Source organism: Acinonyx jubatus, chromosome D1 (genome assembly GCF_027475565.1).
Source record: "Acinonyx jubatus isolate Ajub_Pintada_27869175 chromosome D1, VMU_Ajub_asm_v1.0, whole genome shotgun sequence".
Taxonomy (NCBI): domain Eukaryota; kingdom Metazoa; phylum Chordata; class Mammalia; order Carnivora; family Felidae; genus Acinonyx; species Acinonyx jubatus.
This window is the reverse complement of record NC_069390.1, coordinates 76862251-76934339: the sequence shown is the minus strand read 5'-3', so window position 1 is coordinate 76934339 and position 72089 is coordinate 76862251.

Genomic DNA, 72089 nt, shown 5'->3' with positions numbered 1-72089 from the left:
TTTCTGTAGCCACATACTAAGATCATCCTTGTGACAAAGTAAATAAGGCCAGCCATTGACTGAATATAAAATAAGAAACTTATATTTAGTAATTTGCATTCTTCTTATTTTAAGTGCCCCCTTTAGGTTTTATTAACCAAAATTACCTAATATTCTCTTATTGGCCAATAATTTAAAATCCAATGGATCTAAAAAACGTTCAAACTCTTTTCTAACTACATATACATGCATTTAAATCCACATATTATTTCTGTCTAATGTCCCATTATCTTAAATTTTATGGTAAATACTAAATTAAACACATGCCAATCTTTCTAGCTTCAAATTCTGTGAACTCCTCCACCCTAAAGGTTATAATTTGAGTTCAGAAGCTAGATAAACATCAAGGTCCTTTAATATGTAACATTTATTCTTTCAATAAATGTATACTAAGCTATTATCATAGACTCCAGGGACTCTTCTGGACATTGGGTATATACTAAAGAAACAGACAAAAATTCCCTCCAAAGTTAATGTTCCCCAAGAAACACAGCAAAACCACTGTTTTATCTCCCTTCACTTTTTAAAAATCTATTGCCTTAATAACTGATACTCAGTCCATCTTACTTTCATACTCCATCAGGCTTTCAGTCCCTGTTAAACCCTCTTGTCCTACACCTTTCCTATATTCTCACCTATCAGACAATCCTATTCTATATTAGATTCATTCAAAGTCCAGCCAGCTAGATTATTGGAGTTGTCAAGGATTTTAATGCTGACAATAAACTAAAATGTAAACAGTCAATAGCTCCCAGCATGTTCGCATTACAACAAAGGTTTTAGGAGAAAAGAGAGAAAGAAAAAGAAAGAAAAAGAGGAAGAAAGAGAGAAAGCAAGAGCAAGCATGCAAACAAGGAAAGAGCAAGACAAGAAAGGAAGGAAGAAGGGAAGGAAGGAAGGAACAAAAAAACGAATGAAGTATTAATAGTAATGCAGTCAATTATTAGTTGATTGTCAGTAATCTTCAAAATCGTGCCTATCATTTGTAGGCATAAACATTTCTGCAGTGTTCATCATTCATGAATAAAATCTGTCACTCATTGGACTCTGAAATTGTTACGGTTTTACTGGCCAAAATCCACAGATATACCCTCTAAATGATAGTTTAAGCCCTAGAATTTATAGGCCAAATTTATAGAAACTACCTGTATTCATTGTCTATCGCTTTATAAAATATTCCCACAAATTTAGCAGCTTAAGACAACATATATTTAGTATCCAACTATTTCCATGGGTCACAAGTCAAGTACTTGTTAGCTATGTCCTCTGTTCCAGGTTTCACAAGTGTGAAATCAAAGTGACAGCCAAAGCTGCAATCTCACATCAGACTCAGAGTTCTCCTCAAAGTTCATTCACTTTATTGGCAGAATTCACTTCCTTATTGTTGTAGGATTGAGACCCCCATGTTTTTTGCAGTTGTCAGCCAGGGACCACTCTCATCTTCCATAGGCTGACTTTAAGGTTTGGCCATGAGGCCCTCTCACAACATGGCAGCTTACTTCTTCAAAACCAGCAAAGTGGTATCACTCAAATCTGCTAAGATAGAATCTTATGAAGCATCATTACAATCCACATTTAAGGGGAGAGGATCACAAAGGACATCTATATCGGGGGCAGGAATAATGGCAACCACCTGAGAATGCTGCCTGCCATAATCTTTAAATTTTCTTCTTTTATATATTAGAAGTAGCTTTATTCTTCAAGGGTCCTTGCTTGTGGATAAATAATGTGGAACAGGTATGGATTCTATAATGTAGAGACAATTTAGCATAATTCAGAGAAAATCTGCCCATTTTCCCAGAGAATATTTTCTTCTAGGGAAGCATATATGTGCTTACATTTTCTCCTAAGAATGGCAGCAAGCTCTTTTTATAAAAAGCAATCGATTAATTGTCATTTAGAATTATGCTTAAACTATCAAAATCAAACCATGTCAATGATGATAGCTTATAGTCCTAAAACGTGAATTTCAAGTCAATGGTCTCTTTTACTCAAAGTAAAATTGAGTGTGTTTTCCTGGCTCCCTTCCTAATACTATCACTCAGGGAGTCTTTTAGATCAAAACATGCTGCCAAATTTCCTGCTTATCTTTCTTATTTCAGAATTGCAAAATATGCCAAGTACAGAAGTTTCTTTGAATTCTTAAAATACTCTTTTATATTAAATATTCAGTATAGAAAATAAACAATTTAAAATGCTCAGAAAAGTAAGACTGGAGTTTACAGAACTAAATCATACAAAACCTGTTCAAATTCAAAATGTGTTGAATTCTGTATATACTTAATAGAGAATTATTTTTTTTTATTTCAAACACATGCACTGCTGAATCACATTCAAAGAAAATTATATTCTGATTATAGAAAAACTATAAGTCACATGGACACACTGAGCTATGACAAAATAATCTGTTTGGTAAACTGAGTGGTTTCTTTGCGCAGGAGTGATATTGTTAGCAAAAGGGGCCTTGCATATTATTTTAAGATGTATATTGTAATGTAAAATAAAGAACAAGTAAGGTTATGGTTTATTTTTTATTCTGTGAGATAGATAATTCTAATTTATGTCTTCTATGTTTCTCCCCCACTTACTATAGAAATAGGGAAGAGTGTAGAGATGGAGAAAGTTTGGGCACATGTATACCTCCGGAAAAAACAAATATAGTCACTACCATAAAGTTGAAGTTATGCAAAGCAGCTTAAGCGAGGTCTTACTAGACATTTGATGAATTTAAATCAAATGCAGAATTTTCTTTTCTTCTTACTGTTTATGTAATCGTGTAAAATATATTTTCATTAAAAAATATGACATGTGAGTTAATATTGAAGCTTCTGATACATTTTAGCATGACTAGAACTGAAGTGAAATGGGGAATAAAAGTCTTTTGGTATTGGGTAAATTTGTGATAACTTTGGTTGATAGAGAACAAACCAAAAAAGCAAGATCGTAAAGTAGATAATTTAACTCAATGGCAAAGTGTTCCTCTGAATGATAGCATCAGAACTGTCCTATAACTTTTCTCACCAGCTAAATAAAGGCACAGTCCTTGGTTTCTGAATTGGAAATTATGAAAATTTTTAATTATGAATTTATAAACAAGGAGACTAATTCAATAACCTGAGGTCCTCCTTTGTAAGAAGTTTGACTCCACTCCAAGCTTTTCTACACAATTCTTTAGTTATGTCCTGTTGAATATTACTGCCATTGTTAAGTTTCTTTACTTCTATTTCCACTAATCAATTTTAAAGCCTTTTAGATTTCCCTTGTATCTAGGTCTTAACCACTGTCAAGAATGACATGGGCAATTGTTATTTATTTAGTAATTTATTTATTCATTTACCTGTATATAAACATCCATGATTTCAATATTAGGAGGGTATCTATATCAGTCAGTGCTCCACTAGAGAAACAGAACTAGTAGTAGATTTTAGGAGATATATATAAGCACATATATATGCATAAGTATATGTTGAATGAAACATATATTAAATTAAATATCACATATGCACATCCACATGTAGACATAAATTCACTGCAAGGAAATGGCATATGTGATTGTGGGGACTAGCTAGACAAGTCTAAAATATGAACTAAGGCCATCGGGAAAGACAGGTTAGAGATTCCTGTGTAGGAGCTGAAGCCACAAGCCATAGACAGAATTTCTTCTTTTACAAGGAAATCTCAACCTCAGTTCTGCTCTTGAGGCCTATCAACTGATTGAATTAGGCCCACTCAGATTACTGAAGATTACCTCCTTTACTTAAAGTCAGCTGATTGAGAATGACAATCACATCTACAAAATATCTTCATAGTACCACTAAGATTAGTGTTGACTGGATAACTGGGACCATCACCTCACTACATTGACACACAAAATCAAACATCACACTATCAGAAATATGAGAAGTACCATTATAAGCACAATGGGAATTGCTACCATGTTGAGGCTGTGTTAAACTAAGAATGTACTTCCCCAAGTGGGAATCCCTATTATAGGCAATATTTCTAGCTATTCTGTAAAGTGGCTACAAAATGGAAACCGATTTGATATAATGGGGAAAATGACCCCATAAAACTCATGGATCTTCATGTGACCTTCCTGACTACCTCTTCTTTAGCTACTAGTTCTGATACCCACTATCTCTTCTACAGAATTCATATAAGGAATAGTTTTTGTGTTCAACCAAAAATATTAAATTCCCATCACCCATTTAGCCCATCACCCACCTACTTCCCTCCATCAACCCTCAATTTGTTCTCTATAGTTAAGAGTCTCTTATGGTGTGTTTTCCTCTCTCTCTTTTACCCCCATTCCCATATGTCATCTATTTTGTTTCTTAAATTCCACATATGAGTGAAACCATATAGTATTTGTATTTCTGTGCCTAACTTATTTCACTTAACATAATACATTCCAACTCCATCCATGTTGTTGCAAATGACAGGTTTCATTCTTTTTGGTGGCCGAGTAATATTCCATTGTATCTTTTTTATCCATTCAAGACATTTGGGCTATCTTTATCAGGTACAGGTACTCCTTCAAATCTGTATTTTTGTATCATTTGGTAAGTCCCTACTACTGCAATTGTTGGATCATAGGGTAGTTCTATTTTTAACTTTTTGAGGAAGCTCCATACAATTTTCCAGAGCAGCTGCACCAGTTTGCATTCCTACCAACAGTGCAAGAGGGTTTCTTCACCAACACTTGTTGTTTCCTGTGTTGTTACTTTTATCCACTCTCACAGATGTGAGGGGGTATCTCATTGTGGTTTTGATTTGCATTTCCTTGATGATGGGTGATGTTGAACATCTTTTCATGTGCCTGTTGGCCATCTGGGTGTCTTTGGAAAAAAATGTCTGTCCATGTCTTCTGCCCATTTCTTCACTTGATTATTTGTTTTTTGAGTGTTGAGTTTGATAATTTATTTATAAATTTTGGATACTAACCATTTATCAGATATGTCATTTGCAAATACCTTCTTCCATTTCATAGGCTGCCTTTCAGTTTCATTGATTGTTCCCTTTGCTATGCAGAAGCTTTTTATCTTTAGGAAGTTTCAATAGTTAATTTTTGCTTTTGTTTGCCTTGCCTTCAGTGACATGTCTAGGAATAAGTTGCTATGGCCAACATCAAGAGCTTGCTGTCTGTGTTCTCCTCTAGGATTTTGATGGTTTCCACTACTGATTTAAACTACATTGTTTAACATTTAAAAGACTTGGAAATTTATAAGTAGATATGAGTTATGTTGGTCAGAAAATACAAATTAAAGCAAACCCTACGTTATAATCCTATTCAATAATTTTATTGGCTATCTTATATAGACCCTTCTGTATGAGGATGAGCTGACATACACAAAGGCCTCCGAAGGGCTACACCGAGACTCCTAAACTTGACTTCCTGGTGCCTCTTCCTAAGAATGACATTACTAATCCAAAGAGCTCAACTAATGGAGTCTAAAGTGACAGAGTCTTTTATAGAGTAATAAAATCTTTTAAGATGTACTTCAGGGGCTTCTAATCCTCCCAGTAACATAGTAAATATAATGAACATAAAAATTATCTTTGCAGCTGTTGTATGTGTCAGTAGCAATAATAAACTCTCAGCACTGCAGAAGAGCAAAATAGCATCTGGTATTTTGATTCACCCAATTTAATCACATGGAGTTTGAACATTTACTATTTTACAAGTTTTGTTTATTGATTTACAAGATTTTTATAAGATTATGTGAAATCCTGTGGAACACATAGTTAGCAAGGACCCATTCTCCTCACCCCCACAGGCTCACACACACTACCAAAAGGGCTCTCATGTGTAGCCTCAGGAGAAATTTAGCTTTATACAATAAAGAGCTTTGAAGGATATAAATTGTATGGTGGATTCTTAAAATTTGTAAATATATGATGATTTCTATCACAATATTAAAATCACAATAAAAAATTAATAAATTTTTCCTAACTTCTAATTTTAAAATCTACAGTTATTTTCTTGATAATGTCTACAGAAATTCTCTAATAAGATCACCAATGATGCCTTTTTTCTACATAGCAGATCTTGAATCACAACTTAAGACAGAATACTTGGTAATAAATCTTAATCTTTTTGAGGTTTTGTTTTGTTATTTTTTTCCCACCAGAGACAGTAAGAGATCAATTTATAAAGCTTGTAGTCTAATGGATACTTTGTGGAAATAATGAAAATCCATTTCTGCAGTCCAGTTTCCTTGCTTGCAGATTTTTGTGACCTATTTCACACTGCTACTTTACCACACTGGGTACTATGTGACAGAAGTGTCTTCCATATCACGAACTTTAAAATTGTATGTTAATTGTTATGTAATATCAGGTGGATCTCATTACATTCATATGTTTAGTGTCTAGAAAATATTATTGATTTCAAATTAAATGTTTATTTTTTTATTTAAATTTCTATCCCCCTGATATGTCCTTTATATCAAAAAAACAGGATTTGACAAAAGATTTCTGTATTTTATGTGTTAGCATAATGTTAAGCATAAGAGGTTTAGAATCAAATTAGACATGATTCCTAATCTGAAACAGCATGACTCCTTTGAATGGAAGAAGTAAATGGAAGGATGGAACCCTTTGTTTTCCAACACTTTTTGAATAAGAATTCCATCACTTAAGGTTGTTGATGAGAGATAAAATTTCTATAGTAAACATTTATAGGAAGATCATAGAGTTTTATTTTAAACCAAGAAGATACATTTAAAAAAAGGATTAGTAAAGTGAATAAATAATTAAAGAAGAACTTACTTTCTCTTAGCTATTGGACAAGGCATGTACTATGCTCAATATCAAAAACTCTAAAGCCAAACATGTTTGCCTCTTTGATTTAATTTGTATTTTTGTTGATATCTGATTTTTGAGATAATGTTTTGCAGAGATGTGCTGGTGCTTGGTGTGTGCCAACTGCTGTTTTGATAGAGCTCATGTTATATTTTCGAAGGTAAAGGATTCTTCTCGCTGCATGATTAGCCATGATTGTTATTGTTGCTGTTTGCCAAGATTTACTGATCTGGAATATTCTTGTTAAGAAGAAATAGAATTTAGTATCTAAATAAAATCAGTTTCTGGGTCTCCAGGAGATACCTTACATGAATATTTTCTCCCCGTACATGAATTGATCATTTTCTCTGGAAAAGAAAGAGCTAAAAAATGGCCAAGAAATGATTTTAAAGTGTTTATAGGGCATGGAGGAGTAACAACTGACTAAAAAGAAGTTACCACTTTCCTCGAGGTCATAACAGGAGGATACAGACTTTGAAATACAGCAGGAGGGATTTAAGTTTCCACATGAGGGGAAATTTGCTTATAGAGATAAAAGACTATCTTTCCTTACTATCCATCTGTCTTGAATAATTAATGTGTAACCCTGTTTAGTGAATGACAAATACATAAATTCATAACACATAAGATGTTTTACAAATTGGTATAGGTTAGTATGAATCCCTTACCACCATGCAAACCAAGTAATGATAATTTTCATTACAAGATTGGATAGAATCTGGTTAATATGCCACCTCAAAACACATACATAGCAAAGCAATAACTTTAACAGACTTGGTAGAAATTTATGTGAACTAAACACACTTGGCCACCTACAGACTTCAGTAAGTTCTATAACAAAGAGACAAGCTGCCTGCCTGACCTAATGTAGAAAAGAAAAAGCTTTAAGAAAACACTTTTTGTCCACAGCCAAAAATCCAAGACTACTGATTATCTGATAACGATAAGTTTTGCAGAACTGAAAAGTCAAAACACTTTGTCTCATGGTAAAATTAGTGCATATAAAAATGAGAAGGCAAGAAATACGATAAAAACTGGATTCAAGGAGACTTGAAAAAATGGATCTGACCTGCCAAGCATCTCTCAAATACTTTATTGCGTAGCAGAAGTAATTGCTCCATCATCTCAGAAGTAGCCTGTGAGTAGGAGCTGATTTGTTATGCTTCATCATCTTAGACTAAGAGACTGGGTAGAGCCCTGAGGCCTGCAATTAAAAGATAAATGCTGTAAGAGCAGATGCGGCTTCAATAGTCTTTCCTCTATTATATACTGGCTTGGTTTTGTGCCTAGGTTATGACCAAAAATTGAGTTACTCAGTTAATAACTACAGTAAATCCCAGAAGAAATATAGAGCCTTTCACTGCTTGGTGAAGACATCTATTGCTAGACCTCCATAATTGCACCAATTTGAAGTGGGCTTCTAATGCAGTAGAATTTCTATAAAAAGAAATATGTCTCTAGCATCACTAAGGAAAGGTTATGAGAGATATGACAATATGGATACTATCTCGAGTCAGGACCTGGAGCAAAAAGTAAAGACCAAGGGCTAACTCTGCTCTTGGAGAAACGAGTCCTTGTTACTTCTGTCCAACAAAATATGGAATATGACATAGAGCATTGCTGTCTTGCGGAGTCAATCTTCAAAGAAATTCCCCAGTGAACCACTTCTCCCAGAGTCCATAACCTTATGTATCATTTCCCATATTTACTCTGGGATGCCCCAGTGACTAGTTAACTAAGAGAATGCAGAGAAAATGATGCTGTGACAGTTCTGAGCCTCAGCTTTACAAAGATGGAGGCCTGGGATTGCCTTCTAGAGAGCTCTGAGCCAACATGTAAAAATCTCATCTATCCCAATGCAGACTATGGAAAGAAAAAGTAGAGAGATCATGTGAAACAAGAGAGCCCCTTCCACCCCCCCCCCCCACACACACATGGAAAAGGAGAGGGTACAGCTGTCCTAGTATACAAGTGTAAACTCCAGATGATGTCATCCCTGGCTGCCATTGGACTGCAACCACAAGAGAGAAAACATGTAAGACCCACAGAACCATGAAACATAATAAAATGATTGCTTTAAGCCATTAAGTGTTAAGGTGGTTTTGTAAGCAGCAATAGATAACTGGAGCAGAAGTTGTCATCTTCTCACATTAAAAAAAAAACATTTCTAAATAAGTTTTATTACTGTGGTTAGCCTATTTACCATCCTATAGTATATGGAAGATCTTTGAATTAGTTAATTAAACATTTAAGCATGGACTACGGACTGTGTGAAGCCACATTTAGACACGACTGATTGAAATGCTCACCACCCATTGATCCTGAATCTGGAGCTGAGTGCAACATCTGCACATGATTTGAATTATGGGGAAGATTATTAGTCATCTTTATTTTATATGGCATAGTTGTAATATGTTATAAGGAAGAACACTTGAAATAATTTGAAGAAAAAATAATTTGAGGAAAAAAGTGAATTTTGGGAGAGTGGAGAAGGAGGACTTCTTTGCTTGCTTTTCACAGTATCACTTCCCTACTTTTTCTGGTTACAGAATCTTCCTTGGTGGGGGTCCTGTTGTATATGTTTGGGGAAGTCAGATGTCGTCTTAACACCATCACAGGATGCTGAGCCTCTAAAGGAGACTATTTATGTAGTAATTGCTTATCTAGGAAAAGTGTCTTACCTGAGACTGCTGCCAGCCTTCTTGCCTACCATATAGGGAGAATCTGAGATAGACCAGAGAGAGGGAAGAATGTCTTGAAGACAGATGGAGGGAAGGAGGAAGGAAATGAGGAGAGAGAAAGAGAGAAAGAAATGATAACATTATTTAAGCACTTAAACAGGTGATACTTAGCCTTTACTGAGTCAATAAATTCTCCTACTTCTTCTTCCTTTATTGTTTTTATTTTCATTATTGTTGTTATTTGTTTTTGAGTCATTTTTCTGTCATTTGTCACAGAAAAAGTATGACTGATGTCAATCCCACAAAATTTTACCATTAACTTTTCCTGGAAAATCAACTATAATTTTTATACTAAACAAGTGAAGTACAAATAATCTGAACCTTCTCCTTTTTCCAGAAAGGAATTATAAAAGGTTGTATACTGTGATGTGGTCCAATGTTATAATGAACTACATGAATCCTCTCCAAGAGAATTTTGCACAGTAGTTTTCCTCCTGAAATATGTCTCAGGAGGGCCTGACTTTCTGGTGTGTGTCTCATTATGGCCCCATTTCAGGTAGGGTGTCTAGAAGCATGTGTATAGAGAGAGCATATCAGCCCAGAGGGACATGTTTGCTTTAAAAGAGCAAGTCATGTGAGGTAGTCTAGCCTGCAGGCTGGGAGTGAAATCATTAGGAGCCAGGAAAAAAAATAGTCAAAGCTTTTCTCAAAGGCTCTCTGTGATGAGCAGAATTCTCAAAGCTGGATAGCAAAACCTGGTCATAAAATAAAAGGGGGTAAATCACCATAATTGGGTCAGTGGATGGAAGTCTGACCCAAAGGAATCTCGCTGGAGACATATTTGTGTGTTTGTGTGTTTATGTGTGTGCACATGTGTACGCTCATAGATTGAAGGGAGATATTATAAAGATGGTTACAATGAAAAGTAGGATCTCAACCACCTTATTAAAATCTGAACCCTTTGACTTTACTTTTAAAACAAATATTTTCTAAAGTGTGCTCCATAGAACACTATTCTCATATCATGTACCCTAAGTATGACTTGTAAGACCTGGGAAATAACACATATTACAGGGTTCCCTTAGAGACCCCCAGTAGACATAACAACAGTAAAGATGATGATCTGTACCAAAGAGATCATTTAGCATTTGATAATCTGAGTTACTCAGCTCATTCAGCAGATACTAAAATCTCAGAGAACCAGTAGTCCATTATCATTTATTCTGGGAAAAGATTAGCTTATTGAATGCTTCCTATGAAATTGCCATGTTTTTAAACATGGAATTAAGTTTCTATAGCTTACTCCAAATTATCTTTACAGACTTTTCATCTACTCTTTACTGCAGAAAAATACTGTTCCAGCCACATGCATCCTCTATCAAACCCTCTGTAGAATATACTCTTTTATGCCACCATGCCTTTCTTATGGTTGATAATAGCCTCGAACCATCCTTTAACTGAGCTCAAATTCTACCTCTGTGAAGTCGCTCCCAATTCCCCTTTCAAACTGTGAGGTTTCTTCCTCACAATTTTCAAAGTAGTGCTTGGTTGTCTTTGACCTAATATTAGCATTATTTGTTAAGTTACAAAATCTTTGTAGGTAGGTTTATAATTAATTTATCTCCTTATACCCTGATGCTCAGCAGAATAACGAATATATAGGGAAATCCATAAGTATGTTAAAGTAAACTGAACCAAAGTAAGTTATATATAGCTATTTACTAAGTGGGAGCACCACACAGTGATGATACAAGAAAGAAATCAAATGTAGTAAAGATATAATAATGTTCTGTGGTATCCAGGCATAGAAGTCTTTTACTATTTCATATTAGATCAAAATACAATGCCATGGACTCCTCAAGGTTAATCAAGTTTGCTCACTGCTACTCCCTTGAGATAATCTGGCATCATCTCTTCATATTGCACTTTTTCCAAACCAGAAAAGCTGGAAATGACACTTTCTATGTGTTTAAATATCAGAAATTCTCCAGTGCACTCTCTGGCTCTCAAATCCTTCATTCCATAATGCTCTTCTAGAAATAATGAGGCACCTGGGCCTCCTACGTAACTCATCCCTTCCATCAATGTAATAAAAAAAAATCTTCCTTCAATATTAATGGAGGACCTCATATTGATTTGTATGCAAAAATCCAATGGGAATTATATATGCCTATATCTGAGGAGAGACATTGTCATGGCAAAGTAGCACAGGAAAAAAAAACCCTCAGACTTTGGGAGGCAGATAGTCTTGAACCAAATCCATGCTCCACTACTTACTTAACTCTCTAAACCCACTTTCCTTATTCATGAAAAGAGAACAATAGCACTTAGTTTATGGTATTGTTATACACATTAAATGATAGATTATTTATAAAGTGACTTACATCTAGTTTACTTTATGCCAGAAATCTTCCATATATGGCAACTTGATTTTTTGGTTCTGTATGACATAAACCTACAGCATATAGAGCCTAGATGTATGTGGAGGAATCAGGCATTTATCTTATGCATAATATTTTATTGCAAATCTGTCGACAGTATGCCAGTCACCATGAATAGAAAAATGAGTAAATATTTTTCCTATCCTTAGGGTGCCAAATAAATACATACGATCAGATAATTATCAAATTATCAAAAATAGTTAAGAGGTAATGATAATAGCTAGAAGCAATGATGGAACTATTTCAAGTAATATGAGAAAACAAAGAACTGGCAAGTATTGGGGTCACAGGGTAATTAGCAGCGCTTTTCTCTACTTGCCTCTTGAATGAATTAAGAAGTACAACGAGGAAGAAAATAAATGGAAATTATTAAAAAGTCCCTTTTTATATTGATAAAAATGGGTGATTGTGACAGGTTTATCAACTGAATCCTACATTTAGGCAGAATTACTTAGTCATAAAAGCTGCTGCCACCTCTGTGAAAGTGACCTTAATACTCTGCTTAAGAAATGGTTCAGAGCAGTGATTACAAGATCATGGCTGGCAGGCTGTATCCCAGAAAAGGAAGGGAAAAGTGGACGTTGCTCATTCTTTCAAAATTCTACCAAGCGCCAAAATCTCTTATTTTCTTGAGAACTGGAGTTTTTCCACATTAGAGTGGAGAAGAATTTTCTCCATAGAAGTACCTAATCTATTTTAGGCAGGATGACCATGCATCTGTGTTTGACAGCACTCTCCTGGTTTACACCTGTTTTCCCAGCATAATTCATTGTGTTTCTTTTTACTCTCAAAAGAGGTCAAATTTGTTTTAGCAAATAATTTGTTTCACAAATTATGGGCTCAGAGTATCAGGACATAAGGCAGTCTTATGCTTGAAAAAGAATAGAGCTATTGAAGCTAAGAAGGAATTGGGTTATAAGGAAGGGGAAATGAGGAGGGATAGGGGAGAGAGAGGTGTAAACCTCAATAAAGCATGTAGAAAAGAATTTGAAGCAAGAAACAGTGTGGTGTGTGTAAAAATAATAAAAACATATATACTGCTGGAGCATCAAATGCAAGGCATGTAAGACAGAATTGGTAAAAGCCTGAATTCATGTTCTTATTTCTGGGGAGAGTAAGGATCCTTTGCTACATTATGGATTTTTAGAGCAGAACTTAAAATATTAATTTTCATATTCAATATGACGCCACTGTCTGGCTCTTAAAGGCCCCCACAAACAGCTGGGTAAAGATGGATATGTCATAACTGTTTTCCCCTATTATTTTCCTATTATTGTGTGTGTGTGTGTGTGTGTGTGTGTGTGTGTGTGTTTACTGAAGGATTATTTATATAAATGGAAGGATTATTCAAGACTCTTAAAACATACTGCCAAATACTAAGCACTGTTTGAAGGATTTTTATTCCTAGAATCATTTTATTTTATAAATGTTTATATATTTATTTTCCAGAGACAAAACGCAAGCGGCTGACAGCTCAGAGTCTGCTTGGGATCGCAAATGGATAAGATAGTATTTAACCATTGAGCTGGACATGGGGTTTGATCTCATGAACCTGTGAGATCATGACCTGGGCCAAAATCAACAGTCGGACATTTAACTGACTGACCCACCCAGATGTCCCTCCTAGAACCAGTTTGAAATGCATAATGTATTTAAACATGATATACTCAATTGAAGAATTTATTTAATATTATGGAATATTATTTTCTTATTGGAAAAAACATCAAGACATTCAAGCACATGCATTTACATTTAAAAAAAGTTTTCATTTGTTTAGATAACTTCAGGCACTTATTTTTGGCATGTTTGTGAGTTGAACCATAAAATTCAGTGATACCTATTCATTGTGAAAGAAATGTCTATGAAATTCAGAAATACATATATATATATATACATATATATACATATATATATATATATATATAATCCTTATCTCTAGACAGATGATTATCTTTCAACCAAATTTCACCTTTTCCATTTAGCAAGTAGTGATAATATCAGTAAATTCCACCATAACAATATTTAATAGCTTACCAGCTAGAAATGGGAGGATATTGCTTACTTTCAAATCATTCCACATTGTCTCAATTTCTATCCATTGAGTTCCTAGTAATCTAATAGACATTTTATGTATGTTGTCATGTTATTATTCATAACAGTCATTTCCTAAGTTTTTCATGAGGAATTTGAGATTAAAAAAATGGATAAGATAGTATTTAACCAAAATTATATCACCAATAATTAACACAGCTTAATTTTAAATCTGAGTCTAATTACTGCATAACCCAATGGTCTTTTGAGTACACCACATTGTCTCTTCTGCAATACCATGTTTTTTTTTTTTTTAATTGGATTCAAGAAATGGAACAATTACAATGTTTCATTTAACCATTATCTAAGCTTTTGACGTTTTTAAAGTATTCAACTCACAGGACAGTCAATCAGTCAGAAGAGATCAAGTGATGATTTAATGATAATCACATCAAAACTAGTTGTGCACCTGTGAAGGGGCAGCAAACTATAACTCTCTGTTCTCAGCAAACTTTGTACTTCCCATAACTTTAAGCTCCCGTACAGAAAGAAACAAAAAAAAAAAAGAAGTGTTTCCACTGTTTATTTTCTAACTCCCCTTAATTGTTGTCTTTTGCCTTCCAATGTCTGTACTATTACCTCCATCACTAAACCATTACTTAGAGGAGTGCAGAATTATTTCTCTTTGCTACTCATTCAGTTTCACTTTTGCCTGATTTAGCCAATAGATCTTTTGATTAAGGAGAGGAAAAAATCATTTCAAATTTAAATTGTCCTGTAACACTCTGAAACTGCTCCAAACTTCAACCTAATCCATTTATATTTTGTCATTGGCCGCATTCTTTAAGAGGATTTTCTGATTATTTTCCATGTGAAAAGAGCTTATATGAATGTCTAAAGAAAAATGTTCTTATGAGCTAGCCAAGAAATATTTATACCCTTGGACACAGGCAAAATCCACACATTAAGTTAACTAACAATTTAGAAAGCCCTCATTCTTCATTTTAAGACCTGACGCAGACAAGAGCAGGTAAATACATGGGGCTGTAACCCTCGAACTATAGAAAAGGAATTCTAAGATTTTATGCTTACATGATCTGTGAGTTATTGTATCTGAGTATAATATATTGAAATGTTAGAAGATGAAAAACATTTTGCAGGATTAATATAAGCTGATCATTGTTTTTTTTGTTTGTTTGTTTGGTTTTTGGTTTTTGGTTTTTTTGTTTGTTTGTTTGTTTGTTTTTTAGTTCATTTGTCCATGGTAGAGTCTCAGGGATTCCAGAGGAATAAACTACAGGGATATTTTTCAATGTCACTCATCTTTAAACCAAAATGTCTGTTAACATATTTTTAACCCAGTTCCCTCTTGGTATATTTTAATCTAGACTTTCACTTCTTTCCAGTGTCTCTCATTCACAAATCTCTAGAAAAGCAAATATATAACTAACTCTGCCAATGATTTCTTCCTTTCTATTTCAAAAGTATAATTATTTTAGTCTTTTGTAGAGGGGCTAGTTAGGCAAAATTCTAACCATTTTTCAAGGTTCCACTTTGAACCATCTCTCATTCCTAACAGTTTGGGGATGAAAACCTGAATACAGAACTCAATCTGAATCCCACTGATGATTAAAAGGTTTTATTCTTAACATGGTAAATTCCAACATGACCCTTAAAAACTGTAGCAAAATCTATGTTTTAGCCTTGTAGAGAGAGGTCGAAAATATGGACCATGGCTAATAACGTTTGCACAGAAATTTCTCTCTGCTTTATAGGTAATAGGAATCTGTCCAAGTTATCAAACCCTTAAAAAGCTTTTTCCCCCTAAATCTTATACATCTATTTTGATTCTTATAGCCCTGGCACTTTCATTACCCATAAAACTATATGCCCATAGATGCAAGAAAACATAAAGAAAACAAGAGTTTATTTCTGGCTTTCAAGTAAAGGCATGTAGAAAAATGCGTGGGAAAGGACTAGGGTTACTGCCAAATACCAGAAATAATTTCCTTATTAGGAGAATGGGGAAGAGCCAGAAGGGAATGAAGATATCATCAAAGCGACCATGGCTGGGAGTCTGAAGCCCCATTAACACTAAGATGTCCTCCTGCAAAGTCCCAGGGTGAGGAGGGATGATTCAGTCTCCTAAATTTCTGAGGCACTAAGAGAAAAGTGAAGACTCAAGCCTTATCCCAGCAAGTATCCCAGCAAGGCAGAAAGACACCAGAGATGGCTCTGTGATGTATTTGGACAGTTACCCTACTTCTTGGTATAGAATGAAAATAATACAATTACTCATGGGCATCTGGAAATGGAGCAGAATTTTGAAGATATATGTGCAGAAATACTGTGTTTGTTGTTAGCCCAGGTAAAGAAAAACAGGTGGTATTCTTAGCAGTCTATGAAGATATGGATTGAGGACCAAGACACCATCCCCCATGCAGATAGATGGACACATATAAACATCCCAAGAATGTGTACGCATGCCTGAGGACATAGAAAAAGGCTCTCTATTACTGAGTTTGTTTGTTTTTTTTTTTTTTTAACCACCTGTAGAATGGAGACCTTAAACAAGAAAAGTCATTGAAAAATAAGAAAATGCATTTTTGTTTTTGTTTTATATAGAAACAAAATTTATATCAACAATAAACTATTCATCAAGTATTATATTAATCATGACTATCCTCTTTTAACTAGATTTGGGTAATAATAAAAGCAGACAACATTCATTATGCATTTATTACCTAGCCTTTACATTAACCATTTTAAATTTATTATTTAATGTAACCCTCACAAAAAAAATGTGTTAAGGGAGGTATTAATATACTTGCCAGTTTGCTGATGAAGATGATGAGGTTTAGAGAGGATTCATATGTTACAGCAGGTTAGCATACAGAAGGTGCTAGTGCATCAGAGAGGGTTAGTACATCAGACAGAGTAAGTACAACAAAGAAGGTTAGCATATCAGAGAGTGTGTTAGCATATCATAGAAGGTTAGTATACCAGAGAGGTTTAGTAAATTGCCTAAGGTTACAGATATCATAAGGGACAGAGCTAGGGCTCAGATCCACTTTTCATCTTAAATCAATGCCTTTAACCGATATACGGTGTCAATTTAATGCAGAGAGGAGACACCCCCTATAAATTTTTCAGAGAACTTAAAACTTTGCCTTATCTTTCAAAGAATGAAACTGTGGAGTAAATCTTTCTCAGAAGAAAACATTTTGAAGCTCTACCATTTCCTCTTCTACATTTACATGTAACCCACACAGACACAACACCACATGCTTGTCATCGACATGATGGTTAAAGAAAGTCTACTCCATTCTTTTTTTATGTGTATAATACATTTTTATTTACTCTCCAAAATATTTACATTGGGGTTAAGTTTTTTATATCTATGTGCTTCTTCTCCCTGAATGTTCTTCAGTGTCCTATATAATATTAGAAATTTATCAAGTTGTCTCAGGTAATTTTAATAATCATTCCCTTTGTTGCATCAGAAAGGCATTTGATTTCAAGCAATTTTTTTATTAAATGTACCTTTATATCATGGTCACTTTCTAGCCCCATTGTTTGAGTAGGAACTCAGGGAATATTCCTGATACGAATTGAATTCAATAAGGATGGATATTCAGCCAGAAAAAAAATGATGTTTGATACGATAAATGATATGAGAAGGAGGGCGAGATTTGGAGACAAGTTGGAGATTTTTGTGTAGAGAATATAAAGTATAGAGGTAATTTGGAAATTTTCAATAGGCTGAGAGAAACTCAGCTATAGGTCTCTGGGAAGAAGTCAAATGTAGAGTCAAACACAGAAAAAAAAGAAGTAGGTAGGTGGTCAGAAGCTGAAGTAAAGAAAAAAAATGATATTCACGTGTGGTAACAGGAAGATTACGGAAACTCCAAGGTCACCAATATAACTGCCTAATTTGTCGTCTCTTTATCCGGTCATCTCTCCTACCAATACTCCTGACCCACTTTTCGCCCAACATCTCTAAAAACTTATTCTTCTATTTCATACGTGCACAGAACTTTTCCAGGCCAACAATACTAGCATCAACTGCTGTTAATGATGAGCAAAAAAGCACAAATTATGTGAACACCACAATATTAGAAAGAAATTAGATAAATCCCACAATTTCACAATGTACCAATCTGGACTTAAAGCCCATTTTTCTGTGGTAAAGGAATCAAAAGTTTTAAACTTTATTGTGTTTTTAAAACTCTATATGCGTGTAAATCTTTTCCTATCTTGCACTTTGGTTCAGATGGGGTTACGTGAGGAGCAGCTGCATCAAATGGTAATATAAATGATAGATTAAGCATTTCCTTTCTTCTTCTCGTCCTACTGAACTGACAGTTCTTATACTCAGATGTCTGGATGTTTTAGGCTTTAATGCTCAGAGTAAAATATCACTTGTTATATCACTAAACTTGACAAACTGCTGCAAACTGAGATTATTCCCATCACTGTACTTTGAGGTTTCTGTCTCTAATGAAGCAATACAAGTCAGCTTACCCATGAATTAGCAAAGGTGCCATTAACAATAGTGTTCAATTAATGTTAAAATTTTCAATTTGTCTCATATCTAAAGCTATAATGATTCCTCCTTAAGTATTAATAATATTAGGTGCTATTGTAATAGCTGCTATAGAAACTCAAAGGGAGGTGTTAGCTATTATTAGCTTAAATTATAACACTAAAGAAACTCGGGGGTTCAAATTAAAATCCTCTAGTACACACCTGAAAGGACAAATCTAAAACTCTAAAAAAAGAACCACAGAGAATGGAACTGAGGTGAGGTGGAGGCAGAAAAAGTGTTTCTAAATATTTTCTATTTTAAATTCTCCATTTAAAGAGAGAAACTAGGAGCCTAACTTATCCAAGCCCCAGAAATGTTTAATTATTCATATGGAAGAAAGAAACAGCACCCTGGATGCAATTAGACACCTGGTAGAACCCTCCCCCAAAAGGAAACTTTTCTCTTTTATATCCTTATAGAAGCCCCACGAAAAATACAGCCACATCTCCGAGTCTTGTGAAGAGTACATACATTACAGGCATTTTCCAGACAAAATTGTGCCTTCTTAATTAACATTTTCATGTAAATAAAATAATGGTATACAGCTTTTATGTATTTTATTCTTTCACGTGCATTGCCTTTAAAAACTGATTATCCCACTTTCTTCCAATTAAGACTGAGAGGAGATCTGGATGAAAACTTCTGATAGTATAGCCACCAAAATGTTACAGAAGCCACAAGAAAAGGTGAGGATTTGATTGCCCTTCTGCCAAAGCTTTAATAATAATAATAATAATAATAATAATAATAATGATAATAGCTTAAAAGTCACCAAAATGTCAAAGAAAGTATCCTGGAACATAATCCCTATATGGTTGTCTAATTTGATGGAGATGCTTTTTTATTTCTCTCTCCAAGTCTGCTAAAGCTGTTCCTTCCATTTGGAGTTCTCTTCATACCTTTCTTGTCTTCCCAAACCACAGGTACCACCCAAAACCAAGTTCATGTTATTTCACCTTGGAAATTATTAATTTAACTATTCTCACTTCAAGGGCTATCTCCCCTTTTTCTGCACTATTTTCAGAAACTACCGGCTTGTGATTTTCTTTGTTTACATTTCCCTCAACAAGAACATAAATATTTGGAGAACAAATGAACACATCAGTGTCATCATCATTATGATCTCCATAGCTCTGACTACTGTCACAGACTAATCTACAGACACTTAATCCAGCTGTACACTGGGCTCTCAATCTTGAACCCCTCTGTTATCATCTTTATGATTTTTAGCATACATCAAAATATCATTTGCTTCAGTGTCTCATTATAAGGACTAACTATGATCTTCTGTGTAAAGTATTTACACATGCCTGGCACACAATAAGAAGCTAATGAATGTTAGAGATATATGAGTTATTCGTTATTAAGAAAAGCATAGATGTGCCAATTTGCACAATTCCAAGGTGCATTATTTATATTGCAATCTATGTGAACAGCAAGATGAAACTCTACCTTCATTCTGTTTATCACATTGGCATATCATGTTTTCTATTTTTTTTTCCATTTTGTGCTGTTTGTTTGGACTTGTAGTAAGATTTAAAAATACAGCAAGTGAAAAGACACAATTTCACTGCCCTCCTATAAAGTATCATCTATTATAAAAGGGAGTCTCACTTTATTACCATAAACAGGGTAGTTGTAAGGTTCCCCCAGCATTCAGTGTAGGAGTTGAGTTCTTTATCCTGCAATTACTTTGTGACATTTCTTTGCTGCCAGCTAGTAAGTTCAAAGTTTTGATAGAATGTGTCAGACAGACATGATCTGCCAGCATGTCTCATTCCTCCCAACTGATTAATCTGTAAAGATGAAATGAACATGTAAAGCTAGAGGATTCTCCAAGTCCAAAAGCGAACATACCTCCAAAAAGGTAAAGCCGACTGTTTTTTTTTTCCAAAACCTTTTCTCTCAGCTTTGCCTTACAAGTTGTGAGACATGCCTCTAGCTAAACTTTGACTGAAATTCATCTCTGATTCAGTAGCCTTATTTTTTTTTTTTTTACTTTCTACTTTTTGCTCTATGTCATCTCCTTCTTGTTGATCCTTTATATCCAAATAATAGATGTCTTCAATCTGAGATAGATACCTCAGGTGCAGTAATCAGTAACAGATAGCTGGTAGAGGATCCTTTTGTGTGAGTTTAGATGACCACATAGAACGCAAAATAACCATACACATCACTGTTGTGTACAAACAGCTAACCATGAGCCCATTCCTTTGAAATTATCCCCTAGATATCAGTTATATCAAAACATCAATAATTTTGCCCCAATTAATATTTAATAGATATATATCCATGGGCCTATCAAATTTCAGAATCTACTAAGGCAAAGGAATAGTTCGGCAACTATTAATGTCATGTGCTTGAATAGTAGGTTAACTATAAATGCATCTGAATCTCTATTGGGGTAATATTCAAGAGGGACACTGGAAGCTCTGTGAAATCAGAGTAAGGCAGTTCTTCATGTACCACAACATGCCTTTCAAGTCTCTATTCTTTTTTTTTTATTTTTTATTTTTAAAAATTTACATCCAAGTTAGTTAGCATATAGTGCAACAATGATTTCAGGAGTAGATTCCTTAGTGCCCCTTACCCATTTAGCCCATCCCTCCTCCCACAACCCCTCCAGTAACCCTCAGTTTGTTCTCCATATTTATGAGTCTCTTCTGTTTTGTCCCCCTCCCTGTTTTTATATTATTTTTGTTTCCCTTCCCTTTCTGTTTTGTCTCTTAAAGTTCTCATATGAGTGAAGTCATATGATTTTTGTATTTCTCTGACTGACTAATTTCATTCCAGTCTCACTCTTGCTTTAGCAGAAATAGAATAGGGTTTCTGTAATTCTATGTGATCCTGGAGATTTCCAGTCTCCTGCTCCCCTCCAACACCATAGCCTGTCTATCACTCCATTTGCTTAGAGACCATTAACACTAATGGTAGTGCGCCTTTGTCTCAATTTTCATTAGTCACCTTTATTTATTTATTTTTTAAACTTTATTTATTTTAAGAGGGACAGAGACAGCATGAGCAGGGGAGGGGCAGAGAGAGAGAGAGGGCAAGAAGAAGGGAGGGAGAATCCCAAGCAGGCTCCGCACCACCAGCACAGAGCCTGACACAGACCTTGAATTCATGAAACCAGTGAGATCATGACCTGATCTGAAACCAAGAATTGGTTGTTTAACTGACTGAGCCACCAGGTGCCCCCATTAGTCACCTTTAAGAAATCATTTCCCAAGTTATACCTTCAACCACATTCTAGTCCTGACATAGGTTATTGCACTTTTTTTAAACAATCTCCCTGTATTCTCCACTTCTTAAAATCTTCTCACTATGTCCTGTGTAACTTACTGTCATTCATCAGAAACATCCTCTATATCTTTAATCTCTGAATCTTTAATCTCTGAATGCTTCCTTTTCCTTTGCCTTCTAACAGAAATCTGATTCTCTGAGAACACTGTTCTTCCTTGTCAGCCTTCCTTGTCAGTGGAGGATAACTACACTCTTGTTCTCTAGATGGTAGACATGGTCTTCATTGCCAATTTTAGACCATTCTTACCCCATTTTCCCTATAAACCACACATTTTAAATATTATCCTGTAAGACCATGGCAGTAACTAATCCTCTTTACTGCACTTACCTATAAATTCTAGTTCTCATCATCTTGTGCCTAGGAGATTTTACATCCCAACCCACTGTAACTTTCTCTAATACTATTCCTGTTATATTTTGTGCCTACTGTATTAAAAAGGGTTTTGTTTTCATTCAGGAATGGTAAGGTCAACAGTTTAGGTAACAATTGCCTTTGAAAAGATAGTTTGTTACTTAAAGTTCTCAGGGGAAATGGACACACCACACTAAACAGAGTCACATAGGGAAGTACTAGATGGGTGAAGAGGCAGAAGGAAGCAAAGGAAAAGCATGACAGAGAGCCTTTATTGGGATCATTGAGGGAACAAATGGGCAAGACAGAATAGGTAAACTAGGTAAATTTAGGATTGGAAGTTTTAAGAATTTTGGTGGTCTCTGGCCTATAGTTAGTTCCAAGTTGTCCATTATCTTTCCCTGGGCTGATTTAGAGCAAAGGGAGTATTCGCTTGGTATGTTTTGTCCATATGGTCCATTCTACATTCATTTCCCTTCTTAACCTGCTTAAATTTCATTGCCCATCCTTAAAATTACTTCCCTCTATATTTCATCAATTCCTTAGGCTTTCTTTCATTCCTTATACTTGCTTAACAAAATCCTTACTGCAGATACATCCATGTGTTCACACACAACTGTACCTCATCAGCTGAACAGAGGAAAACACACCCACTGCTAACCAATATCAACTTAATTTTATTATTCTGAAGACCATTACCTATTGCTATCATACACTTCTGCTATATTTGTCTAGTCAAATCATTCTCCGACCCCCTAGACAACTATTTCACACTTTCTCTCTCCTCAAATCTCCAAAAGCTTCTCGGTGCTCATGCCCAACTGATGATTTTGTTTTCTAATTCACTTTCAAACATTCCTAACACCACTTTTACTCAAGCTTCCTTTGTGGCCATGTATTCTGCCTTACCCATGCCTTCCCGTATGCCATATTATAAATGACCCAGGTCCTAGTTAACCACTTCCAGTTGTAAATCCTATCTCATCCCTTCTCCTCTAAGTAAGGCTACTGCCCCCACAGTGTTCCCTCACTCTCATGTACCACCATTTTCTGTCTCTGTTGGAGCACTTCATTTTCACGCAAGCATACTATAATTTATGATCCTGTCTCCCATACCTCACCTCAAAACCTCTCTTTTAATTTTTCTCCAGCTAACTCCACATTTATGCGACTCTGTTCAACAAAGGTCTTCGAAAGATTTGTCTATCCTGATTTTCTTCCAATTCCTCTTGTGTTTTCTTCAACCCATTTAATTGAGACATTTCTTTTCCACTGTACCACTGTAACTTCGATTATTCAAGGTCACCCATAATCTCTGAGTTGTTTGTTCTAATGATTAAATCTCAGCTTTCATTGTATTTGACCTATTAGTAACATTTGATGCCATTGATCACTCCTCCCCACGAGGGAAGAAAAAAACCTTTCTTCTGTCAGTTTCCTAAGTTTGACACCCTCCTGATTTTCTTTCCGACCTGGCCTGCTCTTTCTTATCAGACACTTTTGCTTATTTGCTTATTTGCTTAACCCTCTCTTACCTTTTAGGTTCAGAATGTTCCGGTTCTCAGTACTTAGATGATTTCCTTCTCTATACTATTCCCTTGTTGATCTTACTCAGTCTTTTTATTTTTAATTTTTTTTAACATTTATTCATTTTTTGATAGAGAGAGACAGAGCATGAGTGGGGGAGGGGCAGAGAGAGAGGGAGACACAGAGTCTGAAGCAGGCTCCAGGCTCTGAACTGACAGTACAGAGCCCAACGTGGGGCTCGAACTCACACAGTGTGAGATCATGACCTGAGCTGAAGTCGGACGCTTAACCGACTGGGCCACCCAGGCACCCCTGATCTTACTCAGTCTTATGATTTTGAATACTACCTGATGATGACATTCCCTAAATGGATAAATTCAGGTCAGAATTTTCCCTAATCCCCCAGCTTATAAACAAAATGTCCAAGTAAGTAAAATTTCATTTTTACAGGCAGATCTTCATGTGGCAACTTAACACATTTAAAATATATTCCCAGCCTTCCCCTTAAAATTGCTTCTACTCTAATTTTCCCCATCTAAATAGATAGAAACTCCATCATCGTGGATATTCTGTCAAAAACCAGTTTTCTTTCATATTCATCAACATCCCTGTTCCAATTACATCCAGAATCTGACCACAGGTTTCCACTTCCAGCATTATCTCCCAGATTCATGCCACCATTATCTTTCATCTGGATTAATGCAATAACCTCCTAATGCTTCCCTGCTCTTGTTCTTGTCCCAGATGATCTATTATCAACATATAAGCATAGTTTCCCATGCCACTCAAAATAAAAACAAATCCTTTACAGCATCCTACCAAGCTCCACAGGACCTGTCAGTCCCCTCATTTCTTCCTATCTTCCTTACTATATCCACTCTGCTCTGGTCATGTTGTTCTTGCTGCTCCTCAGATATGCTAGACCCAATCCTGCCTCAAGGCTTTGCATATTTTTCTCTGTCCCTAAAATGCTCTCTCCCTAGATGTCTATGTGGCTCATTCTCTCACCTACTTTGGTCTTTGTTCAAATGAACTCTTGTCACTGAAACTTCCTGAAGGCACTGTATTCGAAATTTTAGGCCTCACTCCATCATGACATTGCCCTTTTTCCCTCCACTGTTCTCCATATTGCTTTGAACCATTCAAAATACCTTATGTTTTAATCACTTATCTTATTTATGTTACTCTGAACCCTCCTTTTTTTCATTTTTTTTAACATTTATTTATTATTTTTGGGAAACAGAGCACGAGTGGGGGAGGGGCAAAGAGAGAGAGAGGGAGACCCAGAATCCAAAGCAGGCTCCAGGCTCTGAGCTGTCAGAACAGACCCTGACTCAGGGCTCAAACCCACAAATCGTGAGATCATGACCTGAGCCGAAGTCAGCCGCCCAACCAACTGAGCCACCCGGGCCCCTTACTCTGCACTCTCCTTCTGTCCTCTCCCCAGACTCTACCAGAATGTAAACACTTTAGGAACAGAGGTTTGAATCTCTAGGGCCTAGTACAGTGCTGGATATACAGTAGGTGCTCAATTAATATGTGTTGAATAAGTGAATATGAATCAAAAGAGGTATGAAAGAATCAAGCACCTCTATTTTCTCTTCCTTCAGACATTCAGACATATTTTTTTAATGTTTTATTTATTTTTGAGAGACAGAGATGGGAAGACAGAGTACTAGCAGGGAAGGGCAGAGAGAGAGAGATGGAGACACAGAATCCAAAGCAAGCTCCAGGTTCCAAGCTGTCAGCACAGAGCCCGACACGGGGCTCAAACCCACAGACTGTGAGATCATGACCTGATCATCAGACTTGACTGACCGAGCCACCCAGGTGCCCTCAGACATTCAGAGATTTTCTCTTTATCTGTCCTCTCTGGATCTAATAAACAATTCCTTATTTCATGAAACATTTTCTACTAATCGTTAACACCTCATTACGAATTTTAGTCCCTAAGTTTTAGTTTCCACGACAAATGCCTGATATTACCTATGAGTTTCAAGAGTTTGTGCCATCTTAAATAGAGATCAGGTGACGGAGAAATCATGGTGTCTCTTTTCTGTGCCCCTGAATTTATAGTCTAACCTATACCTTATTTGAATAATCTCTTCCCCTGTGCACTTGCTAACATTGGTAACATATTGTATAACTGAGAGAAAAAAATGGGTGAGTGCATCATATTTAAACCTTGTTATGCAGGCACAGCTTTTGCCACTGCTGTATAAGACTGGCTAGGCTTACAGCTAGCTATTACCCGCTTGGCTGATTTAGTCTTCTCGCTCAGCCATATAAAAATGCCACCTGCTACTCACTTGATTGGAGATGGAATGATGTAAGTATCTACTAAAGAAGACAGAAAAATAACACAGCATTTGTGATTCATGTCTTAATATTAATTCTCTCTCTCTATGCCTCCCTCTTTCCATCTCTCTGTCATATCTCTTTCACAACAGACTATGTTACCCCAATATTGAGCCCATTACATTATTGCATTTTGACTTTCATTCTGGGCTATTTGTTCTCCAAATGTATCTATCTATTCAATTGGCTCCTTTATGAAGAGATTATTGATAGCTTAGTCCACATTAGAGATTTCCAGTGAGATGCAGCATATTCCCCCAACAATCTAAAGAAAAGATTTATAATGTCATTGTAGAATATCATTCAGATACCTTGGCCCATTAAGTTGCAGTTGATGCTTAACTAATATGCTTTTTCTTGACGTGCCTATCTTTCCACAGCAATAGACAGCAATATGCCAGAAGATGGAGATGTGATTGGTGAGGGTTCAGCTTGAGATTGCTATCTAGGAGAAAGGCCAACTAGAGTTCAAAGGGAATTTTATATTCTTATACAATCAGATCTGAGGAAGTAGACTTTCTTTAATCAGATTAAAATTCCAACCTATCGAGTCTACATCTCATATTTTTACTGTTATTTTTAACTAAATTAGAAAAACAAAAGGGAAAATAGTATTTGGATTTATAAAGCTGTAGGTTTTCTAGCAATAGGAAAAGGTCATCACATACACTTTATATTTTCAGATCAAGTAAAAACAAAAACAAAAACAAAACATTGAAGTTTTGCTTTATTTGTTATGTACGTATGTCCTCAGTTTTCAGAGATAACACTATTGATTGGCCCACTCTTAAAACATTCTCTTAAAGGGAGCCTCAAGTTTCCACAAAATGCTTGCCAGATAGTCCCACATTAAAGCCTATACAATCCTGCAAATTTAGCACCTTAAAAACTCAACCCACTCTCTGTCCCGGGCTACGTCTTCCTCTTTCTTTCTTTTTTTCTTTTAATTTTTTTAATGTTTATTTATTTATTATTTATTTATTAAATTTATTGTCAAATTGGTTTCCATACAACACCCAGTGCTCATGCCAACAGGTGCCCTCCTCAATGCAACGCTTATTTATTTTTGAGAGAGACAGAGACAGAGTGTGAGCAGGAGAGGGGCAGAGAGGGAGAGGGAGATACAGAATCCGAAGCAGGCTCCAGACTCCGAGCTGTCAGAACAGAGCCTGACGCAGGGCTCAAACTCACAAACCGTGAGATCATGACCTGAGCCAAAGTTGTCCTCTTAACTGATTGAGTCACCCAGGCGCCCCTCTTCCTCTGTCTTTTGAAGAAACAGATTGGCATAGTTCTTAACAACCAGAACTGGGGTATAAGACCATTAGAGTTTGGGTTCCAGCTCTGACACTAACCAATTCTTTTACACTGGCTGAGTAGACTCCTTAGTTTTTTCATCTTAGTTAGTTTTGTCATCTGAGAAATGGGGATAATAAGAGCATATATGATTCAGGGGTTTGTTATGAGGCTTAAACATTGAGCTCATGGAAAGCTCTACAGCAGTATTGTTATTTCTTCATTTCCTATCTTGATTAATAGCAATACTCATCTTTCAAGTTACCCAAGCTAAAAATTAGAAGGCCATATTTAATACCTCTCCTTCTAAAATAATTTAGTTACCAAACACTATTTCTATCACAGTGAGAACACATTTATCTGCCCCTCTCCTTCCCATTCTCGTTATAGTAGTTCCTAGCTAAATTATATTTCTCTGGCTATTGAATTAGACTTAACTTTCCAATCTATCTGTCGTACTACTTTCTCATTTATCTTGCTAAAGAGTGAGCTAACATCATGTCTCCCTCATCCTCTCAAACCTTCAATCTCCCTCATTACTCACAGAAAAAGCTTTTCCGAATAGTATTTTAGTTTTTCCTCAATCTGGTTGCAAGCTACCCTTCTAAGTTTATGTCCTGGTTCGAACTCTACCCTTTCCATACTTGGCTTTTAACCAAACATTTTCATTCATCTTTATCATTTTTCATATAATCCTCTCAACATTTCCTACTTCTCTACCTATAAAAACCCTATTCATTTTTTTTTAACTAGGCTTCAAAGTTTATTACGATGACATTTTAACAGAATACAATGTTGAAATATAGGACTTATGATTTTAAAACCCATAAAGTTGATTTTATGGGTTTAATGTTGACCTTTCCCCGCCTTTATTTACTTTACAGTTGAGTATATTGTTAATTTCCTCATTTGAAATGCTTTATATTCATTAATTCAACTGTAGCTCTCATTTTTTTTTTATAAACAGACTACATTATTTTTTTTCCAAAATGAGGAGAAAAAGCAGTTAGAACTCTGTCCCTTGCTTGTAGCATAGCATGTTTTTACCACTTTGTCTTCATTTTAGGGATCATTACCTTAAAATGGTCATTACAAATGTAAAATATCAAGTTAAATCTCATAAGAGATTTCTGTCCAAAATTTTCATAGAACTATGAAGTTATTAGTAGAGCATAGGATCATAATTGTATTTAGATATACCTTTTTTTTGTTTCTGTAAAATACTGTATTTTAAAAGATATGAAAGGATAAGCAGCATATATATAGTGTCATTTGCATTCTGTGGTTAACATCTATGTGCTTTGTGCTTTACTTGTATTTGTCATGACAGGCTACTGCTACTACTATTCATTGTTTAATCCATATCTCAAATTTCCTTTGGGAATCCTTTCTGATCCAGATTGATTACTATATTATTTCTTGTCTTTCTCCCTAATTTCCCATTTTTAAAGTTTATTTCTTTTGAGAGACAGCACGACCTGGGGAGGGATAGGGAGAGAGGGTGTAGAAAGAATCCCAAGCAGGCCCCATGCCCAGTGCACAACCTGACTCAGGGCTCAATCCCATGACCATGAGTGAGATCATGACTTGAGATGAAATCAAAAGCTAGACGCTTAACCACCTGAGCCACCCTAGTGTCCGTGATTTGCCATTTTCAAAATTCATTTATTTTGAGAGAGCAAGAGATGGGGAGGAGCAGAGAGAGAGAAGGAGAAAGAAGCCCAAGCAGGCTTCACACTGTCAGCACAGAGCCCAGTGCAGGGACCAATCTCACAAACTGTGAGATCATGACCTGAGCTGAAACCAAGAGTGGGGCGTTTAACAGACTGAGCCACCCAGACACCCTTAATTTGCTTTTTAAAAAATTTTATTTAGTTTGAGAGAGAGCATGAGCAGGGGAGGGGCAGAGAGAGAGGGAGAGAGAGAATCCCAAGCAGGCTCCATGCTCTCCGTGCAGAGCTCAGTGTGGGGCTTGAACCCACTTGAACCTGAGCTGAAATCAAGAGTCAGACATTTAACCTACTGAACCACCTAGGGGCCGCCTTGATTTGCTATTTTTAAAGCAGCTACCCCATTCTGTTTTGCATATGTTTTTAATGTATACGTCTGTCTTTACATTCAATTATAAACTCCTTGAGAGCAGAAATTGTATTATTTTCCAGTTTTTAGCATTAGCACTTTCATTGTCCTATCATGAAGATACTCAGTAAATATTTGTTAAATACAACAACTGATTTTAATAAAACAAGCAATGGGATAAAATGCAGTTACTGCTCTTAAAGAGCTAACAGTAAGTTAAACTCCATTTTTGACATTTATGAAAACAATTCAGAAGTGCAGAATTTTCATTTTCTATGATTATTCCATACAACCATGACTGACAGCTAAAAAAGACCAAAGAAACCATGAGGAGAACAGAGAGTCTACATTTGATCTAAAATAGGAAAAAAAAACAGTGATATTAAGTAATGAGGGTGAAGTGTTGGGGTTCAGAGATGATGGCCAAGAAAGAATTCTTGAGATGTCTTAAGTGCAAAAAGGTGATTTTATTAAAGCACAGGGACAAGACCTGTGGGCAGAAAGAGCTGCCCTGGGATTGTGAGGAGTGACTGACTATATACTTGGGAGTTAGGGGAGGTAAGTCAAGGGGAAGTTTCCAAAAGGATTTTCCTATGCTAAAGAAGACTCACAGGATCCTGGAGGCCTAGCTATTGTCAAACAAAAGCTGTTTTTCCCCCTAGCAAAGCATTAACATTAAGAAGTTGGGAGTTGCTGGAGAAATGTTATACTCCACCTGCCTCAAATATTTGTCAATGGGCTGACCGCAGGTTACAAGGAAATTGAATTTTATCTACCATTTCCTTTTGCCTTTGTTTCCCACATTATTAAAGATAGTATTGTAGACTTGTGTCCCCTCCCCCCAAAATTTATATGTTGAAGCCCCATCCCAAATGTGATGATATGAAAATGTAAGCCTTTAGGCAAGTAATTAGGAAGTAATTCAGTTTAGATGAGGCCATGAAAGGGGAGGTCCCATGATGACATAGGTGACCTTAAAGAGAAGAAAGCAACACTAGATCTCCCTTTCTCAGCTACGTGAAGATATAGCAAGAACGTGGTCATTTGCAAGCCACGAAGAAAGCCTCACCAAGAACCAAATCAGCACCTTGATCTTGGACTTCCCAGCCTCCAGAACTATGAGAAATAAATGTTTGCTATTTAAGACACCTACTTTATGGTATTTTGGCACAGCTCCCAAGCTCAACAGGACACATAAGCTGGTATGTTTTTCAGTATCTCTATCTAAGGCCTCTGACCATCTTCCCTCAATCTTCAGTTGGCCTATATCCAAACTCTCAAAAGAAATGGAGCACTTGTGAAAAATCTCAATCAGGAAGCACTTCCCAGGGGTGCCTGAGTGGCAGAGTCAGTTAAGTGTCCAGCTCTTGGTCTCAGCTCAGGTGCTGATCTCACAGTTCATGAGTTTGAGCCCTGCATTAGGCTCTGCATTGACAGTGTGGATCCTGCCTAGGACTCTCTGTCTCCCTCTCTCTCTGTCTCTGCCTCTTCTCCACTCTCTCTTTCTCTCTAAAAATTAATTAATTAATTAATTAATTAAAACAAGAAAAAGGAAAGAAAAAGAAAACAGTTTCCAGATCTTTTCAACCCTAGATTTCCAGAACAGAGCAAACTACCCATCTACTGTGCTCTCATAGCACGTGGTCTGTAACATTACATTTTTTCTTTTGGTCATTTCAAATATATTGGAACACACACACACACACACACACACACACAGAGTTTCCCATTATATCATTGTTCTCTATTTTAGTTTAAAATAAATTTCTCTACATCCACCACCAATACTCAAGTAAATTTATGAAAGCTCAGTTTTTCCAAAACTTTTATTTAAAAAGCAATTATGTATCTTCTTCCATAAATCTGAGAAGTTTTAGTTTATTTCTTTATCCACAGTACCTAGTATGGTGCATCGTAGGTATGTGATTCTTAATAGTAACCGTTAAAATCTCTTCAGTGTTTACTAAGAATATAGAGTTGGGATAAGTACTTTAAACATACAATTTTAATCTTATAAAAATACTGAAAGATGAATGCCACTCTAATTCTTATATTTCACAGGAGTTAACCAAAGATTAGAGAAGTTAAGAATCGTGTTTTCCTACACTTGAGTGGTGAGTGCTGAATTTAAACAGTAAATCTAACATGTGTCAAACCACTATAAAGTATTGTTTTCTCTACTTTTTAAAGCAAATGAGAGCACAGATCCATATTAAAAAAGATTTGAGGGCATAAAATGCTACTTTGTTTGGTCAGTTTGCCTTCCAACTTTAAATCTATTAAACTTATAGAGAAAATTAGTTTTGAAAATCCATTGAAAATGAAAGAATACTAACTCTTAATAATCTCTGCTAATGGAAATAAGCTATGAAAAAAAAGTAGATTACCCAAAAGTCATTTGTTTTGGTCTTTCAAGCCAATCATATGGCTTTGTATATAATCTGTACCTTCTTAATTATATATAACTTAGGCTAATACTGAAATGAGGCTGTGCCCCGGAATAACATTGTTTTGAGCCCCTCATGATAGAAAAATGAAAGAGAAAATTCGGCCCCTACTAAGTATTCAGAAATTTAGTATTTTCAGCATATAATCCTTTTATTCACTTGTGGGTAACTGAGAAATTTAGAACTTTGCTTCCAAAAGTGATTAAGATATGCTTTGGTGCTATATGTGTATTGATCAAGTGCCTCTCCCTTTTGAAAGCAGGTAGCACCTATTACCTTTACTACACATTAACACTTAATTATTCCTGATCTCAGCTCTGCAAATTACTAGCAAATGCTCTTGGCATACTAATGTTAACTAAGTTTCTCTGTAAAAAAGAAGGATATCAATATTTAGATGAGTTTCTTCTTTCCCTTGGGGTGAGTATTAATTCTTAAAGTATTCCAGTGGAACCCCAGGCCTTAAAATATAGCAGAAAAACCACTACAATAGAGAACCTCTAAGGTCCATTTCTAATACCAGAAATTCTAAACTCCATGACATATTGTATTAAAAGAATATTTTATTTTGCTGTGGGCATGTCTTACTTCTTCAGTTACCCTGCAGGCTCCCTTGAGGTAGAGATCACATTTTACATAGTTTGCTGAATCTGTGTTAAAATATTCAATAAGCATTCACTGAAACAATGCATGAAGAGACACTACTCCACAACTGCCAGATCCAACATACTCTTGAAGGATAGGAACACAGGCTTCTGTATCTCAGCGGCATCTGATTCACCACAGTGAGGAGGGGGGTCAGTAAAGAATGTCTCCTAACAGATGTCCTTTAAACTCTATTAGTCCCCCCTGACAAAGTTACTCCTTCATTAAACACACTATTTGTGCATGATTTTTCCTTCTGCAGCTGACTGAAGATTTTTTCCCCATACTTTTGGTTATATTCAGTATAACTTTTCTTTAGTAACTGTGCCCCCTAGCCTACATTAATTCATGTGAGATAGCGTGTTTGATCCACTCACACCCAGCCACCCAGCCATGGCCCTCAGAATACAAGGGCCTCTTTCTGCATTGCAGGTTAATGTCATTTGGCTATGAATGCAGTAGTTGCAAGCAGACGGTGTTGACAAAGGAAAGGACAGGGATTTGGAAAGAAAGGAAATATAAGGTAGCATACAAGATGGTGAAGCAGAGGGAGAGATCAGGCCAAGAGAGGAGGAATCTGCTAAATTAAAATAAACACAGGAATTTGATTGATGGAACACTGTGTAAAATATTTTGTCAAATCAAGTGCATGGCTTTAATTTTTTTAAGTATATAATACATTGTTTTGTGGTGTGTGTGTGTCTGCCTGCCGCCATTTGCTTCTTACACTTTGAGCCTCAAAAGCAAATAGAAAAGTCGTGTGCGTAGAGTGTGTAGGTGTATGTGCTCACGACGAAATGTATGATTTTTGTTTTACTTCTTTTAATTCTCAAATTTTTATTTTGCTTCTTCAATCACTAAGAGAACGTGTGTATTTTTATAAACCTGATCGTAGTTAATTACAAACAAAAATCTTAACAACAAAAAGGACACAGGGATACCTTGGAGATATTTCAGGCTGCATTCCACACCACCACAATAAAGTGAATATCACAATAAAATGAGTTACATAAAATGTTTGGTTTCCCAATATGTATAAAAGCTATGTTTGTACTATACTGTAGGATATTTAGTGTGTAATAGCATTATGTCTAAAAAAACCCTCTATATACCTTAATTAAAAAATACTTATTGCTGAAAGATGCTAACCATCATCTGAGCGTTCAGCAGGTCATAATCTCTTTGTTGGTGGAGGGTCTTGCCTCAGTGTTGATGGCTGCTGACTGATTAGGGTGGTTGTTGTTGAAGGTTGGAGTGGCTGTGGTAATTTTTTAAAAATAACAATGAAGTTTGTTACGTCAACGGACTTTCATGAATTGTTTCTCTGTAGTATGTAATGCGGTTTGATGGCATTTTACTCACAGTAGAATTTCTTTTTCAAAACTGGTGTGAATCTTCTCAAACTCTACAACTGTTTTATCAATTAAGTTTATATAATGTTCTAAGTCTTGGTTGTCATTTCAGCATTATTCACAGCATCTTCAAGAGGGCTAGATTCTGTCTCAAGAAACCATTGTCTCTGTTCATCCAGAAGAAGTAACTCCTCATCTGTTAAATTTTTATTATGAAATTGTAACAATTCAGTCACATCTGCAAGCACCACTTCTAATTCTAGTTCTCTTGCTATTTCCACCACATCCACAGTTACTTCCTCCACTGAAGTCTTAAACGCCCTCAAAGTCATCCAGGAGGGTTGGTATCAACTTCTTCCAAGTTTTTGTTAATGTTGATATGTTAACATGAATCACAAATGTTCTTTAAGGCATCTAGAATGGTGAATCTTTTCCAAAAGGTTTCAACTGACTTTGCCCAGATCCATCAGATGAATCACTATCTAGGACAGCTGTAGCCTTTCAAAATGCATTTCTTAAATAATAACAGTTGAAAGTCAAAATTACTCCTGGATCCACAGGCTACAGAATAGATGTACTATTAGCAAGCATGAAAAAAGCAGTATGACAGTAATATCAAAAATTACCGATCACAGATCACCAAAACAAAAACAGTAATAATGAAAAAGTTTGACATATTATGAGAATTACCGAAATGTGACACAAAGACATGAAGTGAATAAATGCTGTTGGAAAAAAATGTGCTAATAGAGTTGCTCAACACTGGGTGGCCACAAACCTTCAATCTGTAAAAAGTACAGTATCTGCAAAGCACAATGAAGTGAAACACAGTAAAACAAAGTATACCTGTAAATGTAAATCAAGCATTTTCATACTAAAAAGGAATTCACTAAAAGATTCCTTCAGTATATTTCAAATGTTAAATTTATACCAATTTACTTAACCTATGATTTTCCAGGAACACCTTAAAGCATATATATGTGTGTGTGTGTGTGTGTGTGTGTGTGTGTGTGTGTGTGTGTATGGCACTTAACAGTAGGTTTAAGTTAGTAATACAATATATGCATCTTTAAGAAGTAATGAGAGAGAAAAACAAATTAGAACATGTAATTTTCTCTTTGTCTCTATCTGATTTATTTGAGAATCTGGTAATGTCATTCAATGTTTATATTCTTGCTGAAAACTATAGGTCAGTCATTCATTCATTTATTCAGCCATTTCCTGAAAATAATTAAGTCCCTACTATAACTTAATTAATTTTTAAATGTTTTGCAGTCCAAGCAAGAAATACTGGCAATAAACTGAATTGCTTCCGTAATCAATAACAGCAAACAAACAAATTACATACACACACAATAACAACGGAAAAATATTACTGGGCATTACTAGTCAACAGTAGTGTGACCGTCTGATGAGTCAAGAGTTTCAGCTTTGCTCTATTCATTTGTAGTCTTTGGTAAGTGTGTTCTCTCTAGGACTTAGTTTCTTCATCCTTAAAGTTGAAGTTATATATTTACCTGTGAGTGTTGAGGTTAATGAAGCTAATGTATGTAAATCATTTAATGTATTGCCGAAAACAGAGTAGGTTCTCAATCACGAAGTCTTTGCCGAGTGATTATAATCACTATTATATTATTACTATTATTATTTGCCTTATCTTGAACAATTTAGAGTTTCTTCTGTTTCTTTGGTAGGTATGAACCAGCCTTCTTACTCTGTCATTAGTCTTCCCAACTCAGTGGTCAGCATTTTCAGTTAGATAATTCTTCATGCTATAAATGGAGCCATTTATCAAAACTTACCAAATTTCTTCCTCATGTACAAGAAGAAACCATCCTGGAATCTTCTCTGTCCATTGAAATGTGCACTCAGGCGGTGACACGGAAATCAGTACAGCAGAAGCTAATGATCTGGTTCCATTAACAATTGCTCATTTGGGTGGTAAGTGACCTGAGACGAAGAGAAAATGCAATTTTGCCTGCCAATACAATAAAAAATGGTTGCCATTACAGTTCTATTGAGATTATAATCAATGATACTTTTTATTGGCTCCATTGAACTACATTGTAGCCAATTAAATCCCTGTTTTGATGACATGGAGTAAAATGAAGGAGTCTAGTATCTTTCATGGCTTGTACAAAATTAGCTCATGTACAACAGCTTTAGCCTTAATGCCCTTTTAATAGCAGGAAGTCACCTAGTTCACTGACAAATGAACCTTCTCCTTATCCAACCAATTTTTATCTCTATGTGTAAAAAAATGTTTAAAAGTTTTCACATTTTCAAAGAAGATGGTTATCCTTCTGAAATTCCTGAGTTAAGGTTTTTGCTGTTCCTTTCTTTAAATATAAATATATGTTGAAATTTTATATGGAAACTGTCAACTCTGAGATTTTATTTCCAACTGACTATGCTATTGACAAGCTATTGAGAGTTTTAAAGCTGTCACATCTTTTTTATTATTCAGAATGTTGTATTATTAAACACTCAATAAATACAATACTTTGTTTTAAAAACTAATACAATATTTTGTCTATTACTGTTATTTGGATCGAATCATGCCAAAATATGATTTTCTTTTTACAAGAATCATTATGGAATACAAATGTGAGTATATAAAACTTATGTTTTAAGTTAAGTTTTCCAAACACTTGGGGTTTTCCTGATATTCATCATGTTTTCAAATCAGAGAACAATTTGCTTCTAAGAAGACATGTGCCTGGAATTGCCTAAACCTAGTTAATTTTGCATGACCCATGATGGTGATATTTTCTAAACTTCTTTATTACCATAAAGCTTTCATCACATAAAAAAGGGTATGTGTCACTAAATTATTCAGCTAGATTCATTTCTTATCCCAAACTTGCTGAGCAGAGAAATTGAAATAAGAGAGAATTCTCTTCCTTCAATGCCCTTTTCCAATTTCTAAAGTTTATTTTGTTTCAAGCATTACTCAGTATTTAGTTTGTGACAGACACTGCTAGAAGCTAGATGTGCAGAACACAATAATTTTCTATCAAATTTTTACATTCTTGTCTTTCTACATAAGCCAATTTGTCTTTAATTGACTAAATATTGCCAAAGGGAAGTTGGGGAGTGTTATCTGGCAGGAGGTGAATGGAGCCACTTCGATAGCTATAAAAATTTTGTCATTACCATGGACACTGTGGCTATTTTGTTCAGCAAAATTTATGGCTGCTTTGAAGGAACATAGCAAATCCTTTTATCAAAAGATCTGTTAGGATACTGATGATCAGGACCCTATTTAATAACCACAGAAAACTCCTGGTCTAAGGACGAAACAGAAATGGTTGGGAAAAGAATAAAAAATAAATAAATAAAACCTTTTGTCTTGTAGGAAATGTGTAGTTTTAAATAGCTTTCATTACTGCTTCAAGTTGTAAGCATGAGCAAAAATGCATGATTCTTTTTGTTACACATGGTCATTTTTGTTGGTTTATTCATTTTATTTAAATAAATGTAAAAGTTGGTATCTAACTTAAAATAGAATGTGGAAAAAAGCCCATGGGGAAACAGATGCCAACCTTATGCATTTCGAACAAAAGTGGAAAGGTCCTTAATTATTCCCTTGTAATAACCTGGATCAGAGGTCAAGGTCTTTATCAAGTTGAACACCCATCGACCATTCTTCTATTGACAGAATGCAATTTTGTCTCTGACTTCAGTCTTCCTCATTGATAATAAACTGAGGGCTGATGGGGGGTGAAAGAGAGGAAAGTGGGTGATGGGCATTGAGGAGGGCACTTGTTGGGATGAGCACTGGGTGTTGTATGGAAACCAATTTGACAATAAATTATATTTAAAAAAAAATAAATAAAATAAAATCTAAATACTAAGACAAACAGAAACAACTCTATAGAAATTATAAAGACTCTTAACTATAGAGAACAAACTGACAGTTACCAGAGGGGAGGTGGGTGGAAGGATGGGTTATATAGGTGATGGGGATTAAGAAGGGCACTTGTGTTGAGCACTAGGTGTTGTATGTAAATGATGAATCACTATATTCTATACCCGAAACTAATATTACACTGTATGTTAACTAACTGGAATTTAAATAAAAATTTTGAGATAATAAATAAGTAATAAAATTAGGGGGAAAATGAAATTATAAAGAGCCTTGGGAGATGCAAAGAAATACAGTGATTAGTATAGCCTTTTATGTAACTTATCTTACATCAGAAAAAAAAAAAAAACTAGATGAAAGCCTACGAGACACCACCCCTTGACTAAGAACCTTGAATATTAAAGGCCTGGCTACTGACAGACATGAAATTAGTAGACTTGACACACACCTACGAAGATATAAAGAGATACCTAGGGGAAGTCCACATGGTTCTCTCCATATATTAAATTGAATAAGTAAAAAGTTAAAATAAAATAAAATAAAATAAAATAAAATAAAATAAAATAAAACATATGTTACTTTAAAAAGAGAAATCTCCACTGAGAAGCAGATAGGATATAATATCCCAAGCTCTTCTCTGAATCTTCTAAGATCTTTCCAGTACCATGCCAAACTATGTTGGACTTGAAAAACCAAAGAAACAAACAAAAACCCTGGAAAATGTTTGCTATTATATAAATATGTTAGTATATCTTTAGTTGATAAGTTTGCTTTCAGATTATTAGGTTTTTTTTGATTCTTAGTTTTTAAAATCTTGAAAAGTTTAAAGGTAGTCATATTAAAATCCACATTATTTTAAGTTTAAATATTTTATTTATACCAAAACAGAATTTATTTTAATTATTTTAATTCTTTGGATTTTAATAGAAACTCATCAACCAAATGTTCTTAAAAATTTTTTAATATTTATTTTTGAGAAAGAGAGCATTAATGGGGGAGGGACAGAGAGAGAGAGGGAGACACAGAACCTGAGGCAGGCTCCAGGCTCTGAGCTGTCAGCACAGAGCCCTAACACAGGTCCAAAGCCATGAACCATAAGATCGTGACCTGAGCCAAATCAGATGCTTAACCGACAGAGCCACCCAGGCACCTCATAGTAATCTCATATTTCCTTATCTCATTTTTAGTTGAGAGAATTGCTATTCTGGCAATTTATCATGATAAGGGAATGATAATAATTTGAATTAATTTTATAAAGTAATATCACTCTATACCTAAATATATGGGGTGCAACTAAACTGGTATTTAGAAGAAAATGTATAGCTTTAAATTTTTGTGTTCCAAAAGAAAAAAAGATTAAAAAATATGGAGCTAGTTATCTTTATTAAGACACCAGAGCAAAAACAACAGAACAAATTCAGATAAAAAAGAGATAGCAAATATAAAAGCAGTAACCAATGAAATTAAAAACAACATAGAATAGCAAGGATCAAAAGTCACAAATGATTTGGAAAGGATAATATATTTAAAAAAAACCCCTCTATTTAGGTTAAGCAAACAAAACAAAAAGTAGGTTCCCACACACACACTAAAAAAGATGATAAATGGGGACAAAAATTTAGCCAATTTTTTAAGAATATTAAAGTAGTTTAAAAATATTTTTAGGGGTGCCTGGATGGTTTAATCAGTTAAGCGTCTGACCTCTGATTTCAGCTCAGGTCAGTATCTCAAGATTCAGGAGTTAAAGCCCCACATCAGGCTCTACACTGTTAGTGCAGAGCCTGCTTGGGATTCTCTCTCTCTCTCTCTCTCTCTCTCTCTCTCTCTCTGCCCCTCCCCTGCTCTCTCTCTCTCTCTCTCTCTCTCTCTCAAAAAAAATAAAAAATAAACTTAAAAATATTATTTTTTTTAAATTGAAAGGAAAGTATACCAAACAATGTAAATATCTTTATGCTAACAAATTTCAAAACATAAATCTGCACATCCCTCTAAAACTTTAGTTTGCCAAAGTTGAGTGAAGAAGACATAATATATAAATCATGCTCTACATTTCAAAGAAATTGAACCAAAAGCTAAAGCTAAAAGTCTTCCCCCAAAAACACCAGAACCTAGGAATTCCATTTCAAAGAGAAGTAAATTCTCATATCCACCAAAAGATATATACAAAAAGTTTAATCGTAATTTTATTCATAACTGTCAAACTCTAGAAGCACTTTGAGTGCTCATGAATATTGAAATGGGTAAATAAAAAGATAAGAGGGTATTTTAGGTGGAAAAAACATGAGAAACAGAAAAGAATATGGTGCCTTCAAGGCCATCTATCTATCTAATGTATCATCTATCTATTTATTTGTCATCATCTGTCAAGCGAATATAAGTATCAAGGAGAGAATAGAAAGTGAAGAAGCCTAGCTAGAGAGTTGGGAAAGACATATCTAGAGGAGAATCAGAAATACCATAGTAAAGAGTTTGGGCTTTTCACCAAAAGACACTGACAAGCTTAAGGCAAGGAAGTATTATGATCAGGTTAATGTGTCATTTGGAAGCAGGCTATGGTTGCAAAGAATGAAATGGATTGATATAGAGGGGTACTATTGTGGATGCAAGAACATTTACATGATTGCTCCCTCAATAGCATTTAGGATTCTACTTAAGTATAGTATCTTAGAGGCTTTCCTTAATTTTTCTAAAATAGGTACCACTCTTTTATCCAATTTTACTCCATCTTTCTTATCCTCCTGATTTTAACATTTTTCATCATTTATTGAAATTATACTTTGTATTTGTTTTTCTACTTTCTCTGCTACCATCTAAGATCCATAAAAGCTAAATCTTTAATATGCCTTTTATTTGTTGAATCACCAACACCAAGTGCAGTGTTAGTGCGCAGTAGTTAGTCAATAAATATTTGTTATAGTAGTTAAAACATGAATTCTAAAAGGACTGCATTATACTCTAGGTATCGATGAGCTTTTGTAAATGAGACTTTCATGCCATTTCCCTATCTGCTATTTGCACAGTTAATTCACACTGACTTTTAATAAATGTACCAATAACATACGTAATATAATAAATTCATTTACATTATGAGATAATATAGAACGTATGTATCTTTATGCTATATATTATCTCATAATGTATATGAACTTATTACATGCCTATGTTAATATATATGCCTGTTAATATACATTAACACAGAGAAGTAACTGGAGAGAGATGAAAAGGAATTTCAACTATCTGAAAATAGGGTCATTCATACAATCAACTGTCAATTTTTTTGATAATATACTTGATAATTTAATATTATTTCCAAAAAGCAGGGGAAATTACCAAGGAACTTCACTGCTCTTTTGATCCTCATCTGACCATCAAGGAAAAACTGTCAAAGTTGAGCTGTCAAGAATATTAAACAAAAATGACCACTTCATTTCAGAAATGTGATATGGAGCAAAAGATTTGATGGAGTCATATATGTTCCCTAGTATTTTGGAAAGCTGGCCTTAAGAATTCACATGAAAGAGAGAGATGGTTTTTGCTACGAGGTTCTGCAGATAAGATGGATTACATTAGAAAACTCTCATAACAGCAATCCTGACTATGTGGTTAATAATAAAATACAAATTAAATCAAAGAGGAGTTGGGGAATGTGAATAAAGCACCATGTTTCCTTCATCCAGTCAATAAATAATTAATGACTGCTATATGACAAACACTGTTTTTAGTGCCACTGACATAGTACCTTTCCTCACAGAGCTTATGAAAAATGGGGAATACAGAAAATAATGCAGACAGTAAAATAATAGTGTCACAGGTGCTGTGTGGGGAGAAGTTAATGATAACATGGTGCATGTACGTGAACTACCTTTCTTGGACTTGAAAGAAAGATATATTTAGTGAATGGAGTGTACATGAGGGTTTGAGGAGTGAGTAAGAGTTAGACAAAGGCCACAGAAAGAATGTTCTAAGAGGGGATAACAACATAAGTTCATACCCAAAAAAATAAGTTTTCAAGTGATATTCCAAAGATCTCAGATTGTTTTTAAAAAACATGTACAAGTAATGGAATCAAGGACAGAATAAAGTTTGGTGTAAATACAAGTTTTATAGTAGAATAAAAAGTAAAATGAATGGGTTGATTAAAACAAAATTTTAATAGTGGCCAATAGGGAATTGTTTGTTTGTAGTTAGAGTCAGAGAAAGATCAAAAAATGGAGAAACCTAATGATGGGGACAGGTTATTGAATACTGACACTGACACAGAGAAGGCTAAACTTGTGCTTCTATCTCAAAGGGAAAAGGCTTCAGAGTGGAAAGGCAAGAATAAGCTATTTTAGGCCAGGAGAAAAGAAACATACGATCGGTGAAAATACATTAGGGAGACTTCTAGATTTAGTAAATGTATTCAAATCTCTTGGCCCGTTCTAAATTCTTGTCATTGCCACTAAGATGCAACAGAACAAGAGTTACAGCATGTGTGACTGCTCATTAAAAAATAACCTTTGGCTAGAAAGACACTTTATTCAGCAAAATTAATCAGACTGCCCTTGAAATGATCACATATTTCTGTCTTTTGGTACATTAATTAGGATTCCTAGCAGACATATAGGGGTCAGGGAGATCTTGGTGGATAGAAGGAGAAGAAATTACAAAATTTGGACATGGTATTGGTAGGCCTTTCTTTGAGAATACAGAGACATTTTCATCTCATTTTTTATATTAAGAATTGGCAGTTTTACAGTTTAGCATAACAAATAGTTATGTGACATCATTTCCAATGTATGCAGCCAATTTCACGTATATTTGAAGATTTTCAGGTAAGAGTACAGCATGATGGTTGTGTATGCAATCTCTGGAACCAGAATGTTTGAGTTCAAAATATAGCTCCTCCCCTTTCTGTGTGACCTTGGACAAGTTCACATTCAGTGAACCAGTTTCCTCAACTGGAAAAAATGGTTTTGATGATGATAATTATCAAGAGATTTTACCCTGCTTTCCAGATAACAAGTTAAAGAATCGCATTTTCACAGGTGCTGGCAGAAGACCTGAAACTCTTAAATCAGAGACAAAGTATTAATCAGGGCACGGGAAGCAGTATGAACTTCACATTCCCATAGATTCCCCTTAGGACAACAGAGCAATGGGTCCAGGTAAATGCTATGTACACAAAAGTCTAAACTTACGAAATCCCTCCAACTTAAAGGGGGTTGCTAGCAAACCTGACCATTTGAGTTTTACTCAAATGTAGATTTTTTTTTTTTCTGGACAGCAAACGAATCTACTCTCTGCTTGTGAAAAAAAGCATTATCTCTATATCCCAAGGCTGTTTTCTATACTAACATGCAGGAACATATAGTCTGGAACAAAAGCTGTCACCACACATACAGAAATATGAGAGAACCACAGAAGATCATTTCCTAACATATCCCATAGGTTTATTGAAACACATTACATAAGTTAATGAGTGTAAAGCATCTAGAACAGTGCCTGACATAGACAGTTTTAGGTAAATAACATTACTTTTGTAATAATCCAGATTTGTCTGGATATTACTTTGAGACACTGAGAAAAGTAGAGCACTCTTAAACATTCCCTAAACTGCATATGCTATTAGATTTATGGTAGATAATATACTCCCTGGAATGTAACTTTTATTTCTTCTGCTCAGGTCTCAGCTTGCTTTAAAAAATGTCTGAAATTGGCCTGAATTCCCAACTGTAACCTTAATTATAATAATGGAAAAATATATAGTATTTTAGGCTAGATGTTGTTTTAAGTGGTTTACATATATTAGCATATTTCATTCTGAAGACAATCCTTTTAGAAAAATATTTTGTTTTCATTTTCTCAGTGATGAAGCTGAATCACAGAGAAGAGAAATAACTTCCCCCTGGTTGTACCACTGTTGTTACGCAGCGTTTGTCAGGTTTATCCACTATACAGTTATTCTCCCACCAACTTTTTCCATACTCTACTCTGTGGAAGAAATTCACAATGCAGAGCCCACACTTAATGAGTATGAAGTTACGTTTCACCTCCTTAAAGGTGTGTTCTCTACATAAATTATACTAAAGTTCCTTTAAAGATGTCTATTCTTCTTATGAGTTGTTTATTTAATCATTCATATCAATACGGTCCCATGTTATCTGTTTTACACTTTGTTTTGTAATGCAATACTACTTTATTGTGTTGCTCACATTGTTCTAGCTTTAGTCACTGGAGCTCTTTCAGGTGTCTCTTGTATCGCCCCCATTAGTGTGTGTGTGTGTGTGTGTGTGTGTGTGTGTGTGTGTGTGTAAGTGCTTACTTATTTCATAGTACTGCAAGATGCTCCAGGCTTATGTGCATTTATTCCCCAATCATATAGAAGCCCTTGTTTCCTTCATTGGAAAATAGTATTAGAAAATAAGATTTGGATGTTAGGTGTGCTCACCGCTATTGCATGCCATTGCTTCTAGACTCTTTTAGCTAATAGAGCAAGGAGGCACTGTGACTATACTAATCCATGTATTTACATTTCTAAATATTTTTATAAGCAAACACCTGTACCTATATTAAACTAAACACGAGTTAACACTGATGTCTCCAATGCCAATCAATTATCACAGGGGCCAGTCTGACCTCTTCTTGCGTGTCTGTAACCTTCAACTCCATCAGCAAGAAACCTGGCTTCTGTCATATGTCATCACTTCAATTAATAGCTTAACTCCAGTATACATGTATAGTGGCTTCAGAATCATTAGCCTATACTCCACAGGAAACAGTTTTATAGACTAGAGGACAGTGTTCACGTACACGTCTTTCTGCCTTCAGCTTTACATACTTTATGTATCTCCAGTTACTTAAGTCAGCACCTTATTCCACCACTCACTTTGGTGAGTTTGTTTAGATTCTTTCGTCACATTCTGAATTTCATCCTGAGATCTCCTTACCTCCTAAATGATTTTTCTAAATTAGCATACATTAAAATTACTCTTTGTGCTATAAAGCTTTCTGATTTCTGACAGATGCTTACTGCTTGTATCCACAAAATACATGAGTGTATAGAATAATTTGACTACCCTAAAGAAATCCCATGTGATCCATGTATTAAACAATCCTGCTATCCCAAATCACTGGCAACAAACGATATTTTTATTTCTTATCTCTATAGTTAGCCTTTTCCAAAACTATCATATAGTTGGAATCATACACTATGTAGATTTTTAAGACCGGATTTTTTCACTTAAAAATATGCATTTAAGAATTATTAATGTCTTGTGTTTTTGATAACTTATGTCTATTTCTAGATGTGTAATATTTCATTGTATGAATATACTACAGTTGGTTTATTCATTCACCTATTGAAAGATATCTTGATTGCTTCCAGGTTTATAATTATGAATAAGGATGCTATAAATATTGAAATTCAGGTTTTGCATGGACATTTTTCAAATCAGTTGGCTAAGTAACTAAGTACATGATATCTGGATCAAATGAGTAATACTATGCTTCACATCCTTACCAGCAATTGGTATTATCCATATTTTGAATATTAGCCATTCTAATAGATGTGTAGAAGTATTCCATTGTTGTAATTTGCAATTCTCTAATGACAAATTGTATCAAACATCTAATGTGCTTATTTAACATCTGGAAATCTTCTTTAGTAAGGTATCTGTTCAGACCTCTTGAATTGAGTTTTAAGAATTCTTTGTCTATTTGGGGCACAATTATCCAACAAATATGTGTTTGCAAGTACTTACTCTCAGTAGTAGTTGTCCTTTAATTCTCTTAATACTTAACAGTATCTTTAGCATCAAAGTTTTATTTTATTAAAATCTAAATTATCAATTATTTTTCACGGATGCCTTGGATGTTGTATTTTAAAACTAATCACCAAACTCTTGATTATTTCCTACTTTTTATCCTAGAAGTTTTATATTTTTCCAGTTTTCATTTTGATCTATGATCTATTTTAACTTATATTTTGTGTACGCAAGGACTCTTTCTAGATTCTTCCTCCCCACCCCCCAATTTGGATGTCCAGTAGTTCCAGTACCATTTCTTGAAGATACCATCCTTACTCCTTTGAATTGCTTTTTTTTCTGTTGTAACAGGTAAGTTGGCTTATTTCTAGGTGCTCTACTTTGTTCCATTATTTCATTTGTCCATTCTCTTGCCAATATCATATTGATTACTGTAGCCTCATACTAATTCATGGAATTGGATAGTGTGAGTTCTCTAAATTTGTTCTTCTAAAGAGGATTGTGTTGATAATTCTAGGTCTTTTGTCTTTCTACCTAAGTTTCAGAATCAGCTTGTCGATAATTACAAAACTCCTTGCTTAAATTTTGATTGAGATTGTATTGAATATATAGACTAGGTTAAGAAGAATTGACATCATAATAATATTTTGTCTTCCAATCCCTGAACATGGAATATTGCTTCATTTATTTAGATCTGAATTTTTATTAGTGTATCATAGTTTTGGTATATTGGCTCTGTGTTTATCTTCTGATATTTATGCCTAAGTATTTCACTATGTGTGTTATTATCAGTACTATGTTTTATTTTAAAATCTTGTTATTCATTGTAAATATATAAGAAATTAATTTTTCTGTATTAACCTTAGATCCTGTAACCTTGATATACTTTCTTATTAGTTTCACAAGTGTTTGTTAGTGGTGGTATTGGTGGTGATGGTGCTTTGGTATATTCAACATAGACAATTCTGTCATCTAAGAATAGATACAGTCTTTTTTTCCTTTCTAACTGCATTCCTTTTATTTACTTTCTTGGTTTTTTTCACTAGTTATGACTTCCAATATGATATTGAAAATAACTGATGAAAAAAATAATGCTGCCTTATTCCAAGTATTACGGGAAAATGTCCAATTGTTTCCCAATGTGTATATTGTTTGCTGCTGATTTTATTTATAGGTTCTTAATCAAATTTAGGAAGGTTCCTGCTTTACCTACTTTGCTGAGAGATTTTTGTCATGAATAGGTATTGGATTTTGCCAGATACTTTTCTCTTCATCAATTGATATGATCATTTGATTTTTCTAAATCTATTGGCATGATTAATTACATTGGTTAATATTTGATTGTCAAATCAGCCTTGCATACCTGAAATAAATCCCACTTGGTCATAGTATATAATTTTTTTAAACAAAATTTTGGATTTGACTTTTTAACATTTAGTTGAGGGTTTTTGTGCATATTTTCATGAGAGATATTGGTCTTTAGTTTTCCTTTGCTACAATGTCTTTATCTAGTTTTGTTATTATGGTAATGCTGTCCCCATTTCTCTCTTTCTATTTTCTGGAAGAGATTGTAATGAATTGCCATCAATTTTTTTTTCCCTGAATGTTGGAAAAAATTACCAGTATAACTGTGTTTGCCTGGTGATTTCTTTTTTATTAAGTTACTAATTATATATTTAATTTTTAATAGACATAAGGCTTTTTTTTCTTTAATGTTTTTATTTATTTAAATTACCAGTATAACTGTCTTTGCCTGGTGATTTCTTTTTTATTAAGTTACTAATTATATATTTAATTTTTAATAACCAAAGGCTTTTTTTCTTTAATGTTTTTATTTATTTTTGAGACAGAGAGAGACAGAGTATGAGCAGGGGAGGAGCAGAGAGAGAGGGAGATACAGAATCCAAAGCAGGCTCCAGGCTCTGAGCTGTCAGCACAGAGCCTGACTCGGGGCTCGAACCCACGGACCATAAGATCATGACCTGAGCTGAAGTCGGACGCTTAACTGACTGAGCCACCCAGGCGCCCCAACATAGGGCTTTTGAAGTTACATATTTCTCCTTTGAGAGCTTTGTACTTGGTATATCAATCATTTGATCCAGTTCATCTAAATTATCAAATTTTAGGGCACATGGTTGTTCACGTATTCATTTATTATCACTGTAATGTTCATAGGATCTACAGTAATAACTCATTTCTGATACTGGTAACTTGTGTCTTACCTATTTTTCTTCATTGGCCTACTTACAGGTTCATCAATTTTATTGATATTTTTAAAGAACCAGGCTTTGGTTTAATTTATCCCTCTCCCCACTACCCTCAGAGTAGACTTTTGTTCTGGAGAAGTCTCTGGGAATATTTCATAGAGATTACTGTCTTCCCGTGTTACGGCCACAAGGGTTTTTTGTTGTTGTTGTTTTTGTTTTGTTTTTCATCATGAGAAACTATAGGCTTCCTGGAAGTAAAACTCACCAAATTGTGGGGGTTCCTCAGTCTATAGCCACCAAGCTAGTCCACATTCAGTCTCTAAAAATTTGTCAAAATGATTATGTAAGTACTGGTACCACTTAATGCCTGCAGCAGCTTTTGCTTCAGGTAAGCACATCTCAACTGTGCATCTCTGGATTTGCCTATTGCTTTAGACTATTGCTTAGAGGTGACAATATGACCTGCAAACTCATTTCCCTGTTGGGTCCAAGAAAATTCATTAATTTTCTATTTGTTTAGCTTTTTCCTGTCATAAAGATGAAAATGACAACTTCCAGACTTTTCACATGTTGGAATTTCAGTGGGACCAAAACATGATTTTTTGACAAAGCTTCTTGTAAACCAGGAAACTATGGTAGATAGACAGTGGTTTTATTGAAAAAAGAGATTGACAAGGTCTTTCATAAAATCTTTAAAAGCAAGATGAGGAAATATAGATAGGAATAAATAAAATGTAGGTGAATTTCCAATTAATTCAACAATTACACTTGAAACATACTAATAGATGGATTATGCTAATCTGAGAATAAGGTACTAGGGGAATTCCACAATGTTTATTTGGAGAATAAATTTGAAATGACAAATTGAATATCTCATATCTTGATATCTTTGGAACATACTTAAACTTGCAAGTTGAAATCCAGTAATATTTTTAAAGGTCCTAAAATATCTTTTTTTTTTTTTTGGAAAAAGATACCAGTTTTGAATTATACACAATTGGCAAGTCACAACAATAACAGAATTTGTCAATACAACTTAGATGTTTAAGGTGACATTTAGTTCATTATTTGTTGAAAGTTTTTTGTGATCATAAGAGGCTAATGTAACTGTAATGGAATAATGTGTGCCTTGATGGTCTTACCCTATTATAAATTGATCTTATGAAATGTGGACTAGTGCTCTCAGTTCTGAAAACTCTCAGTGAAGAAACTAAAACATTCAGCAGAGAATGCCAGGATGGTGAAAAGGAAACAATGCTTATGGGAAATTTTTGAAAAAAATCTAGAATATAAAATTTAGGGAAGAGACGAAAGTGCATATAATTCTTCACCTATCTAAAAATGTGAATACTTGAGAAGAATCAGATATCATCCCATTAAGAAAAATTAGGAGTTAAGTAACAAAAATAGGAGGAAATTTTTCATTTCTGTATGAGAAAAAAATATAAACACAGAATGTGCTATAAACTGAAAGGGATATTTTAGAGGGAATTTAGGCATTGTATGAGTTAATTAAACTAGAATTTTCTAAAGATCATTTTTCACTCAAAATTTTATTAATCAGTGAAAAAGATTAAAGAGATTTTATCAGTTAGCTTTTGACTAGAGCTTAACATAAGTACCTTTAAGATTAACAGAAAACTAAAGCTTATTTAATGGTATGAAGATAATAAGGCAAAGACATATCTGTGTCATCATTCCCCATTCTTTCATCTTCCACCTCTGATAAAAAATCAGAATCCCTTAGAAAAACTATTCATTCTTCCCTTTCCTACAAATGCATATTGAAAGGCTTCTTATAGTAAAAGGAGAACAGGTTTCCTTTTTTTCTATCTCAGGGAAGCTTTCAGGATAGAAATGATGTAGCAGATTTTATTTTACAAAAACGAGAGCAACAATATCTCTTACCCCATATGTTCCTGGACAATGTGACATTGCTACCTCATTATCAGAAAGTAGAGTATTTTACCCCTTTCCCTTGGATTTGCACTGGAGTCTATTCAGTAAACTCTGACAAGAAGAAATTAAATTCAATAAGACTAGAAAGGAAGAAGTTGTCATAGATGCTTTGCAAATGGCAAGAGGGGCCCACATCCAAAATTTGGTTAGATGCTGAGGCTGGTATTTCCACACACACATTCACACACACACGCGCACACACACACACACACACACACACACACACACAGTAAGAGGATATGAGAAAGTTTATTACCTACATAATTGAGGACTCTGTGTAGGGCAGAGAAGTCCTCTCAAAGCTTCTTTGAGAAGACTAGAAAGAAAGCAACTGATATTAGCTCAGGGTTTTGATTGTGATTAGAGGGCAGAGCTAAGGTGAATGTTGCTGCATGAGGGCAGGGGACTGTTTGGTTTAAGTCTCCCACTTGGACCTAAGGAACCCTCCCTGAGACTGTGGGACTGATCTTTTTTTCTTTCTTTTTTGTTTTTCATTTTTTATTTTTTTTATTTGAGTATAATTGACACGCAATATGTTAAATTGGTGTCAGGTGTACAACATAGTGATTCAACTTCCCCATGTTCACCCCAAGTGTAGCTACAATCTGTCACCATACAACACTATTTCAATATTATTAACTATATTCCCTATGCTGAACCTTTTATTCCTGTGACTTTTTCTTTCCATAACTGGAAGCCTGTATCTCCCATACCCCTTCACCCATTTTACTCATGCCTTATCACTCTTCCCTCTGTCAACCATCAATTTGTTCTCTGTATTTACAGGTCTGATTTAGCTTTTCGTTTGCTTGTTTATTCGTTTTTTTGTTTTTTTTTTTTTTGAATTCTACATGTGAGTTAAATCATATCAGACCAAGATTTCTTATCAGCTTGCCCAAATGGGGGACATAAAGAGAAGAGGGAAGAAGAGAAGTTAAAAGCACTCACCACTCAAACATCAGAAAATGGAGTCTGACTCCTTATTACGGAAGTATAACTATATTTTCAATGACATAATCTCATGTACAGAAAATATTAAAAATATTTAAAAAATACATTTGAATGAATAAGTGCGTTTAACAAGATTGTAGAATAAAAAATAATATAAAATTAATTTGTGTTTCCGACACCAGCAGTTAACAATCAGATATATATATATATTTAAAGTTTATTTATGTTATGAGAGAGAGAAAGAAAGAGAGAGAGAGAGAACACAAGCAAGGCGGGGGGGGGGGGGCAGAGAGAAAGGGAAGAAAGAATCCCAAGCAGGCTCCACGCTGTCAGCACAGAGCCCCATATGGTGCTCAATCCCATGCAACATGAGATCACGACCTGAGCCAAAACCAAGTGTTGGATGCTTAACCAACCGAGCCACCCAGGTACCCCTAATAATCAGATATTGAAAGAAGTGATAATATCATTCTTTTCTTATTCCTGATCTAAAGGCAAAAGCATTTATTCTCTTACAGCTAAGTATAATGTTTATTGAAAGGTTTCATAAATATTTATTATTTCAAGGATGTTTTATTCTATTCCCAGTTTGCTGAAAGCTTTCATCAGAAGTGATCATTGGATTTTGTGGGATGTTATTTCTTCATCTATTGAGATGGTGAAAGGATATTTTTTTCTTTTTTAGTCTGTTAAAAAGATGAATTGATTTACTTTTAAATATTAAGCCAACCTTCCAACTTTGGGATAAATCTCCCTTGGACATGATATATTATTATTTGTTACATATTATTGGATTGAATTTGGTAAATATTTTTAGTATTTTTTGTGTCTATGATCAAGAAGGATTTTGCTCTGCAGTTTTCTTTTTTAATGATATCTTTTGTTGGTTCAGTTATCAGAATAACATTGGCTTCATAGAGTTGTGAACTATTTCCACCATCTTTGTTTTTTAAAGAATTTGTATAAAATTGATAGTATATATTTATGTTTTTTACTCTTTTTTATGAATATAATTTATTGTCAAATTGGCTTATGTACAACACCCAGTGCTCATCCTAACAAATGCCCTCCTCAATCCCCATCACCCATTTTCCCCTCTCCCCTATCTGCCAACCACCCTCAATTTGTTCTCTGTATTTAAAAGTATCTTGTGGTTTGCCTCCCTTCCTCTCTGTTTGTAACTATCTTTTGCCCTTCCTTCTCCCATAGTCTTCTGTTAAGTGTCTCAAGATCCACATATGAGTGAAAACATATATCTCTTCTTCTCTGACAGAACTATTACGCAGCATAATACCTTCCAGTTCCATCCACGTTAATACAAATGGCATGATTTCATTCTTTCTCATTGCCAAGTTGTATTCCATCGTATATAAAAACCACATCTTCTTTATCCATTCATCAGTTGATGTACATTTAGGCTCTTTCCATAATTTGGTTATTGTTGAAAGTGCTACTATAAATACACTGGGGTACACATGCCCCTATGCATCAGCACTCCTGTATCCCTTGGGTAAATTCCTAGTAGTGTTATTGCTGGGTCACAGGGTAGAATTATTTTTAATTTTTTGAGGAACCTCCACACTGTTCTCCAGAGTGGCTTCACCAGTTTGCATTCCCACCAACAGTGCAAGAGGGTTCCCATTTCTTCACATCTTCGCCAGCATCTGTAGTTTCCTGATTTGTTCATTTTAGCCACTCTGATCAGTGTGAGGTGGTATCTCGGTGTGGTTTGATTTGTATTTCCTGATGATGAGTGAAGTTGAGCATCTTTTCATTTGTCTGTTGGCCATCTGGATGTCTTCTTTGGAAATGTGTCTATTCATGTCTTCTGTCCATTTCTTCACTGGATTATTTGTTTTTCAGGTGTGGAGTTTGGTGAGTTCTTTATAGATTTTGGATACTAGCCCTTTATCTGACATGTCATTTGCAAATATCTTTTCCCATTCTGTTGGTTGCCTTTTAGTTTTGCTGATTGTTTCCTTTGCAGTTCAGAAGCTTTTTATCTTGATGATGTCCCAACAGTTCATTTTTGCTTTTAATTCCCTGCTTTTGGATTAATCTTTCAAGTAAGAAATTGCTGTGGCTGAGGTCAAAGAGGTTGTTGCCTGCTTTCTCCTCTAGGATTTTGATGGTTTCCTGTCTCACATTTAGGTCTTTCATCCATTTTCAGTTTATTTTTGTGTATAGTGTAAGAAAGTGGTATAGTTTCATTCTTCTGCATGTTGCTGTCCAGTTGTCCCAGCACTATTTGCTAAATAGACTGTCTTCTTCCATTGGATACTCTTTCCTGCTTTGTCAAAGATTAGTTGGCCATACTTCTGCTAATGATTCCTTCTGCTTTAGTTTTCTTCTTCAGTATTACTTTGGCTATTCAGGGTCTTTTGTGTTTCCATACAAATTTTAGGATTGCTTGTTCTAGCTTGGAGAAGAATGCTGGTGCTATTTTGATTGGGATTACATTGAATATGTAGATAGCCTTGGGTAGTATTGACATTTTATAATATTTATTCTTCCAATCCATAAGCATGGAATGTTTTTCCATTTCTTTGTGTCTTCTTCAATTTCCTTCATAAGTTGTCTATAGTTTTCTGCATACAGATCTTTTACATCTTTGTTTGGCCTTATTCCTAGGTATTTTATGTTTCTTGGTGCAATTGTGAATGGGATCAGTTTCTTTATTTCTCTTTCTGTTGCTTCATTATTGGTGTATAAAAATGCAACTGATTTCTGTACATTGATTTTGTACCCTGCGACTTTGCTGAATTCATGTATCAGTTCTAGGAGTCTTTTGATGGAGTCTTTTGGGTTTTCCTTGTAGAGTATCATGTTGTGTGCAGATTTGATTTCTTCTTCGCCAATTTTGATGCCTTTGATTTCCATTTGTTGTCTGATTGCTGATGCTAGCACTTCCAACACTATGTTAAACAACAGCGGTGAGAGTGGACATCCCTGTTGTGTTCCTGAGCTCAGGGGGAAAGCTCTCAGTTTTTCCCCATTGAGGGTGATGTTAGCTGTGGGCTTTTCATGAACGGCTTTTATGATGTTTAAGTATGTTCCTTCTATCCCGACTTTCGTGAGAGTTTTTATTAGGAAAGATGTTGTATTTTGTCAAATGCTTTTTCTGCATCTATTGATAAGATCATATGGGACTTATCCTTTCTTCTATTAATGTGATGTATCACATTGATTGATTTCCCGAATATTGAACCAGCCCTGCAGCCCAGGAATGAATCTCATTTGACCATGGTGAATAATTCTGTTTACATGCTGTTGAATTCGATTTGCTAGTATCTTGTTGAGAATTTTTGCATCCATGTTCATCAGGAATATAGGTCTGTTTTTCTCCTTTTTTGAGGGGTCTCTGTCTGGTTTAGTAATCAAGGTAATGCTGGCTTCATAGAATGAGCCCAGAAGTTTTCTTCAATTTTTATTTTTTGGAACAGCTTGAGAAGGATAGGTATTATGTCTGCTTCAAATGTCTGGTAGAATTCCCCAGGGAACCCATCTGGTCCAGGACTCATTTGTTGGGAGATTTTTGATAACTGTTTCAATTTCTTCACTAGTTATGAGTCTGTTCAAATTTTCTTTTTCTTCCCATTTGAGCTTTGGTAGTGTGTGGGTGTCTAAGAATTTGTCCATTTCTTCCAGGTTGTCTTGTTTGTTGGCATAAAATTTTTCATAGTATTCTCTGATAATTGCCTGTATTTCTGAGGGATTGGTTATGATAAATACATTTTCATTCATGATTTTACCTATTTGGGTCCTCTCTCTTTTCTTTTTGAGAAGTCTGGCTAGGGGTTTATCAATTTTTTTTTCAAAAAACCAACTCTCAGTTTCACTGATCTTTTCTACTATTTTTGGATTCTATATTATTTATGCTCTGATCTTTATTATTTCTCTTCTTCTGCTGGGTTTGGGGTTTCTTTCTTGTTCTGTTTCTAGTTCCTTTAGGCATGCTGTTAGATTTTGTATTTGGGATTTTTTTTTTGTTTCTTGAGATAGACCTGGATTGCAATGTATTTTCATCTTTGGACTCCCTTTGCTGCATCCCAAAGGGTTTGGATTGCTGCATTTTCATTTTCATTTGTTTCCATATGTTTTTTAAAATTTTTTCTTTAATTGCCTGATTGACCCATTCATTCTTCAGTAGGATGTTCTTTAACCTCCATGCATTTGGAGGTTTTCCAGATTTTTCCTGTGGTTGATTTCAAGTGTCATAGCATTGTGGTCTGAAAGTGTGCATGGTATGATCTCAATTCTTTTATATTTATTGAGAGATGTTTTGCGGCCCAGTATGTTGGAGAATGTTCCGTCTGCACTCAAGAAGTAAATTCTGCTGCTTTGGGATGTAGGGTTCTAAATACATCTGTCAAGTCCATCTGGTCCAATGTATCATTCAGGACCGTTGTTTCTTTACTGATTCTCTGTCTAGATGATCAGTCTATTGTTGTAAGTAGATTATTAAAGTCCCCTGAAATTACCACATTCTTATCAATAAGATTGCTTATGTTTGTGATGAATTGTTTTATATATTCGGTTGCTCCAAATTCGGTGCATAGACATTTATAATTGTTAGCTCTTCCTGATGGATAGACCCTGTAGTTATTATATAATGCCCTTCTTCATCTCTTGTTACAACCTTTAATTTAAAGTCTAGTTTGTCTGATATACTACTCCAGCTTTCTTTCAAGTTCCAAAAGCATGATAGATAGTTCTCATTCCCCTCACTTTAAATCAGAAGGTGTCCTCAGGTCTAAAATGATTTTTTTGTAGACAGAAAATAGATGGGTCTTATTTTTTTTTTCCATTCTGATAAAATGTCTTTTGATTGGAACATTTAGTCCATTTACATTCAGTGTCATTAATGAAAGATATGGGTTTAGAGTCATTGTGTTATTGATAGGTTTCATGCTTATTGTGATGTCTCTGGTCCTTTGTAGTCTTTGCAAAATTCACAGAGTCCCCCTTATGATCTCTTGTAGGGCTAATTTAGTGGTGATGAAGTCCTTCAATTTTTGTTTGTTTGGGAAAACTTTTATCTCTCCTATTCTGAATGAAAGGCTTGCTGTATAAAGGATTCTTGGATGCAAATTTTTCCTATTCATTACATCAAACTTCCTGCCACTCCTTTCTGGCCTGCCAAATTTCAGTAGATAGGTCTGCTACTACCCTTATGCATCTACCTTTGTAAATTAAGGACTGTTTATCCCTAGCTGCTTTCAGAATTCTTTCCTTATCTTTGTATTTGGCCAGTGTCACTATGATATGTCATGCAGAAGATCAATTCAAGTTACGTCTGAAGGGAGTTCTCTGTGCCTCCTGAATTTCAATGTCTGTTTCCTTCCCCAGATTGGGGAAGTTCTCAGCTATGATTTGTTCAAGTACACATTTGATCCCTTTCTCTCTCTTCTTCTGAAACCCCTATGATACAGATATTGTTCCATTTCATTGAATCACTTAGCTCTCTGACTCTCCCCTTGTGATCCAGAATTTTTTTATATCTCTTTTTCTCAGTTTCATCTTTTCCCATAATTTTATCTTCTATTTCACCTATTTTCCCCTCTGCCTCTTCAATTCTCACTGTCACCACCTCTAGTTTATTTTGCACCTCATTTGTAGCATTTTTAATTCATCATGACTATTTTTTTTTAGTTCTTTGATCTCTGCAGCAATAGATTCTCTGCTGTCTTCTATGTTTTTTTTTTCAAGTCCAGCAATTAATCTTATGACTATTATTCTAAATTCTTGTTCAGTTATATTGTTTATGTCTGTTTTGACCAATTCTCCAGATGTCATTTCTTTCTGGAATTTATTTTCTAGAGAATTCTTCCATTTTGTCATTTTGGCTAGTTTTCTGTCCTTTATGTGTTTCAAAAACTTGTTATGTGCCCTGCACCTGCGAACACTACTGCATTAAAAAGGGTCGTACACTGTCCAGGGCCTGGCCCTTCAGGAGGTGTTCTTTGGAAAGGGTTACTTGCTTTCTCGTGTTGTGACTTTGGTTGATTTATCTCCCTACTCGTAGTGAAGTTTTGAACACTCCACTAGGTGTGCTTTGATTTGTTCATTGAAGTAGCTATTGATGCTCTTATTTATGCCATGGAGGCAGAGCCTGGAGAAGTTTTGGATCTTTTATTGAAAAAATACATAATTAGCCTGGGACTGTATTAGATGCTGAAGATACAAGAATGAACAAGAGAGATGATATTCTTTGTTCTGAAGCTTGTACCCCATGTGCTGCAGAGTAGTACAGAACCTCAGAGGCCTTGCCCGTCATTTGCACCTGACATGAGTCTCTAGAAAACAGCTGAGCCAGCTATGTCCCTTCTTCCTGTCTATGGAAATTTTCTCGCTGGGATATTTGCTTCCAGAGGATCTAACTAGGCAGGGTTCCCTTCTTCTTCCTGTGATGATGTGAGATGATTTAAAAAATCGATAGTATATTTTTCATAGAAACTACCAGTGAATTTTTCTGCATATGGCTTTATTTATTTATTTTATTTTTTTTTTTTGGTGGGAGTGGGAAGGAAAGATTTTAAACTAAAAATAAAATGTCTATAATAGATAAAGAAGTCTTTTGATTATCTATTCTTTCTTGAGTGAATTTTGATACTTTGTGTCTTTCTAGGAACTTGTTCATTTCATCTAAGTTTTCAAATTTTTGGTATAAAGCTTTTTGTGATATTTTCCTATTATACTTTTAAGATATATGTATATTAAATGTCACCACTCTCATTCCTCATTTTTGTAATTTGTGTCTTCTCCTTTTTTCTCTACTGAGTCTGAGTAATGTTTATCATATTTACTTATCTTCCACATGAATCAGATTTTAGTTTCTACCTAATTTGGATTTAGTTTTTGGGTTTTTTTTCTGTTTTCTTAAGTTGGAAATGTAGGCATTATTTTGAAGTTTTCTTCTTTTCTTTTCTCCTTTATTTAAGATTTATTTATTTAAGGGTGCCTGGTGGCTCAGTTGGTTAAGCGTCTTACTTTGGCTCGGCTCATTATCTCACAGTTTATGGGTTCAAGCCCCATATCGGGCTCACTACTGTCAGCATGGAGCCTGCTTTGAATCTTCTGTTCCCCTCTCTCTATCCCACCCTCACTATCTTTCTTTTTCTCAGAAATAAGTAAACATGTAAAAAAAATATTTATTTACTTAAGTAATCTCTACACACAACATGGGGCTTGAACTCATAACACCAATATCAAGAATCTCTTGCTCTATCAACTGAGCTAGCAGGGGCCCATCTTCTTTTCTAATATTGGCAATAACTGCTATATTTTTGTTTTTAATCATTGCTTTAGCAGCATGTTATAATTTTTAAACAAATCTTCATCTTCATTCAGTTCTAAGTGCATCCTATTTTCTGATTTGTTTGTAATTAATGTTTTAAAAAATCATTTGGCAATCTATGCCTTTTAATTGGTACATTTAGATCATTATACTTAATGTGGTTATAGTTATGTTTGTTTTAACCACAAATTTGCTGTTCACTTTCTTTATATCACCTGCTAATTCTTCCCTCTCATTCAGCTTTTTCTGTCTCTTGTACTAAATATGGTTTATGATTCTATTTTATCTCCTTTGTTGGCTTATATGCTATAACTGTTGTGTGATTTTACCAATTATTTTAGTATTTCTACTTTACACCTTTAACTTGTAAAGTGACATATTAAAGTGAAATAATACTACTTTCTTTTTTTTTCTTTTTTTATGTTTTTACTTAAAATCTACTTAGTTAACATGTTAGTTCCAGGTGTACAATATAGTAATTCAATACTTCCGTACAACACCTGGTTCTCAACACAGCATGTGCACTGTTTAATTCTTATCAGTTATTTTACCCATCCCCCCACCCACCTCTCATCTGGTAACCATCAGTTTATTCTCTATGGTTAAGGGTCTGGTTCTCAGTTTGCCTCCTTCTCTCTCTCTCTCTCTCTCTCTCTTTTCCTTTGTTCATTTGTTTCGTTTCTTAAATTCCACATATGAGTGAAATCATGTAGTTTTTGTCTTTCTATGATTGACTTACTTTTCTTAGCATACTGTGCTCTAGCTCCATCCATGTCACTGCAAATTAGCAAGATTTCATTCTTTTATGGTTGAGTAATATTGCATTGTAATGCATTGTTGGATTCATCTTACTAGCATTTTATTGAGAATTTTTGCATCCATGTTCATCAGGGATATTGGCCTGTAGTTCTCTTTTATAATGGAGTCTTTATCTAAATTTGATATCAAGTAATGCTGGCCTCATAGAATAAATTTGGAAGTCTCCCATCCTTTTCTATTTTTGGGAATAGTTTGAGAAGAATAGGTACTAACACTTCTTTAAATTTTTGGTAGAATTCACCTGTGAAGCCATCTGGCCCTGTGCTTTTATTTGTTGGGAGTTTTTTGATTATGGATTTAATTTCTTTGCTTTGCTTTTCAAGTTTTCTATTTCTTCCTGTTTCTGTTTTGATGTCTTATATGTTTATAGTAATTTGACCATTTCTTCCAAGTTATCCAATGTGTTGGCATATGTTTTTTTCATAATATTCTCTTTTAATTGTTTGTATTTCTGTGGTATTACTTATTTCTCTTCTCTCATTTGTGATTTTACTTATTTGGGTCATTTCCCTTTTCTTTTTGTAAGTCTGGTTAGGGGTTTATTAATTTTATTGATTTTTTCAAAGAACCAGCTCATGGTTTCAATGATCTTTTCTACTGTGTGTGTGTGTGTGTGTGTGTGTGTGTGTGTACGCGTGCATGTGTGTGTGTTTGTGTTTTGTTTTGTGTTTGGTTTTATTTTCTAGGTCATGTATCTCTGCTCTAATCTTTATTATTTCCTTCATTCTGCTGGCTTTAGGTTTTATTTCTTTTTCTTTCTCTAGCTTACTTCGGTGGAAGGTTAGGTTGTGTATGTGAGTATTTTCTTGCTTCTTGAGGTAGTCCTGTATTGGTATATACCATCCTCTTAGGATCACTTTTGCTGTATCCCAAAGGTTTTAAATCATTGTGGTTTCATTTTCATTTGTTTCCATGTATTTTTTTTATTTGCTTGTTGACCCATTCATTGTTTAGAAGCATGTTGTTTAACTTCCATGTATTGTGGCCTTTGCAATTTTTTTCTTGTGGTTGACTTCTAGTTTCATAGTGTTGTGGTCAGAAAAGTTGCATGGTATGATTTCAATCTTTTTATATTTGTTGAGGCCTGTTTTGTGATCTAATATGACATTTATTCTGGAGAATGTTCCATGGACACTTCAAAAGAATATATTCTGCTGTATTAGAATGGAATGTTCTGAATATTTCTGTTAAGCCCTTCCCATCCAGTGTGTCATTCAAAGCTATTGTTTACTTGGTTATTTTTCTGTGTATATGATCTGTCCCTTGTTGTAAGTGGGATGTTAAAATCCCCTACTCTTATTGTGTTATTATCATTTAGTTCCTTTGTGTTTGTTATTATTTTACATATTTGGGTGCTCCATGTTGGATGCCTAAATATTTATAATTATTACATCTTCTTATTGGATTGTCCCCTTCATTTATATGGTGCCCTTCTTTGTCTCTTTTTTTTAATTATTATTTTTTTTGAGAGAAAGAGAGAGAGCGTGTGTGTGTGTATGTGTAAGTGGGGAGGGGCAGAGAGAGAGAGAAAGAGAAAATCCCAAGCAGGTTCTGCATTGTCAGTGCAAGATCATGACCTGAGCCGAAATTAAGAGTTGGATACTTAACCAACTGAGCCACTCAGGCACCCCCTTTGTCTCTTTTAGAATCCAGTTTGTCCGATATAAGTATTGTTACTCTGACTCTTTTGGCATACATTTGTGATATAATTTTTTTCCACCTGCTCACTTTCAATCTGCAGGTGTCATTAGGTCTAAAATGAGTCTCTTGTAGGCAGCAGATAGATGGTTTTGTGGGTTTTTTAAATTTATTTTTATTTTATCTATTTTGATATCCTATGTCTTTTGATTGGAGCAGTTAGTCTATTCACATTCAAAGTAGTTATGGATAGATATTTATTTATTGTCATTTTATTACTTGTTTTATCATTGTTTCTGGAAATTTTCTCTGATCCTTTCTTATCTTTGTCAGTTTTGGTCTCTTCTTTGTACTCAGAATCCCCTTTAATATTTCTTACAGGGCTGGTTTAGTGGTCACAAACCCCTTCAGTTTTTCTTTGGGAAACTCTTTATATCTCCTTCTATCCTGAATGATAGCTTTGCTGGGTAGAGTATTCTTGCTGCAGATTTTTCCCATCCAGCATGTTGAAAATATCATCCCACTCCCTTTCGGCTGGCCAAGTTTCTGTTGAGAAGTCTCCAGCTAGCCATATGGGTATTCCATTATAAGTGAAGGACTTCTTTTGTCTTGTTCCTTTTAAGATTTTTCTTTTATCACTATAATTTGAAATTTTAATTACAATATGTCTTAGTGCTGACCTGCTTTTGTTGATTTTGAGGGGAGTTCTCTTTGTCTATTAGAACTGGATTTCTATTTCCTTCCCCAGATTAGGGAAGTTTTCTCCTATTATTTCTTAAAATAAATTTTCTGCCCCCTTTTCTCTCTCTTCTTCTGGGATTCCTTATAATATGAATGTTATTACATTTGATGGAGTCAGTGAGTTCCCTAAGTCTATTCTCATATTGCATAATTCTTATTTCTCTCTCCTTTGTTCAGCTTCATTATTTTCCATCATTTTTTGTCTTCTACATCACTAATTCATTCATTGCTTTTTCCAGCCTGCTGTTCATTGCATCAAGCCTGTTTCCAATCTTATTTACTGCATCCTTTATCTCTGATGGATTCTTTTTAACTCCTTTATTTCTGTGGTAAAAGTCTTCCTGATTTCTTCTGTACTTTTCTGAAGCCCAGGGAGTATCCTTTCTCCATCAGGCATGTTACTTATACCTGTTTCACTAAGACATCTGGTTGTGGCCTTCTCTTGTTCTTTCATTTGGATCAAATTCCACCATCTTGGCATTTTGTCTAAGTTTCTGCCTTCTGTGTGTTAGAAAAGCCAGTAATGTCTTCCACTTCTGAAAATAATGGTCTTATGAAGAAGAGGTATTGTAGTGCCCAGGGCCTGGTGCTTGAGGGAGTTTCTGAGGTGTGTGCTCTGCTGTTGTGTTGTGGCTGCTCTATTCTTCAGACCAATCATCAACAATGGCTCTCATTGCCTATTCTGGACAGTGTTTTGTCCCTAGTCTGAATGTGGTGAGTTTTATCTAGGTGAGTTCTTATCTGCTTGTGAAGTGAGACCTGACACCAAATCCACCAGACCTGAGTCTCTGCAGAACTCTCTGGTCAGTAGACATGTTGTGGGCAGGGGTTTGTGCTGGTCTTTGGGGGAGGGGCCCACCATGCTGGTACTGAGGCAAGCCTGACTGAGAAGAGCAGTCCTACCAGAGCACAGGGCGTGGGGTTTGGTGTAAGCAAGTTAGGCAGCCATTGTCTTGACTGAGCTGCTTCTCTCAGATGGCTTTGTTTCTATGCTGAGGGGCAGGGAGGGAAATGGCACCAACCAGCTTCTTTGTTCCCAGAGACAGGTCACTGAAAGCTGCTTCTCAGGGAAGTATTCCTAGAATAGAGAATAATCTCCTCCCAATGTGTCCCAAGCATTTTTCAGATCACAGATTCCATGACATCTGCTCTCAGATTGTTGTCTGCCTTCTCTCCAGGATTAGCCCAGTGCCCTCCTGCCTCTATCCCAGCCAAACTTGGTGACATTTGAAATTTCAGGCTTTAAGCCCTGCTCATTGCAAGAATTCACAAACTTCAGCTCCTCTCGTTTTCCAAACCAGTGGCTTTGGGAAAACATTCTCCCTGTTCATTTCTCTGTGCCCACTTCTCTCTCTTGCCCTTCTCTGCAAGCACAGTTCCCTCGCCTCTTCAGAACCCTCCATCTGTTTCTCCCCTAAGTCTCCATACTTTCCCACAAGTGGTCTCTTCTCTCCCTTTAGTTGTGCTGTTTGTTCTGTCAGTCTTTATGTCAATTTCTGGGGTGTTTAGGTTAATTTGTTAGTTATCTAGTTGTGTTTGTGAGGCAAGACAAGCCTATTCCACCATTTCCTTTGCTCTGATCACTATTTTAGATGTAATACAAAACTTTACAACAGTACATTTCTCCCCTCTTGATACTTTACCCTCATTTTATCATACATAGCAATTCTATATACCCTGTACTTCTAATAACACTATATCCCTTATTTTCCATTCAACAAGTCAATTATAATTTATATAAATTTAAATAGAAATATAGTTTGTATCCATTTTGCTACCATTTCCAGAGCTCTTTATATCTTTACTGATACAGATTTTCATCTGATATTATTTTCCTTCTGCTTGAAAGACTTCTGATAATATTTCATGTAGGACTGAAGTTAATGAATTACCTCATCTTTTATATTTGAGAAAGTTTAATTCTCCTTCTTTCTTAAAAGAGTTTTTCAGTGTTTAGAATTCTGGATTCACTTTTTTCCACTTTCAGTACTTTAAAAATGTTGTACTGCTGCCTTCTGGCTTTTATTGTTTCAAGCAAAAAGTATGCTATAATTATATTTGTGTCTCAGTATATATCTTTCATTTGTGTCTCAGTATATATCTTTCATGTCTGCCTGCTTTACATTTTTTCTCTTTATCCTGACTTTAGGCAGTTTACTTATGATGTATTTTTATTTGATTGTCTTCCTTTGTTTGTGTGTCTGAATGGGTGTGTGTGTGTGTGTGTCTGTGTGTGTGAGGTTTAGTTTCTTCTATATGTAGGTTTATAATTTTATCAATTTTGAAAATCGTTGCTCCATTTTTTTCTTAAATAATTTTCTGAAGCCTCCTCTATCTACTTGACCTCAGGCATCCAAATATACATATATTAAATCAACAGCTCACTGAAGCTTTGTTTATTTTTTCAGTCTTTTTTTCTATGTTTCATATTATTTACTTTTAATTCTATCCTTCAAGTTCACTCATCATGTCCTCTGTAGGGTGTAATCTGCTGGTAATTCCAGCTAGTATAAATTTCACCTCAAACATTATAGTTTTTATCTTTACTAGTTTAACATAAAGTCTTTTAAAAAAGTATCATCTAGGGGCGCCTGGGTGGCTCAGTTGGTTAAACGTCCAACTTCAGCTCAGGTCACGATCTCGCGGTCCGTGAGTTCGAGCCCCACGTCGGGCTCTGGGCTGATGGCTCAGAGCCTGGAGTCTGCTTCCGATTCTGTGTCTCCCTCTCTCTCTGCCCCTCCCCCATTTATGCTCTGTCTCTCTCTGTCTCAAAAATAAATAAAACGTTAAAAAAAATTTTAAAAAAGTATCATCTATATTTCTAGCTGCTATGCTCACTTTGTATGTGTTTAATGAATATATAGAATTATAATAACTGTTCTAATTTTCTTAATTACCAATTCCATTAACTACGTCATTACTGGGTCAGTTGCAGTTGACTGTTTCCCCGCCCCCCCCCCATGATAGGTTTTCTTTTTTCCACTTTGTATGCTTAGTAATTTCTTTTATTGGATTTGAGTGAAACTTTCTGAATTTTACTTTGTTACGTGTTGGACATTTTTGTAATTGCATAGATATTCTTGAGCTTTATTCTTAGACATAACCAAATTACTTGGAAGCAGTTTTTAGATCTTGCTTTTAAATTTGGTTAAGTGATACTAAATTAGTTTTGTCTAAGGTTGATATTCTCAACTACTGAGGCAAAACTGAAGTCTTGTATATTATGAGGTTTTATACTCTAGCTGGTAGAAACATCTAGTCCAGCTCTGAAAAATTTGTCCTCATGCATACACTGATTCGTTCTCAATTTAAGACACGAGAGTCACCCTCTGCAAATCTCTGAAAAATTCTCCCTTTGAAGTTTTCTTCACTTTGGTACTCTGCTTTGAACTCTTCAGCCACTATGACCCCCGCCTTGATCTTTCATCTCTTCAACTGAAAAAGACCTATGATCCTGCCTAAGTGTCCTCCCTTGGTACCATGGCTTAGAAATTCTCCAAGTAGTAAGCTAGACAATGGAAAAATCTTACTCATTACCTTTTTATTTTTTAGAGACCACTGATTTTCATTGCCTCGTGACCCATATCTTCACATTTGCTATTTATATATTCCATGTGGACTTCTTTTTTTGTTGTTTTGCTTTTTTGTTTTGAAAGAGAGAGAAAAAGAGAGCACAAATTGTGGAGGAGGAGAGATGGAGAGAAAGAGAGAATCTCAAGCAGGCTCTACACTGTCAGCATGAAGTCTGATGTGGGGCTTGAATTCATGGAATGTGAGATCATGACCTAAGTTGAAGTCAAGAGCCAGAAGCTTATCTGGCTGAGCCACTCAGGTGTCCCTCTATTTGCACTTTTATTTGTTTGGAGTAGAAGAGTGAATCTGGATGCTATTCAGCTTGGCTGGAAATAAAAATAAATATGATTTTTTTCATATTGTATAATGCAGTGCTTTAACATTTGGAAATCTGCATAACTCTGCAAACCCATGTTTTCTCAATGGCTAAAGCATGTTGTGTCAAAACCATGCAAGAGGCGCCTGGATGGCTCAGTCGGTTAAGCAGCTGACTTCAGCTTAGGTCATGATCTTCTGGTCCGTGATTTCGAGCCCCGTGTCGGGCTCTGTGCTGACAGCTCAGAGACTGGAGCCTGTTTCAGATTCTGTGTCTCCCTCTTTCTGACCCTCCCCTGTTCATGCTCTGTCTCTCCCTGTCTCAAAAATAAAACGTTAAAAAAAAATTAAAAAAAAAACCATGCAAAATATCCATTCAGATTACAAGATAGCCTGATTGATTTTAGGCAGCAGAATCTGAAATATTAATTCCTCTGGTATCATATTTTACATTCAAAGAAGAATATCCAAAATTATCTGGAGACAATTAAAATTCATTTCTCTTTTCCAAAAACATATGCATGTAAGACCATGTTTTTAATATATAACTTCAATTAAAACAGTATACATAGCAATATATTAAATTGCCAGAAGTATAAAATGTTGACAAAATTATAAAATGCCACTTTTCTTACTACTTTTTGTTTGTTCATATTGGAAAATAGAGTTAATTTTTCCTAAAAGTATGTTATTTACATTAACATGTAAGGAATTTAGCTTTGTTTTAGATATATTAATATATATACATGATTTTTCAAATTTCTCAATTTTAATATCTTAATATGGAGAATATAAATAGATACAATCAGTGTAAACAAAAACACTCTAAAATCTTCAATAGGCTTTAAGAATGTAAAGAGTCTCGAAATCTCAGAGAATTGCTACATTAGAAAACTGAAAGAAAGCCTCTTACTAATTCTTTTCCCCAAAGCTGTTAAAGGAGAAGGCAGCTTATCTTTGGTGGGTCGGTTTCCTCCTAAGAACATGTTAGGGCGGTATGTCTGTGTATATAATAGAATGGGGTGGAGAATCTAGTCATAGAGGCAATTGTTCAATTATCTACAAGGCTAAGAAAGACAAAATGTAGAAATACTATGTATGAAAATAGGTCTAGCCAAAGTAAGTTACTGGTTACCTTTGTTTTATGGTACATTTTGAATCAAAATGATTACTACCTGAAATCTCACTGTAACAGTATTATTTCGTGTGTTGTTTTCTAAGAAGGAAAAACAAATAACATTCAGGAGCTGAAAAAACATTGAAATATGTTCACCCTCGTTTCTACTTTACCAAATGACAATGTTAGAGTATCACAAGCAGAAATACCTTCAGAATACACTTTCAATAAATTGATTTAGGAAGTATTTATTTAGTAACATTTATGGTTGTAGGAATTCCCAGACAGAATCCCTTCATGTGAGGAGCTCAAAATCTGAGGCTTACAGAAAGTTATATAAAGAGAAACATTAAAAATGCATGGAATTATGGTATAGAAAAGCAGGAATACTTTAAATTTAATCATAAAATACACCAGGAATAAATCCTCATTTAATCACAGCCTTTAGGTATGACTGCTATAATAAGAAATTTTATCTTTTCATGACTTTAAAAAGTTCTACACAATAAAAGTGTTGAAAATTGGCCTATTGGGGGTTGACCTCTTTTAGTTTTTAAGAAAGGTAAAAATCTAGGAAACAGTCCTATCTTTCTAATTTAAATATTGTTCTCTGCTTCTGAAAATGTTTTTTAAAATGTTTTATACCAAATCAGCAATGATATTTAAATGAAATCTGAACTACTAAGAAAGGGAATAAAAATATTTAGGAAGCAAAGTGTTATTTTCACTTTAAATCACTTCAGTTCAGAATATTTATTCTACTGGTTAGCTAATCAGGAAGAAAAGCAAGTGTACCTGTCAGCAAAGCCAAGAGAATGAGCTCTGTGTTTTATTGTTTTGTCAGTTTCTCTGGCTAGAAATAGAAAGAATGTCATTGTACTTTTAGGGCTATCTTTAGCTCACTGAAAAGACTTACTCCTTTTCTTCTAAAGAAATACCATGCATCAGGTAATTCCCATAGGAACTTTAATGAAATAAGAAAGTGTTTAGTTTTATTTTTTATCTCTTCACCTTGAAAGTTGGAAATATGTTTCATCTCAGCCTCTAGTCTATTAGGATTGTGAGTGGCATTTACCTTTTGTTTATTTTATTTGTGTATTTGAGGACATAAGCAGCAGTTATTTTAGAAATTGCCCAACCATTTTTTGATATTATAAATATGCTATTTATTTTATTTTCACTGGATATATTTGTGTTTCAAATTTTTTTAATGTGTGTGTTTTTGTTTTTGTTTTTTTTCCTGAGACAGCGATAGAGAGAGCACTAGCAGGGGAGATGCAGAAAGAGGGAGACACACAGAATCTGAAGCAGGCTTTAGGCTCTGAGCTGTCAGCACAGATCTCTATGTGGGGCTTGAGCTCATGAACTGTGAGATAGTGACCTGATAATCAGTCTCTAATTATCAAATAGCATTTGGGAAACTAATTATTTTCTAATATTGAATATTTTCAGTGTTCTATACATTATATACATAGCCAGTCACCAGTCACTTAATAGCTTCATTTTGAAATGATAGCTTATACACACCCTATACACATACTGATTTTATTCTAATGTAATATTTCTACGTTTGTTTCTAATTTTAAAAAAATCATAGAAGTGTGAGTCCTGCAAATTAACAAAACTACCTTGAAATTTATTTTATACAAGAAAGATGTTCTTAATTCACACAAATAGTGGTTCCATAATATGAAATGAGAAAAATATTTTAGACTTGTGCTAGAGTTGAAGAAAATAGATAACCAGAATGTATAGGGACTGGTTGGACTGAAAATTTTAACCATATAATCCCAAAATGTTCCATCAGGAATGGACTTTAGAGAGCATTCCAATTCTTGTGTTTCACAAAGAAGTAATTAAGGTTCAGAAAAGAGCCTTGTTTAATAACATATAGCTAGTCCTCATTTATCTCTCTCTTTTCCTTCTTTTTCTTTTAAATTTCTCCCAGTTTCTGCTCACAATCTCTTTTGTACTGGGGTCACGGCCAATATTTATGAAATAATAATAGGCCTTGGTACTCTCTAGCCTTCTTCTTTTATTTTTTTTCTATAGATTTCATCACTATTTGATTTATTTATTTATTTATTTATTTATTTTATTATTTTGCCCGTTTAGAATATAGTTCCAAGAAGACAGGGCTAAACCTAATTTTACACTCTCATTTCTAAGGTTGCCAGATAAAGTATAGAACACTTAGTTAAACTTTAATTTCAGATGGCACCAAATAATTTTTAATCCAAATATGTACCTGATATTGTATACTTCTACTAACAAATTATTTGTGGTTATCTGAAACACAAATTCAACTGAGCATCTGTTTGCTAAATATGGCAACCTCAACTATAGTTCCAGGGCTGAGACAGTAACTGACATAAAGTAAGTGCTGAGTACTTACTTTGTTGAGTGAATAAAAATAATAAATTATGATGCAGTCAGATAAGGTGCACTGTCTTCCTCCTGTCTCAGGATAAGGATGCAAGAAATTCTCATGAGAAGCTAGCCTGGCTCATATAATCTTGGAGGTACCTTGGTGAAAAGGTTTGTATACTATGGTAAGAAGTAATACAAGTTTATGGCTGGGCCACTAAGGAATGGTTGAGTGGCTATCATAGCAATGCACTTGCCGGAAAGCATCAGTCAACACAGAAACCTTAAAAGTCACATGGTTTCCCATGAAAGAGCAAGAATTTGAAAGTGGGCTGTGGCAGTGGGCAGTTAGGGCTGAATTATAACAATATCACTCATTTAAACATTGTCTTTATTTATCTACCATTTTTGAGCCTATGTCTTATCTAGAGGGTAGGAAGCAAAACAGGGCAAGTATCAAGGAGACTTAAAGAACAGATCACATCTTTCTCTCCATGTTATAAGTTCCTGAACTGTAAGTCAAAGTAGAGCTAAAAGGACAAAAAAAAAATACTTTTAACTGAAGATAAAACTGAAATTGTAAATAAAATTGTATTTGTGCATGTGAAATTTCATCATATTTTTTAATATGATGTATTGTTGTCTTATAACAATATTATTAAATGAGACTATTATTACAGACTATTATCATAACTGAATGACTGAAAACATGAAAACTTGTAAAATTTTATTATATGGATAAATAAATGACAATATGGTTGTAGAAAAAAATAAAGCCATTTCTTGTGTTTAATCGAACCAGTATATTCAATATTAGTTAATAACTTTGTTAATCATGTGAAAAACCAAGAGGAAAGTAAAAGCCATATGAAGATTGAAAAATACATGGTAAAGAACTTTAAATGAACATATCTGTCCAAGGAAGTTTAACTATAATTCACATATTACATATCCTAACTAGAGTAAAACATGCACAAAACACCACATTAGCATTTAAGAAGTCTAAATATAATTATAACACAGATTAACTGCTCTCACAGAGCAGTTAAATGTCAGAAAAGTGTAATTATAATTTAAGGAAACAACAGATGAGGTGTCACAAAGATGTGCATGGTTACTTGCTGGATGACTTGCACAACAATGAGCAGTTTTGAAGAAGGAAATAAAAGTTAGGCTATGATGGATATTCTTATATATATTCTTGGATACATTATGAGAATGTGATATTTTATTTTTAAAGAAATTTTAATTTTTTTTAACGTTTACTCATTATTGAGAGACACAGAGAATGCATGAACAGTGAGGGGCAGAGAGAGGAGGAGACATAGAATCTGAAGCAGGCTCCAGGCTCTGAGCTGTCAGCACAGAGCCTGACACGGGGCTCGAACTGACAAACTGTGAGATCACGACCTGAGCTGAAGTCGGAGGCTTAACCGACTGAGTCACCCAGGCACCCCAAGAATGTGCTATTTTAAATGTGTAATTGGTAATAAAAATGATTCTAATGGAAGACATAAAGGGGGATCACATATCAAGTGTGGGGAATAAGCTTAGACATTCCCTAGGCTTGCACCAGTGGGTTAACAAGGTATAAAGAATTAGAACGCCATAGGATGCTCACACCCAACTTTGGGTAAACAAGATTAGGTAAATAAGTATAGAGAGGGTGGGGCAGAGGTCCCAGTATAGAGAGGGCAGGGCAAAGCCCCAGTGTAGAGAGGGAGGGGCAAAGGCCCCAATATAGAACAAGGTATATGAGGTAAACAAGATTAGGTATTCAGGGTGGAAATGACCCCCAACTTAGTATAATAGCAGAAAGCTGCTTTCCCAGGAAGGAAGGACCAAATTAGGTAAACAAGTAAATAGGGCTATAGTTCCCTGCCAGATGAGGTCACCCAGAGGGGAGCTAATTAACAAAAAAAAGGTGCCTTGTGGACTCTATCTGCCTTATCCCCTAGGCTAGCTAAGATAAACAGACATGGTGCCTCATGTCTGCCATTAGCAACCATCTGCCTGGTGCCAGGATTTTGTTTTACATTGACCTAAACTCCTAACACCATATATCTTTAAAACCTCCTTTCCCTCACGCCCATGAATTAATGTTCACAGATTCATTGTCTATTTGTGCACATCCATCACGCTTGTAAGCCTTCTGATCCTAATAAATACAGAGCAAGGACCCTTAATCCAGGCTCTTGTCTTCTCCCAGACGTTAGCCATCTCTCGCATTTTAATCCTGCATACCGCTTTCTGCTAGACATAAAGAACTCTAGACCCAGTGTACGACAATCAAGAACTCAACACGAGTAAAAGGATAGGGTGAAAAATATCATTAAAGTAGTGAGATCATACCTGTACCAGTAGACCAATAATTAATGTAAGAAGTTATTGCACTTCAGATAAACAAACAAAACTAAGAGTTGAATAAATTTTGAAAAGAAAAATACATTTTACCCATAGCAAACATCAGATTCCATGGGGGAAAACTGAGAGCTTTTCCCCTAAGGACAGGACAAGACTCCTCTCTCACCACTTTATTCAGTATAGTACTGGAAGTCCTAGCCACAGCAATCAGAAAATAAAAAGAAATAAGAGGCATCCAAACTGGTAAAAAAGAAGTAAAATTTTCACTATTTGCAGATGATATGATACTGTACATACAAAATCCTAAAGATTCCACCAAAAGATAAATTAATTCAGTAAATGGCAGGATATGAAACTAATGTACAGGAATCCTTTGCATATCTATACAGTAATACTGAAGCAGCAGAAAGAGAAACAATCCTATCTACAATTACACAAAAAATAACAAGATACTTAGGAATATACCTAAATAAAGAGGTGAAAGACCCATACTCTGAAAACAATAAAACACTGATAAAAAAGAAATTGAAGATAACACAAAGAAATGGAAAGACATTCCATGCTTATGGGTTGGAAGAACAAATATTGTTAAAATGTCTATACTACCCAAAGCAGTCTACACTTTAATGTAATCTTTATCAAAATACCAACAGCATTTTTCACAGAATGAGAAAAAAAAAATCCTAAAATATATATGGAACCACAATGACCTTGAATTTTGTCAAAGCTATTTCAAAAAAGAAAAGCAAAGCAGGAGGCATCACAATTCCAGACTTCAAATTATATTATAAATCTACAATAATCAAAACAGTCTGATAACGCCCCCAAAATAGACACACAGTTCAACAGAGCAGAATAGAAAACCCAGAAATGAACTCACAGTTATATGATCAATTAACCTTTGACAAAGCAGGAAACAATATCCAATTGGAAAAAGGCAGTCTCTTCAGCAAATGGTGTTAAGAAAACTGGACAGCAACATGCAAAAGAATGAAATTGAACCACCTTCTGATGCCATACACAGTAATGAATTCAAAATGGATTAAAGGCCTAACTGTGAGACATGAAACCATTAAAATGCTAGAAAAGAACACAAGCAGTAACCTCTTTGACATTGGCCATAGCAATATTTTTCTAGATATATCCATGGGGGTAAGGGAAACAACAGCAAAATAAACTATTAGG